Source organism: Pinus tabuliformis, chromosome 2_2 (assembly GCF_031772625.1).
Source record: "Pinus tabuliformis cultivar Carrire ecotype Pingquan chromosome 2_2, CPIR1, whole genome shotgun sequence".
NCBI classification, from domain to species: domain Eukaryota; kingdom Viridiplantae; phylum Streptophyta; class Pinopsida; order Pinales; family Pinaceae; genus Pinus; species Pinus tabuliformis.
The window spans coordinates 136,727,922-136,800,010 of NC_142300.1; positions in this window are offsets into that span (position 1 = coordinate 136,727,922).

Genomic DNA, 72,089 nt, shown 5'->3' on the forward strand with positions numbered 1-72,089 from the left:
CACGTTATTGAAGCAGCGAGCGCTCAATGCAGATAACAAGCTGCAGGTCTACCACATTTGGTCTGGACTGGGGATCTTCAACTACATTGAGTTCACATGTAGGACCATTCCTTTTCAGGATCCAAACTGATTCTAGGCCTCTAGAACTACCACAGTCAATTGACGGATGGTACTTCTATCGCTGTAAAGAACAACAGGTAATGCAGACAATTTCCATTAAAGTGAAAACCTTTTCGATCGACTTTTAAAGCAAAGAGATAACCAATCTGCCAATGGATTGAGAAGGTTCAGTAGCTGCATTTACCATTTCATTTGGTCACCATCCACGAAATACTGCAGTTATCTTATGTTTTATACGCTTCTCCATCTAACCTACAACAACAATTTAAGGGATTTGATGATTTGATGCAGATTTTGTGAAGCTACTAATTAGGAAAGATATCGATCTTGAATCTTCGACCGTGCCTTAACCTCTGCATCAATCAAATGTATGATTTCAGGGAAAACAATAATGAAGACTTAGTGGAAATGTTTATCTCTATTTCACCAATTCTGCTGCGAATCCATAAATCTTTATGGTAAAGTTTGAATCCCAAGTTTTCGCTGCACATATGGAGTTAAATATCGTCTAGATCAATCACTGGACAGTCAAGTTCCGTGCATTTTTGTGGTTGATCTATTTTTGCTAGTTTTAAGCCCTGTTGAAAATTCTATGATGCATTGTTATGGTTTACTTTGGTCGGGTTTCATGAATAGAGGCCTCCTCATCTTAATCCATTCTTTTTGGGTTTTGTCAACAATGAAATAAAATATATAATGAACTTCAAAAAAAAGTGGAAATGAATGTGAATTTGCTCCACGAGAACAAATGGAACATATTACCTAATTAGTGGAAAAAGAAAAAAAACGATTATATATATATATATATATATATATATATATATATATATATATATATCTATATCTATATCTATATCTATATCTATATCTATATATATATATATATATATATATATATATATATATCTATATCTATATCTATATCTATATCTATATCTATATCTATATATATATATATATATATATATATATATATATATATATCTTTTTTTTTGATACAAAATAAATTTTATTTTTAAATTTTAGTTTAAAAAAAAAAACAATAAAATATATATAAAAAAATCAAACAATTAAAAAATCAAAATAACTAAAATAAAAAAAATCAAAATAATTAAAAAAAACTCAAAACAATAAGAATAAAAAAAAAAGATAAAATACAAAAAAATCAAAAATAAAAAATCAAAACAATTAAAAAACATTTGGAGGATTATGCTTAGAGTTGGCATTAAAATCTATGCTTTCATTATGGTTGTATGTGTTTATGAGACATACTAATCTGCAACACATGCTCTTTGTCATGCACATTCGAGGAGACATCTGACACAAAGAGGGAGATGAGTTAATTTTCATGGTTATTACTTAAAAATGGATTGTTATCAATATTATGAATTGGACTGAAAATTATGCTTTTGATTCTCCTTAATCTGTTTCATTTGGCATTAATTTTTGCGAAGGAATCAGGAAGGGAATGGCCATTTCTTCTTGAACACACTTATGTTCTTTATGCCAAGTTTTTTTTTTGTAGATTTTGGATGATCAACTGATCATTAAGGAAACTAATTGTGCACACAATTGGTCTTCAAAAGACTAATTTCATGAGAAATTCTAAAGAACAAGTCCATGAACATAAACAAAATTTCCAGAAAATTACAGGTTCTTGCAACTTCATATAATAGCTTAATGGTTTGACATGTTGCATGACAGATTAGCAAATTCGAAGAGCTAGGGTTTGTTCCTAAATGTAAAAGGATGGTGAAATACCTATCCACACATGAATTCGATGTCTACAGGTGGTTGGTCAATGCTGGTCAAACTCAGCTATTTTAGTAGAAATTCCAGAAATAATGAGTAGATTTGTTATATTTGAGATTTTGCATGCCAAAATTCAGTTTTTCCCAGCAAGATTCGTTAACCATTTCTCACTATCCACATACACTTCATTACATTTTCATCATACCTAACCCACCAATAAAGACAATGAAGCACATTTACAAGATTTTTGTTCCACTTTGGCACAACACATTGTCAGTTTCCTTTTTCCTACACTTGCAAATAAAGCCTTGCTTCCATACACCATTGAGTCCATAGTCCTTGAGTCTAAATATTTTTCTAAAAGCACCTTGAAGCTTGCATGCCTTAAGGGTAAGCTGTCATGCTGATAAACAAAGGGAATACATCAATTTCCCTTCATAATATCTTCTAAGTATTCGACAACAACAAATTCGTTCATACTTAGAAAGATGTGTTCGGGGCATCTTGACTCTCATTGTGAGGCCCCTATACTACTAGTGATTACCCCATTACTATTGTAGTTATACCCCTTATTTATATTGTTGTGCCCCTATTAACCCCATATTGTTACTTCTGTGCCCCATAGAATCCCTCTATTGTTATTTTTGTGGCTTTATATTATTATTGTTAGGTCGGCTAGATTATATTGTGACTCCTTAGACTCCTATATATAGAAAGGAGGTTTTGTCATTTGTATCATCCAAGAATTGTTCATTTATGTAATGTAAAGGAGTTTGCCCCCTCGAAGGGGCTGAATTCTAAGGTGTTGATCTATCTTTTCTATCTTTTCTTGAGCTGGTTTCATAACATTTGGTATCAGAGCTTTGGATTCTAGGGTTTCACTGCTCCAAACAGGTCGTTGTGGCATTTTCACTAAAACTTTTTTTCTGTGATGTTTCAGAAGTCGGAAAAAAAACCCATTTGAGAAGGGATCGCGCTGAACCCTGGGTCCAAATTTCAGAGCTTTTCGCACGATATTTTCGGAGATATGATCTGAGGAAGTTGGTCTTTTTGCAGACTCCTGAATTACATTCAAAACAGGTGACCTGGGAAAAATCGTCATAACTTTCTCTCTGAGGATCGGATTGAAATTTCATAAGAAGGTACAGAAAGAGGATGGACTTTAGTTTCTTGTATGCATTGTTCAGATACATAGGTTGAAAAATTGACACGTGGCACTTCATACAAGTTCGCTCTTTTGGAAAGGTCTATAATCAGGTCATCTTTGGAGATTGTGCATAACTCTTTTTTGGGGAATCCAATTTGGATCAGACTGGTGGCATGGGAAATAGGACACAGAGGGTGACTACAGGTAGCAATTTTAGAACTTAAATATCTGCAAGTACAAAGTTACAGTCATTTCAAGTTCAAGGTCCTAAAATCAAGAAAAAGCAAGATGAGGAAGTTTGATGGCAAGGATCCAGTAAATTGGATACTTCAGATGGAGCAATATTTTGATCTACATGGTGTACCACTGTTACAAAAGGTATGTATTGCATCTTCATATTTAAAACCGGATCAATTTTTATGGTATAAAGGGCTTTGTTCTCGTAAAAAACTTGTTACGTGGTCAATTCTCACGGAGGAAATGATAGCACATTATGAGGATACAAAGAGCAACACCTTCTTTAGAGAAACACCACAACAATTGGAAAGAGTAAAAGGGCTTTGTGACATATTTGAATGTAAAATTATGGCAACAAGGAAGTCTACCCCTCACAACTATAAAGATGGACGTGTTGTTCCTCCTAGCCTTCCACAACCTACAAGGGTTACACCACAACAATTGGAAGAAAAAAGAGAAAAAGGGCTTTGTTACAATTGTGATAGCAAATGCACTAACGGTCATAAGTGTGCTGAGAAGAAATTTTTTTACATAGAGTATGAAGAGGAGGAAGAAAAGGATCAAGAAACATCAAAAGAAGAGGATATATGCCAGGACCCGACCCCAGAGAAAGAAGAAATGAATCACAACATATCTTGTAAACTATTGGAAAGAATGACCACTCCTCAAACTCTCAAGATAGAAGGAAATATCAAGAAGAAAAAAGTGCAAGAAGTGAAAGATCACATCAAGAAAGAAGAAATGAATCCAACCATATCTATAATTCATTGGTCGGAATTACCACTCCTCAAACTAGCGAGACAAAAAGACATATCAAGAAGAAAAATGTTCAAGAAGTGAAAGATCACATCGACGTTAGGAAATGAATCTGACCATATCTTGTAAAGGATTGGAAGAAATTACCACTCCTAAAAATCTAAAGATAGAAGGACATATCAAGAAGAAAAAGGTTCAAGCAGTGAAAGATCACATCGAGCATCAACAACAAGCTCTCCAACTTTTAAAGGATAGCGCCACTTCGGTGCAAAATCAAATGAAACAACAAGTAGATCAACATCACAGTGAAAATTGTTTTGATGTAAGCGATTGGGTATTTTTACTGCTACATCTAAAGCAATCTATTTATGAGAAGGAAATGTTGGCAATACTACATGCACTTAAAAAATGGCGACCTTACCGAATAGGAAGACTCTTCAAGGATGAGCATGTGGAAGCATTGTTTTGTGCTATTTCTATTATCCAACCAGATTGGATAAACGAAGCAAGGGATGAACGGAAGAAGGACAAAGAAGTATGGCCAGTTATTCAAAACTTGCAAAATATCCTAATTCAAACAATATTGCCAGATATTGAAAAGGAAGGAAAAATCATATTGGAATCTGGAGCAGTCATAGAAACAAGAACCCAACAGCTACGAAATCGATCGATTTCAGAGTATCTCATTAAGTGGAAGAACTTACCCACTGAATATTCCACATGGGAGGACAATAATTTTATACAGAAGCATCAAGAACTACTCAAGCGTTGAGGACAACGCTTTTTGAAGGAGAGGGGCATGTTAGACCCCTATACTACTAGTGATTACCCCATTACTATTGTAGTTATACCCCTTATTTATATTGTTGTGCCCCTATTAACCCCATATTATTACTTCTGTGCCCCATAGAATCCCTCTATTGTTATTTTTGTGGCTTTATATTATTATTGTTAGGTCGGCTAGATTATATTGTGACTCCTTAGACTCCTATATATAGAAAGGAGGTTTTGTCATTTGTATCATCCAAGAATTGTTCATTTATGTAATGTAAAGGAGTTTTCCCCCTCGAAGAGGCTGAATTCTAAGGCGTTGATCTATCTTTTGTATCTTTTCTTGAGTTGGTTTCATAAAAAATAAAAAATCAAAACAATTAAAAAACATTTGGAGGATTATTCTTAGAGTTGGCATTAAAATATATGCTTTCATTATGGTTGTATGTGTTTACGAGACATACTAATCTGCAACACATGCTCTTTGTCGTGCACATTCGAGGAGACATCTGACACAAAGAGGGAGGTGAGTTAATTTTCATGGTTATTACTTAAAAATGGATTGTTATCAATATTATGAATATGACTGAAAACTATGCTTTTGATTCTCCTTAATCTGTTTCATTTGGAATTAATTTTTGCGAAGGAATCAGGAAGGGAATGGCCATTTCTTCTTGAACACACTTATGTTCTTTATGCCAAGTGTTTTTCTTGTAGATTTTGGATGATCAAATGATCATTAAGGAAACTAATTGTGCACACAATTGGTCTTCAAAAGACTAATTTCATGAGAAATTCTAAAGAACAAGTCCACGAACATAAACGAAATTTCCAGAAAATTACAGGTTCTTGCAACTTCATATAATAGCTTAATGGTTTGACATGTTGCATGACAGATTAGCAAATTCGAAGAGATAGGTTTTGTTCCTAAATGTAAAAGGATGGTGAAATACCTATCCACACATGAATTCGATGTCTATAGGTGGCTGGTCAATGCTGGTCAAACTCAGCTATTTTAGTAGAAATTCCAGAAATAATGAGTAGATTTGTTATATTTGAGATTTTGCATGCTAAAATTCAGTTTTTCCCAGCAAGATTCGTTAACCATTTCTCACTATCCACATACACTTCATTACATTTTCATCATACCTAACCCACCAATAAAGACAATGAAGCACATTTACAAGCTTTTTGTTCCACTTTGGCACAACACATTGTCAGTTTCCTTTTTCCTACACTTGTAAATAAAACCTTGCTTCCATACACCATTGAGTCCATAGTCCTTGAGTCTAAATATTTTTCTAAAAGCACCTTGAAGCTTGCATGCCTTAAGGGCGAGCTATCATGTTGATAAACAAAGGGAATACATCAATTTCCCTTCATAATATCTTCTAAGTATTCGACAACAACAAATTCATTCATACTTAGAAAGATGTGTTCGGGGCATCTTGACTCTCATCCACATTAAAGATGAGAGATCTCGTGTTGACTAGTGGCATCCATCAATGGCCACTAAGTTAACAATTACTTGTTATATTCGATAACAAAAAATTTATTCACATGACAAGAATTGTGCCAAAGAGCATTGAAGACTTCAAGACCAATCATTTTGTAGTAGAGGAAGCAGAATTACATTCATTACTTTTCAATTTTTGATGTAAATGACTTGAGGACAAGTCAATAAATAAGGCTGGGGGGTAGTGTAAATTCTAAATTTTGTATACCTTCCAAGCCTTATACATTTCCAGCCACATTCAGCAGCAGATTTTGAACATTCAACAGAAGATCTAGCAGCAGATGCAACAACAATAAAAAATTATCTTTTTTGACTTCATTTACCATTTTCACAACCAAGTAAAGAAGACTATGATCAGAATTTTGCAGCCACACATGCACAACTCTCATCTATTTTTGAAAGGGCAAGTTGAGGTATGATATTTTCTAACTTTTAACCATTTAATTCCTTGAAAGCTAGAATGATAATTTTTGGAAAAAACTTCCTTTCCTCATTTCATAAAATTGCCAAAACCATCACTTTGTGGGGGGGGGGGGGGGTTCGGTACATTTACATTCATACTTTGTCACCTTCATATTTTTCCATATTCATATATCACATTCTAAAACCCACATACTTTCAAAATATATTTACTATTACATCATCACGAGCATAAAAATGGCTTTGTAAAAGGTATTTAAAATTTATTTGGGTGTAACAAAATCATGGTTGTTACACAAGAACCAACCATGATGCATTCCAACAAAAATAATTTGCAATAAAAATAAAATTATCATTATGCAAAGTTCATACATTAAAATTGAAGGCAACAAACAAAATATAGTTGAAACACAAGAACCAACCAAGTTACAATTCATCAAAGACACTTTGCAAAAGTTAAGTAAATGATATCATGCAAAGTTTAAGCCAAAGCTCGAGTATAAAAAAGTAATGTAATAGATTGCATGAGGACATGCAATACCTTCAGTTTGGGGTTATGTTGGGCTTGAGAATGATCTTTAAAATACATCCACTTTCACTCCATTCACACATTTTCTCACCTCTATTCCACCACCATGTCACCACATCAGCTTCACTTTCATAATTAAATGGGTTACCGTTGTGTTTTCCAAAACATTATTAATTCTTAGTATTTTTAAGTGAGTTTGTGGTTAAACTTTAGAAACTAATATCCATATACTTATACGTAACAATTAGAATGAGTTTGTTGACACGTGTAGGTACAAAGGAAGCTTCCAAGGCATCTTTATGTGGTACTCTATGTTCAAATTCGAATTTTAGGAGATCATGGACCTCATGGAGAAGATCATGGACCTCATGGATGAGATCATGGAGGCTAGGGTTATGTGTCACCATTGGTTGAGAAATATGTGGGTCAAAGGAGGGAATAGTGGCTTTACATTTATGGGTTTGTTATCATAGGTTTTGTATAAATATGAGTGTTGTCTCCTTCATTTGTAATCTTTGTCTTTGTAATCTTACTTTTTAGAATTTAGAAACTTAGTCCTTCATTTGTAATTTTAGATTTTAGAATCATTGTAATGTAGAGTTTAGGACCTCTTGGAATGTAGAACTTGGAGCTTGTAATTGCAATTTGCAATTGATGATAAATAAAGTGGATTGGATTTTCTTCTACATTTGACTTCTTTCTAGGTGTGTTTGTGGAGCTATGGAGGGCCCCCATTGGCTCACTTGCATGCTCGTTTTGTTTTGGTAAACTTTCATTTTATGTTTGTTTGTGAATTTAATTAGATTAAATTATTGGTTCATATGTTTGAAATATTAACGAATGACCTTTCGTAAGAAAGTATTAATGTTTCTTTCAATGAATCTAATTTGTTATTTAATGTTTGATTTCATTCGTTGAAATAGTTTTTTGATTAAGATGATTAGAAATATTAATGAACAATCTCCTATAAGGGAGCTTTAATATTTCTTACACTTGTCACAATGTATTTATATTTAAATTTGATTAAATGACTAAAGAAGTGTTGGAGATCCCAATGAAAGACCTCCTTTAAGGGAGCTTTGGCATTTCTTCACCTAGCTTAGTTTAGTTTGTCTCTAAGTCCATATATATTGGATGTTCCTCGAAGTTTACTTACTCGAATTGATAGTAAATGAAACTCTAATTTGCATCCACATTTTAGGCCAAACAAGCACCCTGTTGGGATGCCCCCAATAGCCAGGTGCGTCGCCTGCACGATTGATGCTTTCGCTCCTTATTAGGATGGGAGTGACAACCAGGAGGAGATCTCAAGGAACCTTGAGGGGTTGAATTGTGCTATCCCAGAGTATGCTCAGGTGGGAGACATTCCTCGCCAGTACCAGAGACACACGGTGGGAGTGTCAGATCAGATCCGTTGATTGCTGACTCATGTTGTATGAGCCATGTCATGCTACCACGATCACCATGATGATTAGTTCCTAGGTCCAACACTCACATTTTTTGAGGCCTGCGTGCCATGGATATACGAGGCATGTGAGTCACCAATGTTATTTTGGACACACATATTATTTTTTGGGGTTATGATGCATCAAACATTATCACCATATATATATATATATATATATATATATATATATATATATATATATATATATATATATATATATATGTTGTATTTTCTTGCTTTCTATGGTACAAATGGTTTGTTTTATATTTTCACATGTTTCGTAAATGTCTATCCAACACATAATTTGCTAATGCATCTGTCAATGTATTCATGCGCCTAGTGTTATAGACATTTCTGTGCCTTACAGCATTGAGCATGAAATGTCCATAATCTAAGGGATCCAAAGTCCCTAAACATGTTGTTCCTACCCCTAGAGGAACAAGGCTAACAACCACATCAATTCACAGAAGTTCTCCACCAGAAACTGCTAAAAAACAAGTCAATTCAGGATCATTTCAGTGGCTACACTAGCTTTTGCGCTGAATGTCAAAGCCAACACTGGCTACCTGCGTTGAATGTCAAAGGGAACACTGGCTACCTGCGCTGAACGAGAGTGGACATGTGGCAAGTTCATTTCTCAAGGTGTCAAAACCCAGGAAGCTTCCAAAATGACACTTGCCTCAGGGAATTCGACTGGTGATGAGTAAGAGGTTCCAAATCTCCAAGTGGAAGCAAGAACCTCCAAGTGGAATCAAGAACTGACAGAGGGAGAGGACACTAGTCAGATCTCAAGCTGACTCATCCTCTCTCCAAACATCTATATATGGATCTCTCCTCCATGAGATCTAGAGGCTGGAATTTTGTTATTGCAAAGAATTGTTGTTGGTTTGAGATTGGAATCATTGGGTGCTTAATGCTTTGAAGGGGGTGAAGATAGGAATTCCATTTGCTGGGAAGGAGATGCTGGATTAGAGCCCTCTGGGTTGTATCTCTTCCTGAACCTTGTTATTCATCAATAAAGCTATCTTGGTTTCTCCTATATACTGATGTATTTTTGATGTATGATTGCATTAGTATATTTAGTTTGTTTCTAATCCTGAACTAGTTATGAATATGAATCCATGTCTTGTGTAGTGTTCTCTTCTTGTGATCTTGCAGAAACCTCTTGAAGCTGGGCGAGCGAGAAGGCAAGTAGCTGGGAACTCTCCAAGAGAAGAGAAGCCGGATCGAGGGACAAACGGAAGACACCGGTTAGTCCATCCATCTCTCTCTTCATTCTTAATTCATAAAGGAAGAATACTAGAATAGTTGTCTCTGTTTGTTGCTAAGGCACTGTCACACCTTAGGTGGATAGGATCGTCCTGCATAGGCATTTTTCCCCACAACAAATTGGCGACTCCACTGGGGAGATCTGTTTAGTCATTTTATTTGTGTCTCTATCATTGTTTATTTCATAGACTTGACAGCAACAATCGAACTGCATCTGCTATTCCCGGATGCAAAGTAGACAGTTGCTGCTTTGATCCAATCACTGGACTTGTCTATGATCTGAACAATGGACTCACAAATGATTTGATGATCCTTTGTGATAGATATTAGTACCCCCTCAAAGCATCCCTTTGATTGTACCTTGCTTGTTGCTTTTATTTGGCCTGAAACAGTGAATTAAATAGCAATCTGTGACCCAGAACCCAGTGAGAAACAAGAGTTTCTCCTTCAGCGCAGACCCAGTGAAGGGATTCTGCATTTCAACGCAGGTCTCGTGAAGGCTACCTGCGCTGAATGTCAAAACCCTTGTGTTGAGGTTGTGCTGAACCAGTTTGCCCTTGTGCAGCTGGGGTTCTCTGCTCTGTTTTGCCTTGTTTTGATCTCTGATTTTTTGCAGCCTATAACTAGCATAGGTACCAGTCTGATAACTCCTTTTCTCTGCTTAGATTCCGCCTCCTTTCGTACAAAAATACTGTGAGTGTTTTTATGTGTTTGTGGCGTCATTTCCAGTTTTCCTTTGCATGAGTGAAATAGTCATCCTGTAGCCCTTGATTCAGATCTGTTGATTGTGATCTTAGGAGAGAGTTCATTGGCTGTTTGCAGTTGATTGTACATTTAATCTTGCTTATTGGTTTGAGTTTGTCTCTTTTAAGTGTCGAAACAAGTATTCATTTCGAAAATCGTTAAGTGTTGTAATCTCTTCTACCCTCTCTGATTTCGAAAAAGTAAACTTGTTTGTATTTGTCATTTAAAAGCGAATTCAAAGTTGTACAAAAAGCTTTTTTTGTAGGCATCAATACTAAGAAAGCGAAAAACAAACACCTGCATTGTGCATTTGCATCTTGATAGTTTGCATGTCTTATTTAGGAAAAGTGCATTAGAGTGTGTTGATTGCTCTTTGAGAAAAGATGGTGTCTTTCTTTTCCCTTAGTAGCTAGGATTTTCAAAGTTGAAAAGATATAAAGCTTGCTTATCATCTGTAGACTGCATTTAGGAATTGTATCATACATCTCGTGGTGAACCTTGAAAGGCAAAATTCTAAAAAGATCAACCTAAAATAAATTGAATGAAATTAACAACGCTTTGCAACATAACGCACAACATAGAGGTCTAGGCTAGAGACGTGTTCCGGCGTCGTAAAGCCTGGTGACTGTCGATCTCGTGGATGGTGGGTGATTCCTCCTGAGGGACGATAGCGCCAGTACGGATTGTGCTCCCACGTACCGTCGCATATATATTGGGAGACCCCTATAGGCATAAAACCTTTATCCTTAGGAAGCCGTGTCGGCCGCCCTACTGATCGCAATGCGCTGAACACAACATTCAGGAAGATCGACCGCCCGTACCCTAAAAAGTATTCTGCGGTTTTGTGAAAAGTTTGGCACACCCTCTGCCTAGAACTCCAGAGCAGTTCCTTTTGGCCTTTTTCAGACTCTATAACAGAAAAAGTCCATCCGAGCATTTGTCACTTCAGGCTCGTTAAAACATCGAAGGAGACTAGAGTCATCTTTAGCTTTTTCTCGACTCTTTAAAACTGAAAAAGCAAGTTGTGTCTAAGCGTCGTTAAAAATTTATTTTAAACGGAACAATCACCCCTATTCCTGCGTTGATCTTTAGGTTGAAAAAATGGAGCACGCCAACCAAGGAATCCCCCTTGGTGGAAATCCTAGTCCCTTCTCCTCTTGGGGAGATGTTGGTGTGCCCCATATGGCCACATTATCGCTTCCAGGACTGACAATTGGCCTGCCAGTTTGGCTCTTTTCAACCAATGTCGTTCAGAACACCACCATTCCTGAACAGTCGAGTCAACAGTTATACCAGACCAGAGTTGCCAACCAGCCTTCTACCTCATCTAACACTTCCTCTCCTCCTTCCTGTTCGCTTGACAGAACTGGTAAAACAAAAAACCAAGTTCCTAAGGAGAAGAAGGAAAAGAAGAAGAAAGAGAAGAAGAAGAAGGATCCAAAGGCGACTGGGGGAAAACAAGTGTCGTCTGACAAAAATCCACACACAGCACTAACCAGGCCTAAATCGCCATGTGTCATATGCAAGGGAGACCACTTCCACAGAGATTGTCCCTGCATCCCTCGGATACTAAGGGACTGGTCTCCCCGTTTGCACAATTCGGTAGCATCGACCTCTGATAGCCATGTTGATAGCTCACCATCGACTAGTGAAAGTGAAGTCCCAGGACAGAGAGGGAAAGCTAGATTTCCTTGCAAACTATGTGAAGGCGACCACGCCATCCACCGTTGTCCCTTCTTAGATGAGGCTAAAAGAGTTATGGAAGATCGCCTGATTTTACGAGCGCAACTTCCTCCTGGATATCAAAAACTCCTGCCGAGTCCTTCACTAGTTGAGAACCCGGCTGGCCCGCCCAGGTGGTCAGCCGAAGCACCTATCATTGAAGATGAACCGTCTGGATCCATGCCTAACGAAAGTTAAAAGGTTGAGATGGCAGTTGACCCGGTTTTGCCTTCAGAGGCTCTATCTTGGAATGATACCATCACAAAGGAGAGTAAAGACGACACCGTCCAAATTCTCTTCATCAACACAGACTCCGACGAACAAGGGGGAAATTTGCCCATTCCTTTATCGCAGGAAGGAACTTCATCAGAGTCATATCTGGCCGTCTATTCGGTCCCACCACCAAGCAACCTGGTTGTGTCCTTCGACTGGAACCAACTACGCAGAACCTGGTTGCCAGCTAGCATACCATTCAGAATTATCGTTCAAATATACAGAATGGTAATGGTTGGCACTATCATTGATGAGGGGGCATCTGTGAGTATCCTTTCCTCTATTGCTTGGAAAGCACTTGGTTCGCCAGCGCTTTTGCCTGAAATGAGAAATCTATCAGGCTTTGATAAAGGAACCAGTCGACCTTTAGGGATCCTCCCCAATGTGCCCATCACATTGAAAGGGAAGACCAGGGAAAACTTTAAGAACCCCCCCTAAATTTATAAATATAATAAATGGGCGAATCTCCATGGTATTTAGGAAAAATGGAAGGCGATTTTATCAATAATATAATATGTATATATAATTTTTTGGCGAATCTCTCACCAGGCATGGCGAATATTTTACTCAATTATAAAATCTTGTAAGATCTTGGCGAGTCTTTCACTACATGTTGGTTTAATTCCCCCATTTAAATAGGCTACATTCCAGGCGAATACCATGGGTCAAGACCATGTGCCATTTTGGTGAATACCATGGGTCAATACCATGTGCCATTTTGGTGAATACCATGGGTCAATACCATGCGCCATTTTTATTTTTATTAGAATATTTTACTCAATTATAAAATCGTGTAAGATCTTGTCGAGTCTTTCACTAAATAATAAAACTTTGTAAAGTCCTAGTGAATCTTAACATAGGCTACATGTTGGTTTAATTCCCCCATTTAAATAGGCTACATTCCAGGTGAATACCATGGGTCAATACCATGTGCCATTTTGGTGAATACCATGGGTCAATACCATGTGCCATTTTTATTTTTATTAATTCCAATATTAGGGTTAATAATGGTTTTTTGCATGGTATTAATAACAATCTAGTCCATGGTATTTGTCCCATAGTATTTTGGCCATAGGTTTCACCTAAATATAACCAATTTTTTGAGTGTTCGTAAATATAAGGTGACTTATGGAGTAAATATAAAAAAAATGTTTTATTTGTTTACCATAACTCTCGTTTATTTATATTTTTATTAATTTACCATACCTCTTTTACAAATATGCCATTTGGCCCATAGGATTCACTTAAATAAAACCTCTTTCTTGAGCCTTCATAAATAGAATGAGGGTTATGGACTAAATATAAAAAGAGGTTTTATTTATTTACGATACGTCTAGTTTATTTATATTTTTATTTTTTTACCATACCTTTTGAGTAAGTGTAAAAAGACGTTTTATTTATTTACCATACCTCCACTTTACTTATATTTTTATTTGTTTACACCCTTACATGTATATAAGGTGACTTATGGAGTAAATATAAAAAATGTTTTATTTATTTACCATACCTCTCATTTATTTATATTTTTATTAATTTACCATACCTCTTTTATAAATATGGTATTTGACCCATAGGATTCACTTAAATAAAACCTATTCTTGAAAATGGGCGAATGGATTCACTTAAATAAAACCTATTCTTGAAAATGGGCGAATGGAAGGTTGTAAGTCCTAATTTCAAGGGCTAAATTTACCTTTTTTACCCTCTCCCTTAAAATAAGGTGGGCTATTTGAGGTGATTTGTAAAAATGCAATATGATACAAAATATTCGCCCACTAAAAATTTAAAACCCCCTAATTTCGCCAAAGGGCGAACATTCGCCCCTAAAATTATCCTTGGGGAAGACCGTTCAAATGAACGTGATGGTCGTTCAAGGACCCTTGGATTATAACCTACTCCTTGGATGAGACTATATATATTGCATGGGAGCCATCGTCTCCTCACTCTTTAGAGTAATGTGTTTTCCACATGAAGGAAGAATGGTCAAGCTCGTGGACCAACTTTCTTTTCCCGGATCACGCATCGCAAATAGTCACATACCATCCCTAAATGGTCTATTCACGCAAGAAGTGTCTCAACCCACGGTCCGTCCTCCTGATGAGCACGAGTAATCCAGGAGGATATGACTGGAACCCAGGGGGCATGCATCCTGGTCTGCTTCGGCATAAAAACTTTGGGTATAGGGTAGGTTTCCGCGAGAGAATATGACTAGTCTGTACCCCGCCCATGCTAGAAGAGGGTTATTCTAGAATAAGATTCTTTTGTCAAAGTTATGTGAGTTGGCAGGCATCGTCACTCACCTTTGTCTATTTCGGTAGACATTGCTGAGGAAGTGTTTTTTTTGAAAGATTAACGAAACAATCTTTGGGTAACTTGAAAGAGGTAAGCCTCTCTCTTTAAAACAATTGTTTTGAAGGAAAAGTAGTAGAGGTAACCTTGAAATCGTACTTTATACCTGGGGGCATGCAAACCTTTTGGAGTGCAAGCAAGGGGCGGCTATTTATTTTTTAAATTTTTAGGACCTCTAACCCTTTAAACTCGTAGGATTAGTCGTTTCCAAACTTGCATAAAGAAAGGATGCGGGGCAAAGCTTTGTGAGATGAAGCTCCATAAAAAATAGAATCTCAATGAGACACTCTTATCATATGATTGGTATAATCGAGCAGTTTTAGTACAAAGTTCATGCTCGTTAAAAAATAAACGCAAGATCCGAGCAGTTTTAGCACATAGTTCATGCTCGTTAAAAAATAAACATAAGATCGAGCAAATGTTTCCACCCGCATTTAAGCTCGTTAAAAAATGAACTATCTCGGTAAATAACCACTATGAATGTAATATTATCAGCCATTAAAGCCTTGGTCGTGTTTGCACCGTCACCTCCACTTTTCATTTGGCCGATCGTTCACCTCCATATGATTGTTTACCCATTTTGAGGAACAACTACGAAGAGTGATTTCACCTAGCCATCCTTGTGACACTGCCGTGATTGGAAAATTCCAACCTATACCTGGAATCAGCTGCTAACCCTGTTTATCACTCGTTCCTCAAAAGACGAGTCTTCTTTAAGCTCTTTTCATCTGACTCGTAAAATATGAAAAGATTGCCGAGTCCTTGGCCTTCCAGCTCGTTAAAGGGACAGGAAGTGCTATCCCTCCTCTAGATTTTAATCTTTTTGGACCTGAGGGATTATTGCACAAAACGATCAAGCGCTTGTTTTATTCGGCTCGTTAAAACTATCGAAAACTCATCCCTTCTGTATTGTTTTATACTTTTTCGGACTTAAGGGATTAGATGACGAAAAAGGACTTTTGGAGTTAACTTTATGTACCTTTTCAGACTCTCTAAAAATGAAAAGGACCGAGTTATCCTTGTCATTAGACTCGTTAAAATCATTAAATAGCGACAAACTTGTCTTTAGACGAGAACGAGTTTCACTATCGCTAGGCTCGTTAAAAAATAGCGATGGGCTTGCCCGAAGGGTAGGTTATAGAACAAGCATATGTTATCCTCCTCAAGCTTGACAAAAATAAAGAGGTACTGGTCAGCAATGACTGGGGAAAAATTGGGAGAAACTAAAGAAAACTTTGATGGTAGCAAGTCGCTCTTGAACATGACACTTTTCCTCCGTACCACAATCGGGTTGGGTTGTTTCATTCATCGGTCACATCCATGGTCTCGCCATACCATCCATATTTGGGGTAATGCTACCAATCCATCGCATCAGTGTCGCCATATGTTCAAGAGAAGTCGTTCAGAAAAGTCAACCGTGTCCCATCCACTGCCATACATTATCCTTCATCCTTTCATGACTGCCACCCTAAATCATATGTCACAGATCGTTTTCACCTCCATTAAAATCATTAGCTCTGTTCCGTGTCATTGATGTGGGATTCATTAAGGCCCTCCTTTGACAGATCGCTTCTTGTCGACATCAGCTCATTATCCGAGAAGTTGATCTAGGAACAACCCCTTCAGTACTTTGAAGCTTGCATGCCTCAATGGCAAGTTTCTCACTTCCGGCGACAGGTATACATCAATGGCCTTCGATCGAAAGATTTTGCGTGGTGTTCGACGCCAAGTCCTTTATTCACACCACGTGAATTGTACTGCAGTACCTTGAGGGTCATTATAATTATCGGTGATTCCTCTCGCGCTTGTTAACGGTTTACATCATTGACCGGTAATCAAGCGATGTCTTTCCATGTTCGACTTCAGAACATTTCTCACATGGATCGACTTGTACTTAGAGTGAAGATCGAACGAGTTTGAAGACCCCGGATCTAGTTTCATCCATCCGGGCTGTGATATATATTCAGGAAAGATAAAGACATTGACATGTACATCATTGCAGCAGATAATCATCCTACTCAAAGGATGATAATTTCATCAAAATTATCAGTCTACCATCAGACGATTGTCTCTTCTATGTACAGAAAAATGAATTTATAAAGCTGAGCATGGGAATGCCCGCCTCAGCTAGATCATGAAAGCAATATGAAAAATAATGTATTGTATTGTATCTTATTACAGGTCTCCTCCCAGCATTGGATGAACTTCAGATCCCCCTGATAAAGCATTTCACCGATAAACGGCCTCATACTTTAGGGGGCAACTGTTATAGACATTTTTGTGCCTTACAGCATTGAGCATGAAATGTCCATAATCTAAGGGATCCAAAGTCCCTAAACATGTTGTTCCTACCCCTAGAGGAACAAGGCTAACAAACCACAGCAATTCACATAAGTTCTCCACCAGAAACTACTCAAAAACAAGTCAATTCAGGATAATTTCAGTGGCTACACTAGCTGTTTGCGCTGAATGTCAAAGCCAACACTGGCTATGTGCGTTGAATGTCAAAGGGAACACTGGCTACCTGCGCTGAACAAGAGTGGACATGTGGCAAGTTCATTTCTCAAGGTGTCAAAACCCAGGAAGCTTCCAAAATGACACTTGCCTCAGGGAATTCAACTGGTGATGAGTAAGAGGTTCCAAATCTCCAAGTGGAAGCAAGAACCTCCAAGTGGAATCAAGAACTGACAGAGGGAGAGGACACTAGTCAGATCTCAAGCTGACTCATCCTCTCTCCAAACATCTATATATGGATCTCTCCTCCATGAGATCTAGAGGCTGGAATTTTGTTATTGCAAAGAATTGCTGTTGGTTTGAGATTGGAATCATTGGGTGCTTAATGCTTTGAAGGGGGTGAAGATATGAATTCCATTTGCTGGGAAGGAGATGCTGGATTGGAGCCCTCTGGGTTGTATCTCTTCCCGAACCTTGTTATTCATCAATAAAGCTATCTTGGTTTCTCCTATATACTGATGTATTTTTGATGTATGATTGCATTAGTATATTTAGTTTGCTTCTAATCCTGAACTAGTTATGAATATGAATCCATGTCTTGTGTAGTGTTCTCTTCTTGTGATCTTGCAGAAACCTCTTGAAGTTGGGCGAGCGAGAAGGCAAGTAGCTGGGAACTCTCCAAGAGAAGAGAAGCCAGATCGAGGGACAAACGGAAGACACCGGTTAGTCCATCCATCTCTCTCTTCATTCTTAATTCATAAAGGAAGAATACTAGAATAGCTGTCTCTGTTTGTTGCTAAGGCACTGTCACACCTTAGGTGGATAGGATCGTCCTGCATAGGCATTTTTCCCCACAACACCTAGGAATATGATGATATGTAATGTAATAAAAATGTATTTCCAGTAGACGAATACAGAGATATATTCCCAATATTCAAGGGTTTCTAATGGAATATTGCCCATTGAGTTGATAGACGACAAGCTGCGAATCCAGGTTGACAACCAACTCTCAAATGTCAAGAGCAATGGATTTTGACAACAGTTCGATGATCGCACTGTATTCAACAATGTTGTTAGTTTTACGACCTAAACAGATACCTTGAAGGTCAATCAACTCACCGTTAGGGTCATAAATAGCCTATGCCACGATTATAGGTTTTGGGTACTATGGCAAGCACCATCAGCGAAGTCACAAACATCTGAAAAGTAAGAAAAGCATAGTAAACAGGAAAGTTGTTTGAAAACCAACACAACAAATCACACTGCACAAAAATGAATGACACACTAATGTACATAAGTAACCATGCAAGATGACCTAAGCATATTACTTATTGAGTTAAATCTCGTTTTGGGGCTTATCCAGAGGATTTATTCATAATCAATAAGCTCATAGGCCCCTTCCAGCAAAACGCATTTCACAATGTAGGACCCATGCCACATGGGTTCGAACTTTCTTACCCCTATCTTGTCATTAGCTTGGTCATATAGTAAGACAAAATCACCCTTAGAGAACGCGGGAGGGGAGACCGACTGGTCGAAATGGGACTTGACCCATTTCTTTTGTGCTTCGATAACCAACGCGGCGAGACGACGAGTCTCATCCAATCATTCTAAATATAAGAGGCGTTCCTCCTGAGGTGATGTTTCGGGGAGAATTTCAACAACTAACTTGAGTGAAGGAATCTCTCATTCGACCGACAATGTTGCTTCCAGACCATAACATAGCTGGAATGGTGTGAAACCAGTTGCATCTTTAGTCAAGGTTCGGTAAGCTCGCAGAACCTAAAAGAGCATGAGATGCCAATTGACTTGTACATCCCAATAGTACACTGAAGCATTATAACCAAAACCTTGCTCACGACTTCAACTTGGCCATTGGCCTAAGGGTAATATGGGGTCGAGCCATCGTGGCACAACCACAGTGCGGATGTTAGCTCACCCATCATGTAATCTCTGAAATGGGAGCCATGGTCTGTGACAATGGCTTGAGGTACACTGAACCTGGAAATAACATGGTTGAAAAGAAATTGAGCCACCGTCTTACCGTTTGTAGAGTATGTAGGCATCGCTTCAGCCCATTTAGTGAAATAATCCACAAGGACGATAATATAGCCATGCCCCTCAGCTGAACGAGGGTTACAGGTCATATAATTGATGCCCCATTTGGAAAAAGGACCAACAGTAATGACGGGGTGAAGGTGAGCAGGTGGGGCACGCATATTGCGTTGGTAAATTTGGCGTTCATGGCACTTGTGAACAACAAGGATGCAGTCCTAAAAAATAGACGGTTAGAAATAACTAGCGCGAAGGATTTTTTGAGCGGTAGGGTAGCCAGACATATGACCACCACATGCCCTGGAGTGGCAGTCATTGAGAACTCTTTTAGCTTCCTCGATCATAAGGCATCAACGAACAACTGAATTGACAGCGACATGGTGTAAAGTATCGCCAATAATACGGTAGGGTTGGGAGTGATGCCGAATCCTTCGGCAATCATCCTTAGTCAATGCGGACTAGAATGTGGACGTATGGAGATACACGATGATATCGTTGTACCGTGGATAAAGGGTGCTAATCAGGAGAGAGTCTCATTCGGAAGCTATTCATCTACACCACTAGGGAGAGACTTAGAAGGAAGGGAACAAATCAATTCAGCGAAAATGAGTGACTTCTTAGATTTGGTAGTAGTAAATACCAAATCAAATTCTTGCAGGATCATGATCCATTTAGAATATTTCCCCCTAGAAAATGACAATTTAGAATGTAGGTCATGGGGTTGCATTCAGAAATCACCGTAGTCCTACACAAGAGGATGTAGTGCCGAAAGCATTGAACAACCTAGATGACAGCTAAAGCCAACTTCTCGACATGGGCATAATGTGTTTTAGTGTTGAGGAGATTACGACTAAGGTAGTAGATAACATGTTTGTTGCCTTCATTGTCATCTTGGACCAAGACCATAACAATGGTGCTAGGGGCCACAGTTAGGTAAAGGAAGTAATCTCGATAATAATCTGGGGGATGCAACATAGGAGCATTTATGAGGACGACATTGAGATCATTAATATATTTTTGGGCCACTTCATCCAATACAAAGGTGTTCCTTGTTTTAGCAACCGGGTAACTCCTGTAGCTAGCCCAACATAATTGGGTATAAAATGACAGAGAAAATTTTCCTTTCCTTACAGGCTCTAGAGTTGGTGCAATGAAGATGGAGGGAGTAAATTTACAATAGCCTCGACTTTAAGCGAATCAAGGAAAATACTATCCTTGGAAATGATAAAGCCAAGCAGTTGTCCATATTCTATGTAGAAAACATATTTATGTGGGTTTAATCGAAAGTTATAGTGTCTACAATGCAGAAAAATCTGCCGAAGATGGTCTGGGTGATCTTGGTGCTTACGAGAATGAGCGGTAAGGTCATCCAAGTAGGGTTGGACAATGTTGCGAATATCATGAAACACATAGGACATTGCCCACTGAAACGTAGCTCCAACATTTTTGAGGCCAAAAGGGAGATTTTTGTACGCGAACATACCCCATGGACAGATAAAAGCTATCTTTTCTTGATCGACCAGTGCAATGTTGATCTATTTGTAACCATAAAAGCCGTCCATAAAGGAAATGATCACTCTCCTGGCACATTCATAAATGACTTGATCAATGAAGGGAGTAGGATAGTTATCTTTAGGACAAGCACAATTTAGATGTCGATAATCAATGCAAACGTGGATCGTGCCTTGTTTTTTTGTCACCGAGACAATATTGGACACCCAAACTGTGAGAGGGATGGGATAGATGAACCCATCTTTGAGAAGTTTTTAAACTTCACCTTTGATAGTGGTAGCCTTCCTAGGGTGCATTGGGTGAAGTCGTTGTCGAATGGGCTTCGCGTGAGGATAAGTTGGTATTTTGTGCACTACAATGCTAGGATCAATGCTAGGCATTTCTTCGTAGGACCACACAAACACATCATGAAATTCTTGAAACAGATGAGTATAACACTTGATCTCATCCGGAGCACAAGATACCCTGGTATGGACATGTTCAACGATACCAGGATTGATAGAAATATCAATCGGCAGCGTTTGGGTAATATTACCCAAATATCCTTCCGACCATACTTAATGAGTCATGATTAGTGGCGGAAGCGGGAGGGAAGGAAATGGAGAAGAGGACTCTTCAAAAGTGGTAGATGTGACCGCTAGACAAGGTAGGAACGAGAAGTGATAATGAGTATCGGTCCAAGGTGGTTCCTCGAGAGACATGAATTCCATGATACCTTCATCAGCAAGGAAGGTCTCGACTTAGGGATCAAATGATTCCAAAGTGCCAAGCCATAGGGATTGAGAGTACGTATCGAGAGATGTCTTCGTAACAAAAGGATCAGAGGATGTAGAATTCGAAGTCGAAACAATTTCCACGTAATTGATTTTGACAAGACTAAAAGGCATAACCCCACCCCAGGTATCAATAAGATATATTGAAGGTATGACCCAAGGATCAAATTTGACCGAGACCATGTTGACATAGGCAACATGAGGAGGTGGGAGTTGAAAAATTCCCATTAAGGCAGAATCTTTGAAAATACCTACCCCCACACTCTCGTAGGGAGCACCAGTGTGCTTGACATATGGAACATTGACATCCAAAGAGGAAGAGGCAAAGAAAGCCAGCTGGTCAACAGTGACAATCTTACCTTGATGGGGAAAACGAATCACGCAAAATAGGGAGGAGGCTACAACATGCATAGCATGGGTCAAACTCCGGCTGAGTATATGATTGTAATTGAGATTGGTGTCAACGATATCTACCTCGACTTGCACTGTCTTGCCTTCTAGGGTAATGGCAAGGTTAGGTAAGACACCGAAGGGTCATGAGTCATGCCCATCGAAAGCTTCCAAAGTATTCGAAGATTGGTTCAAAGTAGGGGAACCAATAGCCTTCTAGCATGCAATTGACATGATGCAGGTGGAAGCACCTTCATCGATGACAGTCCCATAGATGGTCTTCCCATTGATGATTACCTGAATGAGAAAGGAAATCTGATGAGGGAGGCACATAACATGGTTCTCTAGATCAAAACATATCAAATTTGAATCGGTGGGATTGATACCCTTGATATTTGACAACAAAGATTTCCGTTGTGATGGGTAGCTTTGGAGCACCTCGAGATCCGACATAGCTGACAATGCTTGAGCCAAATCCTCAACAATATTATAGTGTTGAGCAGCTTGGGCATTAGGACTGTACGAGGATTTCTGTAACACACCTCGAGAGGGTGGTTGTATAACGGAATTAGGGTTAGGGCGCTTGATATGAAGAGGGCCAGAACTTTTGGCAGAAGAAGAAGGGGTGTCTTCATTCTCTTTCCTAGCGGTCAGAGTAAGAGTTTGGTAATCTTTTGATCTAGTATCCATATTAATAGGCGTACTCATTATGAATACTTGAGACCTTGAGGAAGCAGATGATTGAGGTTGGTCTACCATTTGGGTTTGCTGAGATGGAAATGGCTCTTTGAGGATAGCGTGGATCCCTTTGAGCAAATGACTAAATTTGGATCATCGGGGACAATCCTTAGTGTAGTGATCCTCCTCGCAGATGAGGCAGGTATACTTAGGTTTCCGTTGTGAAGATTCACTAGCAGATGATTTGGAAGGACCTTGTTTTGGGGCATCAGCTTTACGCTTGGCTTTTCCTTTCTTCTTACCTTTCTAGGATTTTTTCGCTATGGTAGATCAGATAGCATGGACCTCTGAGGTTTTACTAGGGCCAGGTGGATTCTAGGAAGAAATATTGGGAACAACATTTGAGACAGACTTCTGTTTGGAAGAATATTTAGCAGGGGTTTGGGATACTGAACCAATAACTCCAACGACAGGAGGTACATCTTGGGACTTTGATGCCGTGGGATCAGATGATGGTCGTGGAGCATTCGGTAATAACTCATACAAAGTGCCAGACTGAGAGTAAACTAGATTTAAGTACTGGGCACGAGAAATGGCTTTCTCTTTAGTAACACATCCACCCATAGTTATATCGCAAGCAATTGAGGCCACAAATGATTTAGTGAGCCATTCAGTGAGAAACTGATAATAAATTTCAAATTTTATCAGGTGGCATCTATGTCTCCATTCATGGATGTGATTAGAGATGTGTGTTGCAGTATCTTTTTTAAGCAATGTGAGAAAATAGGTTCTAGTTTCGTAGTGAACCGACAACTAAAAATGCGTGAGGAAAACCATGGCTAAAGAGTTAATTTCATGGTAAGTACTTCGAGGAAGCTTGATGTACCACTTGACTGCAGCGCCTGTGAGGGTTCATTGGAAAAGATGGAGATGAATGGAATCTCATTAACATAAGCATTTGAAGAGCATCAGAGGTGATATGTCATCACGTGGGCTTGAGGATCTTCTTTTTCTTTCACATCAAATTTTGGACAGTTGCTTGGTATCTTGGATGGCATCGAAGGCTAGTATGGTGAATGAAGGAGTGGATCATTCATAAGGTGAGACAAATCTGGCAACTCGAGTGGGGACAAGAATGAAAATTGAGTATTAAAAGGCATAGGAGTTCGGTAAGTGGGTCCGAGCAAAGGAGGCCATCCCTGCTGGTAAGGACTTTGGCCCCACAGTGGGGTATTGGGGCCATACGACATTTGATCCTACCCCCATTGCAGGTTACCTTAACCATAGGGAGGATTTTGACCTTGAATACCTTGGAATTGTCTAGCCATAGGTTGCTGGTAAGAAACGTATGAGTTAAAAGCCTGTTGAGCCTGTTGACCTTGAACATATGGATATTGGACCTGTTGTCCTTGAACATACAGGTGGTGAACCTGTTGTCCCTGAAAAATATGATTTTGGACCTGGTGTCCTTGGGCATAAGGTTGATACACTTATTTCCCTTAGACATAGGGATTCTGTACCTGCTACCCATGACCAAAAGGATTTTGAACTTGTTGGCCTAGGGAATTAGGTTTTTACACCTGCTGCCCTTGGCTAGAAGCATTCTAAACCTGTTAACCTAGGACATTAGGATTTTGGGCCTGCTGCTGTAGGGCTTGACCCAGGCCTTGCCCTTTGAAGGGTTGACCCTGTTGATATGTATACAAGGTTTGCTACTACTCGGCTTGGTTTTGTTGTTGCAAGGGTTGACCTTGTGGCTCTAAAATTTTTCCCTAGGGCTATAGAGGTTGGCCTTGTGAGGGCATGGGCTGGGAGGTTTGCAAAGCATATTGTATCTACTGTTGCACAGTCTGCTGCAACTGTTGCAAGGGTTGGCTTTGAAGTTGTTACAATTGACTTTGCTGCAGGATCATTTTACCTTGCTATTGTGCAGATAGCCCTTCCTGTAGCAAAGGTTTCCATTGCGGTAGCAAAGATTGTCCTTGTTGTTGTATAGGTTGTCCTTACTATTGCAAGGGTACTTAAACAATGGTTGGAAAATTTCTGAACTGAATCTGGCCATAGCTGTTATAGAGATTTTTGGGCACTGCAACCCCAATCATAAATGTCCATAAACCAAGGGCTCCTAAGTCCCTAAAGGTGTTGTTACAACCCCTAAAAGAATAAGGTCAACTGATTACAGCATCTCCTAGAAGTTCTCCATGAAAAACTACTCAGAACTGGTCAAAACTGGACCATTTCAACTACTCCATGGTCAAAGTGCGTTGCATCCCACCTACCTACACACAGTAGGTGCGATGCATGTTGAAAAGCCTTTCTATTGGATGTGATGGGTGAGAGTGGACAAATGGCAGGGTCAATCTGCAAGGTGGAGGATCATGGAATCTTCCAGAAACTTCTCCTGTGACACTTGCCTCTCTGCATTCGCCCAGGGATGAGTAAGAGATCATCAATATCCAAGTGGAATCAAGAACTATCAGAGAGAGGACACTAATCAAATCCCAAAAGCTGACTCACCCCCCTTGCAAACATCTATATATGGATCCCCCATCCCAGAAGGATCATCCTCCTTCTTCACCTCATGAAAATCTTAGATCACCCAACACTATGATATTGCACCAAGAAACCAACAACACTTCCTTACAAGATACAAAATTCTAGCCTCTGGATCTCTGGGACGAGGGATCCATATATAGATGTTTGCAAGGGGGGTGAGTCAGCTTTTGATATTTGATTAGTGTCCTCTCTCTGATAGTTCTTGATTCCACTTGGAGATTGATGATCTCTTACTCATCCCTGGGCGAATGCAGAGAGGCAAGTGTCACAAGAGAAGTTTTTGGAAGATTCCATGATCCTCCACCTTATGGATTGACCCTGCCATTTGTCCACTTTCGCCCATCGCAGCCCATAGAAGGGATTTTCAACATGCATCACACCCACTGTGTGTAGACAGGTGGGATGCAATGCACTTTGACCATGCGGCAGTTGAAATGGTCAAGTTTTGACCAGTTCTGAGTAGTTTTTCATGGAGAACTTCTGGGAGATGTTGTAATCAGTTGACCTTGTTCTTTTAGGGGTTGGAACAACACCTTTAGGGAATTAGGAGCCTTTTGGTTTATGGACATTTATGATTGGGGTTGCAGTGCCCAAAAATGTCTATAACAGTTGCCCCCTAAAGCAAGAGGTCGTTAATCTTTTGATGTCGGGTGAAATGCTTTATCATGAGGATCCAAAGTTTTTTCGAGCTGGAAGGCGAGTAATAAGATACAATACAATACATTATCTTCATAATATTTTCATGATCTAGCTGAGGCGGGCATTCCCATGATCAACTTTATAAATTCATTTTCATGTACATGAGACAGACAATCGTCTGAGTGTAGACTGACAATTCTGGTAGAGCCATCATCCCTTAGATTGGATGATTATCTGTGTAGCAATGATGTACATTTGATGTATTTATTTTCCTGAATATATATCGCAGCCTGGATGGATGAAACTAGATCCGGGGTCTTCAATCTCATTCGATCTTCACTCAAAGTACAAGTTGATCCATGGGAGAGATGTTTTGGAGTCGAACATGGAAAGAAATCGCCTGATTACCAGCCAGTGATGTAAGCTATTAACAGGCGCGAGAAGAATCATCGATAATGATGATGACCCTCAAGGTACTACAGTACAATTCACGTGGTGTGAATAAGCGACTTGGCGTTGAACACCACGCAAAATATTTCGGTCAAAGGCTATTGATGTAAACCTATCGCCGGAAGTGAGAAACTTTCCATTGAGGCATGCAAGCTTCAAAGTACTGAAAGGGTTATTCCTAGATCGACTTCTTGGATAATGAGCTGATGTCGACAAGAAGCGATCTGTCATAGGAGGGCCTTAGTGAATCCCACATCAATGACATGGAATCGAGCAAATGATTTTAATGGAGGTGAAAACGATCTGGTGATATAAGGTTCAGGGTGGCCGTCATGAGAGAATGGAGCGTAAATGTATTGCAGTGGGTGAGACACAGGTGAATTCTCTGAGCGACTTCTCTTGAACATATCGGTGACACTGACATGATGGATCGATAGCATTAACCCCAAATATGGATAGTGTGACAGAACCATGGTGATGTGACCAGTGAATGGAATAACCCAACCCGACTCAGATGTGGAGTGAAAGTGTCATGTTCAAGAGAAACTTGCTACCAATAAAGTTTTCTTCCCAATTTTCCCCAGTCATTGCTGACCAGTACCTCTTTATTTTTGTCAAGCTTGAGGAGGATAACATATGCTTGTTCTATAATTTACCCTTCGGGCAAACCCATCGCTATGTTTTAACGAGCCTAGCGATAGTGAAACTCGTTCTTGTTTGTTATGGACAAGTTTGTCGCTATTTGGTTTTAATGAGTTTAACGACAAAGGTAACTCGGTCCTTTTCAATTTTAGAGAGTCTGAAAAGGGACGTAACGAAAACTCCAAAAATCCTTTTTCGTCACATGATCCCTTGAGTCCGAAAAAGTATAAAACGATACAAAAGGGATGAATTTTCGGTACTTTTAACGAGCCGAACAAAAGAAGTGCTCGATATTTTTGTGTAATAATCCCTCAAGTCCAAAAAAGATTAAAATCTAAAGGAGGGATAGCACTTCCAGTCACTTTAACGAGCTGGAGAGGCCAATGGCTCGGTAATATTTTCATATTTTACGAGTCAGTTGAAAAGAGCTTAAAGGAGACTCATTTTTTTAGGAACGAGTGATAGATTCGGGTAGCAGCTGATTCCAGGTAAGGTTTGGAATTTTCCAATCACGACAGTGTCACAAGGATGTCTAACAGGATCACTCTTCGCAGTTGTTCCTCAAAAAGGGTAAACAATCAAATGGGGGTGAATGATCAGCCAATATAGAGTGGAGGTGATGATGAAAACATAACCAAGGTTTCAAAGGCTGATGGAAAAACATTCACAATGGTTATTTACTGGAAATTGGTTCATTTTTTAATGAGCTTAAACTCTGGAGGAACATTTGCCCATTGCTTATGTTTATTTTTTAACGAGCTTGAATTCCACGTTAAAACTGCTCGATATAGTGGTCATTGATTTTTCTTGATTTTACCATTAATAACTTTGTTCCTTCAAAGGTTGTACTGCCTGCTCAATTGCTTCATCAAACTAGTTAGAAATGAACAATATATTTTTGAAAAATGAGTCAAAATACTAATATTTTACTTGAATTACGTGAAAAGTAATTTAAAAGTGGTTTTTTACCTCTCATTTTACCATTTCATTTGAACTTTGGTTTGTTCGAGCTTTGGAGGTGCTTTCCCCCTTTCTTTTCACTAGCTGATTCTGGGAGATTCTATGGACGATTCTTGGTGCCGTCTGGACCAGGTAGGATCTAAACCTAAGCTCTTCAATTTCATTCTTTCCTTTCTGAATTCTGAGCATGTTTTCTGGTTTTTTTGAGCCTCTGGGGTTTGAAAAACTCGCCCTGGCTCCATCGCACCCTTTCTATATCGAAAGGTGCGTTGCCTGTTGGCCTGACCATTGGTCAGTTAGCATGAAACACACCCAAAACACTGCTGGGGGTGCGATGGGCGCAACGAGGGAAATTTGTGCACAGTTTTCCATGGAAATTTTTTCCTGTTTTTCACCAAATAAGGATCTTACTCTTATCTTGTTTGTTTTCAGAGATTCATCGGATCAAAATGCATGTTACATGGTGAGAATGTGAGCATGAAGAAGAGGACATGCTTGCTTTACATGATCCGGTTACAGTAAATGCACTGCGGAATTGTGGCCTGTTCATGTTTTTCCGCATCTCTAGCATGAGGCAACAAATCAACTTGATGCAATATTTGCTCGATGCCTAGGATCCTACCAGCCAAGTGTTCCAGAGTAGGGGCAAATATATCCCCTTGACTGTCGTGGACATCTATTTTTTGACCGGCTTATCGAGGCGGGGTGCCCCTATCTCATTATCAGGTTCGGCCCGTGTTTGTGAATCTGTGAGAGATTACATTCACAGGTATTGCAGAGAGGGATCTCAGCCGAGTAACGACAACATCATCAATATACAAGATGTCACTGATAGGCCCTTGAGGACCATTCTGTTCACCTTTGCTAGAATGGCTGGTAGTGCGGCTCTTCATGTGGCCAACCAGTCTTACATACAGTATGCCTTAGAATGCCTTGAGCCAAAGGTGTTCAACTGGTGTGATGCAATACTCTTTGTGATGAAAGAAAAATTGACCAAGGTGAAAAACAGAAGATTGAAGAACTTTGGATATGGTTCTATTTTGACCGCTTTTGCCTTGGAAAAGATCACATTGATGCAGCCGCAGTATATTTCACTTGGTTTACCTCCACCGACTGAGCCACGGATGCAGAGATGGGTCGACCATATGTCCAGACATGCTCATCAGTCTCAGGTTTCCTTTTCTGATACCTTCTTTGGGTGATTCGATCGTCAGGATATGGTTTTTTTCGAGTATCCATATGCTGGTATGGATTTCCAGGGTGACCCGGAGTTGGTACTGCCAGCTGGTGAGAAGTGGGGCATCATTGGTAAATTTTTGACAATATTTTTGTTTATTGTTTCTCTTTATAATGTCCTTGTGCTTTCTTCTATCAGGACTAATCAAAACTCATGTGCTCATGCAGATGTTGGACCAGTTCGACCAGTAGTACGCCTGAGAGTGCCAGCTGCCGCTCCAACAGGAGAGGCTGTGGGAAGGGGTATCCTTCGCGACCTCGATGTGACCGAGACTCTTTCAGTATTATAGGATCAAGGTCAAGGGCCTCACTCTTGGTATTTTAGATGTGAGGACTGACGAGCTGCCTTTGAGGTTGCAACGGCATACTACTGTTGTGCCGAGTCGATGGACTAGGCTCCTATGCATGATTGCACAGGCGGTGACTTGTTATCACCAGCATCATTAGACTAGGATGCCCCCTAGAATTTTGAGTTTTGGGTCATTTGACCAATTTTGTCTTGGTTACTGAACATTATGTGTAAACCATAAATAGTTACATATATATTTTTGATTTTCAGAGTTTTATTTTGGTTAAGTAACATGATCCTGATGCAAATGTTGATGAAACGCTTCTTTTTATAAATGTTGCAAATGTCTATCTAACACATAATTTTCCAATGAGTCTGTTAATGTGTTTAAGTTTCTGGAAATATGCTGATATTGAATAAAATAAAATTTCCTTTCCAAAATCTTGACCCTTAGGAACATGCGATAGATAGCTGGATTTCGGACGGAGTAGATACCATTGAGTTGTAGTATGATGAGCTGTGAGTCTAGCCTGACGACAAGTCGGCGTATGCCATGGGTGATGGCATCAGAGAGAAGTTCTATCAACGTGCTATATTCAGCGATGTTATTTGTTTACCGACCAATACATACCGCTTGAAACTTACTAACTCGCCGCTTGGATAAAAAATGGCCCCGGTCGCAGAAGATAGGTTCCGCGAACTACGACTCGCTCCGTCGGCATATCCAACAAAATATTCCAATAGGTTTGACATGTACAACAAATGTAAAAAGTGGATTACTTGACCAAAATGATTACCCTTAGTGAAAACAAAAATGTAACAAAAGCATATGGGTTACTACACTGCATCATGCATAGTAACGCTTAAGGTACAACCCGTTACGAGGTTGCGCCAGTGGAATCCTGTCACAATCCATTAACTCGTAGGCTCCTTTTGCTAATACACGTTTAACAATATAGGGGCCCATCCATAAAGACTTGAATTTACCTGCTCCTAGTTTATCAGATTCTTGGTCGTAAAGTAAGACCAAGTCACCTTCTGAGAAAACACGGGGTTTGACATTCTTGTCGAACTGTGCCTTGACTCATTTCTTATGGGTTTTGTTAGCCAAAGTAGCATCACGACGGGTTTCATCCAATTATATTAGTTCCAAGAAACGAGCATCCTCTTCTGAAGTTCCAGGGAGAAGGTCGACTGCGAGTTTGAGGGACGAGATTTCACATTGAACTGGTAAGATTACTTCTAGGCCATACACCAGATGGAAGGGTGTAAACCCGTTTGCATTCCTTATCGATATTCAGTATGCCCACAAGGCCGAGTACAGGATCAGGTGCCAACTCCTTTTGTGGACTCCAATCATCCTTTGCAGCATCCGCTTCAGGACCTTGTTGATTGCTTCAACTTGTCTGTTGGCCTGCGGGTAATATGGAGTAGAGCTGTCGTGGGACAACCCTAATTTGGCAGCCAATTCAACCATCATGTGATTGCGAAAATGTGATCCATGATTCTTGACTATAGCCTGTGGAACGCCAAATCTGGCGACTACATGATTGAAAATGAAAAGGGCAGCTGTTTCACTAGTGTTATATAATGTAGGCATCGCCTCGGCCCATTTGGTAAAATAGTCTACTGCGACTATGATATACCCATGCCCCCCAGTCGAGGTGGGGTTACATGTCATGAAATCAATGCACCATTTGGCGAATGGCCCAACAACAACTATTGGCTGCAGAGGTGCGGGTGGTCTTCTGGTTTTGCTATCGAAAATTTGGCATGCATGGCAACTTTTGACTGCAGTTATGCAATCTTTGAACATTGTTGGCCAGAAGTGTCCTGCTCGTAAAATTTTTTGCACCGTAGCGTAACCAGATTGATGCCCCCCACACGCGCATGAATGGAAATTGTTCAAGACTTTTTCGGCCTCCTTAGAACTATATCGACACCACGACGGTAAAGCGTATCACCGACGATCATGTAGTCTTTTGATTGGTATCGAATATGTTTTTGTTCTGAGCGGGAGGTATTAGGCCTATATTTTTGGGTTTGGAGATAGATGATTATATCTCCATACCATGGATTGCTTGAAGATATCAGAAATAAAGATTCATCCACGATTGTTTCTTCTGATGTTTCATTGTTGGACAACGATGGGAGATCGCATAGTAATTTTGCGAAAACTAGGGATTTCTTTGACTTGGATTTTACAAATTCCAGATCAAACTCTTGAAGAATTGCTATCCATTTTGAATATTTTCCCCCCAGCAACTGTCGCAACAATATATAAGTCATGGGGTTGCAATCAGATAGAACGATAGTTTTTCGAAAGAGGATATAGTGTCGAAATCTCTGTATCGCTTGAACAACTTCGAGTGCTATCTTTTCAACATAGGAATACTTGCTTTCTGTATCATTTAAGTTCCTACTTAAATAATATATAGGATGTTCAATTTCGTTGTCTTCTTGAACTAAAACCATTGCGATGGTTGTATCCGCTGCAGCCAGATACAGGTTGAAGTCTTTTTGATAATCAGGAGCATACATTAATGATGCTTTCATTAGGGATTCTTTTAAAGCATCAAAGGAAGCTTGCACAACCTGATCCCAGACGAAGGGTACTTCCTTTTTCAATAGACGCATATAACCTTTAGCAAGTTCGGCGTAATTTGGAATGAACCTCCTCAAAAAGTTTGCTTTCCCTTGGAGTTTATGAATCTGAAGAAAATTTGAAGGTGGAGGCAAATTTATGATTGCCTAAACCTTACATGGGTCGAGACGAATCCCGTCCTTCGAGACTACAAAGCCAAGTAAATGACTAGAACTGACACAGAACACACATTTGTGTGGATTGAGTCGTATCTTGTAGTGTCAGAAACATGGAAATATTGCTCTCAAATGTTGTGGATGATCGGTCCGCTTTCGCGAATGAGCCGGAAGGTCGTCGAGATATGGTTGAACGATGTTTTTGATGTCATGGAAGGCATAATTCATTGCCCTCTGAAACGTTGCCCCTGCATTCTTTAAACCATAGGGTAATTTGAGATAAGAAAATGTGCCCAACGGACAAATAAATGCAGTCTTTGACTGGTCCTGTGGGTGGATATTTATTTGATTATACCCGGAGAATCCATCCATAAATGAAAAGATTTCACATCTGGCGCATTCATCAATTATGTTGTCAATAAAGGGTGTAGGGTAGTTGTCTTTTGGACAAGCTTGATTTACATCCCTATAATCGATGCACACTCTAATCTTTCCTTGTTTTTTCATCACAGGAACAATGTTCGATACCCAATCGGTTAGAGGAACCAGGTAAATGAAACCAACATGGAGAAGCTTTTCAACTTCTGCCTTGATGGCAGCGGATTTCTTGGGGTGCACCTACTGTAGCCGTTGTCGTATTGGTTTGACATCTGGATACATCTTGATTTTGTGTTCAACTATACTCGAGTCAATGCCTGGCATTTCATCATATGACCAAGCAAAGACATCTCTGAATTCGCGAAAAAGAGCGTTATATATTTCCAGTTCTGATGGAGAACAACATTTGCCAACATAAATATTCTCTACAACATCCGTTTTGGTCGAGATATTTATGGTGATAGTCTCTTCAATATTGGACAAGTTTCACTCGGAATCCATCGTGTTTACAGTATTTGATAGGAAATAAAAAACTAAAGGATGGTGAAGGTCATCAGGAGTATCTTCTTGACAATCCGGAAGATGGGAACGATGGTGGTAATCTTCCCATGGTGCCCCTTCAATTACCATTGACTGAACAATTCCTTCATCGGTGTAATGCACTTGCGACCAAGGATCTGAAGGGGTGCCATATTCTTTAGACCTATCTATCCAAACGCCTGATGAGCATTGATTTGGGTCTGCCTCCCATGCCAAAAACATTGATTGCTACAATATTTCTATTGGGCTTGGAGGCAATACCTACGGATGATCCATTTTAATATCATTTTCTGAGATCTTTTGAATCGAAGATATCATATTGCAGGTTCCTACCGTCACCACTTCCGCCAGATTGATTGGAGGCGGGAGGGAAAACGTCCCCATTAATATAGGGTCTTTTAGTAGGCCTGCTCCAATATTTTGAAGCATATGGGGGCTTCCATGGATCATCAGAATGCTTCCCGTAACTTGGGAACTATTGGGGAGAAATGTTTGTTGGTCGAAGATTGTAATTCCTCCTTGAAAAGGAAATGCAATCTTCCTAAAGTAGGTCGACACAACTGCAGCCATAGCATATATCCATGGTCTTCCTAGTAGGATGTTATAATCGAGGTTTCCGTCGATTACTTTGACATCTATCTCTACTGTTTTCCCCCCTAGTTCAACTTGCAAGTTATTTAGAATACCATATGGGGTATACGTGTGTCCGTCAAATGCTTTTAATGTTGTCGAAGATCGTGACAAGGTTGGAGATCCTAAAGTTTTCCAGCAACTCATCGACATAATACATGTAGATGCCCCCTCATCAATAATTGTTCAATAAACAGTTTTGTTGAGGGCTTTTACTTGAATGAGGAAAGCTAGTTGAGCTAGTAACTGAGGATCATATCTTTTGTGATTAAAGGACACAAGATTAGAATCCTTTGGGTCTATCCCACCTATAGCTGATAATAAAGCCTACTTTTGGGATGGGCAATTTTGCAGTACCTCAAGTGTCGACATAGCGGATGGCGATTGGGCCAGATCTTCCATTATGTTATAATGCTGTGCTACTCTGGCACGAGGATTAAATGTCAACTTGTGTACTACTTCCTTTGGTGGTTTTATTGTTAGCTCTGGAATGATGGGCGGCGCAACTTCTGTCGAAGTTGTTGTCGAACTACTAGGTTGATCTTTATCCTTGTTGTTCGACAGCTGTGGATTCCCGTAATATTTATTCCTTGTCGATATCAAAGCATCATTTTGTTGTTTCGAAACCAACAACATCAGTACTTGAGATAGGGAAGCATTTTCACTAGCAACCATATTTGTTCCTGGATTTGGAAATAGATCAATCAATACCGCTGAGGTTTTTGAATTCTTGAAGAATCTTTTAAGCTTAGCTTTATGTAGACAATCTCTTTTCCAATGATCCTCATCACATATTAAGCATGGATTTTTTGGTTTCCTATCTCCAGGAGGATTTGCAGAAGAATTTTCAAGTGATGATTCCTCCTGTTTCTTCTTCTTCCCTTTGTTTTTCTTCTTGCCTCCTGGTTGCTTGGTTTCTTTGCCTTTATCAGTCGAGATGACATTTACTTCCGAGGCGAGAAGTTCTTCTTTTGCATTTTGACTGGAAATATTACAAGCCTTTTTAGATGTAGCCTTTGTCGATTTTGTGTCTGTCGTACCAATCACGCCATCGCCAACGTGAGATTCATTGTTTGATTTAGGAGGAGGAGGGACGAAAAATTCCGGTCTGGGAGCGTCAGGGATTTTATCGTAGAGCGTGCCAGACTGGGTATAAATCAAGTCTAAATATTGCGCACGAGCAATAACTTGCTCTTCAGTGACGACTCCTCCTTTTTCCACATCTTCTGTAATGGAAGGTAATAATGACTTAATAAACCATTCAGCTAAAAGCTGATCAGGAACATACATTTTTACCATTCTACGACGACGTCGCCACTCATGAATATGATCAGATATGTGAGTGGCCATTGTTTGTTTGAAATTGGTAAGAAGTTCTGTCCCCATTTTGTACTTTATTGGTAACTGAAAATGGGTTAAAACGGTTGTGGCCAGGGTACTGAAGTTTTCAAACGAAGCTCTGGGTAATTCGATATACCATTTTGCTACCAGACCAGTTAACGTCCTTTGAAAAAGGTAAAGCCTAATCGAATCATCGTTTAGGGTGTTTGATGAACACCATAGATGAAATGTCATCACATGATTCGATGGGTCTTCACCCGGATTTGCATTAAATTTAGGAATATCTGACGGAAGTTTATGCGGAATCGCTGGCCACCAAGGGGCATAAGCAATTGGATCGTTCGTTAACCTATTTAGATCTGGTAACTCCAAAGTTGCCACGAAGGGTAGCTATTGATTCAGGTTTGGCAAAGCATACCCAGGATAAGATGGGATTGCCTGAGCAGTTGGTCTTTGCATACCAACATAATTCATTTGATGCTGGTAACTTTGGTAAGGTTGATGGGCATAACCATTATAGAATGGTTGATTTTGACCGTTTTGAATATATGGCTGCCCACTATTTGCAAAGATTTGTTGCTCAGATCCTTGGTATACTTGCTGGAATTGTGGTTGTTGGTATTGCACCAGCCATGGTTGCAAAGCCATGTGCTATTGTCCAATACTGACTGTTTGACCAACACGAGGGTTAATTGTACCCGTTTGGGCCTGTGTCATTCCACTAGTTGGCGATTGTGGTTGAGTCACAGGGACAAGAGGCTGTTGCATTACAACCTGAGAAACCTAAGGTTGGCATACAATAGGCAACGCTTGTACTTGCGACACCGTCACAATATCCAGTGTAGTTGGTATATTTGACATAGGTAAACATTGTTGCATCGAATATACAACTCTTGGTTGTTGAGGCAGTATTGGCACCCAACCGCTAGATGTAATTTTAGCATAACCTGAATTTTGTTGTGAACTCACGTATGGTTGTCCTCCCAGAGGTGACAATGAAAGGGTATACTGCCCCCCATATGGCGGTAATCTGGTACTCAAAGGAATTGTTTGTCCTTGAGAACCGAACTGCCCAAATTGACACCCTCGAGGATAAATTTGCTGAGACTCAACATAAGAGTTCCCGGATACTATTCGGATGAACAAACAGGAACAGACCATACTGTCGAAATGGCCCCTAAGTGGGCCCCTTCTAGCGATTTAGAGCTAGTTGGGATAGATGGTATGCCAACGAACATTGTTGGAGTGACAGCAGGAAGTTCTGTCGTTGCTGTGTCGGATGACATAGTCCTAGATGTCGACGGTTGTTCAGACATTTCTAGTCTATCCAAAATATTGCCTAGCGATTGTACAGGAGCTTCCGATAAAGGTAGACTAATTTCTGATGAAGAAGGATATAGGGTGATCTCGACTCCAAATTGCGATGGAGTACTAGATGGAGGATCCTCCACAATCTCTTCTATAACAATCAGACCAGGTGGAAGAGGTAGATCGTTAGGTCCGTAGAATATTTCTGGTGCCGAAGAAGGTGTAGAATCTGTAGCGACAGATGTTTGGGGATTAACACCTTCTGAGCCAGCTGTAGATGGAGTTGGTTCAGTAATACAAGTGTTTACCTTCACACTAGGATCAGTTCTACTGTCCTTTGGTGGCTGCTAAACTTCTTCTATAAAGGCAGGGATACTAGAAATGTTTGGAGTAACCGAAGTCTCTGATGGTGTTGGAACACTTGTTCTAACTTTACCAAGGGATTTGGAACCTGTTAAATGAGTTCGCTTTGTCTGTAATAGTTTCGATTCTAGGGACAAAGACAATTGACTCGTAAGCCTCCGCAAACCATGGGGTTTCAATTGACTTTCTTCCACGATTGCGGATTACTCGATCAACTAAAAATCAAGGGGAAGTTTGTTTCCAAATTAGATGAATTTTAGACGCTTTGACACAACTTGTTTTTTCAAAAACAAAAGATGACTCTAGTCGCCTTCGATTTTTAATGAGCCTGAAGTGACAAGTGCTCAGATGGACCTTTTCCTTTAAGGATTCTGAAAAGGAATGAAAGAGACTGCTTTGGAAATCTAGACAGAGGGATTACCAAAGCAATTGCAAAACTGCAGAATAATTTTACAGTACGGCAATCAATCCTCCCAAATTTTGTGTTCAGTGAATTGCGATCGATAGGGTGACATACACGACTTCCTATGGATAAAGGATATAGCCTATTGTGGTCTCCCAAAATATACTCGATGGTACGTGGGAGCACAAGTCCGTACTAGCACTTGTCATCTCAAAGCGGAGGAATCACCCAACCAATAGTGAAAACAACAGTTACCAGGCTTTACGACGCCGGAATACGTCTCTAGCCTAGAATTCTAGATGTTGTGTGTTAGCTTCCGAAGCATTTTTAGATTCATTAAATTTATTTTATAGTTGATCTTGCTTAAGAAATTTTCCTTTCAGGTTCACCACGTGATGTAGATGTACAATTCCTAAAATGCAATCTAAGATGATAAACAGTCGTTTAATCTTCTTTTTGCAATGAAAATCCTAGCTACTAAGGAAAGAGATACAACATACAATAGATTTGTTGTAATTTCATCTTCGCTCTCACACAGTCTCCTCTCTCTCTCTCTCGCTCAGAATAATAATACAAAGTCACAATACAATTCCCTCATATAAACCAAATGTTTCCTTCTGGGGGAAAACCCTAACTTAACATAGTTTCTATCATCAGATCATCTGCCTAATGAATGACCCATATTGACTATGAAATTACAATATTTTACAAGGAAAGTTTTCATCTAGTTTTAGCTTTGGGAGCATTGCTCCCCTGAAGATGATTAAATGGGTGGTGTTGTCACCCTGTTGGGAAAAAGGATCCAACACAGCTGAAAAAAAAAAAACCTCTTAATAATCAGGAAGATAATTAGGTTCCACACCCAACAATCTCCCACTTGGAGACTGATTATATAAAATCCATCGTTGCTTCACTTATTGTACAATGAATCCACTTGAACCTATTTGTTTCTCATCTTCACCATCATACTTGAAGGCCAATTGAAATTGAGCAGAATCTCAGTTTCTCCTTGGTTACAACTTTTGTTAACATATCTGCAGGATTCTGGCTAGTGTGTATCTTTTCCAGCTTCAACTTTCCATCTTCCAACACTGACCATATGAAATGGTACTTGATTTGTATATGTTTAGTCTTGGAATGAAATGTTGAGTTTTTTGCAAAATGAATGACACTCTGGTTGTCACTGTATAATCTGCCCATCTCTCGCGTCTAGACCAATTCATCCATAAATTTTTGTAACCAAATCATTTATTTACTAGCCTTTGTAGCAACAACATAATATGATTTTATCATTGAAAGTGCAACAATGTTTTTCAATTTTGAAATCCAACTGGAAGTTTTTCCAGCTACAGTAAACACATACTATGTGGTGTTCCTCCTGTTATCTCTATCATTTGCCATATCTGCACCAACATATCCCTATAGAGAAATGTTTGAACAACCAAAGAATAATGCTTGATTTATGGTACCTCTCAAATACTCAAGAATCCACTTCACTGCCATCCAATTCTCTTTTCCTGGATTATTCATATACTTCCTTACAACTCCCACTGCATGTGAAATATTAGGCCTTGTTTAGACCATTGCATACATTAATCTTCCCAATGCTGATGCATATGGAACTTTACACATATAATACATATCGTCCTAAGTCTTGGGACACATATCCTTATTTATTTTGAAATGACTAGCCAAAAGTGTACTAACTAGTTTTGCATTCTGCATATTAAATATTTTCAACACCTTTTCTATGTACTCACTCTGAAACAATGTTAATTTGTGTTTTTTCTTGTCTCTAGTTATTCTAATACCAGGGATTTATTTTGCAGCTCCCAAATCCTTCATTGCAAATGAATTTGCCAATGTTTCTTTGAGCACATTTATTTCCTGCATGTTAGACCCTGCAACAAGCATGCCATCTAAATAAAATAACAATATAATATAGCTACCATCATTTTTCTTTTAAAGATAAACGCAGTGATCAAAATGGCATCTAGTATAACCTTGTTCAAACATAATCCTGTCAAATTTTAGATACCATTTCCTTGGAGCCTGTTTTAAGCCATAACATTTCTTCTTCAATTTGCACACTAATTTATCCTGCCCTTTGATCTCATACCCTTGTGGTTGCTGCATACATATTTTTTCCTCCAAATATCCATGGAGAAAGGTTGTCTTTACATCTAAATTCTCAAGATGAAAATCTTCTGATGCCACTAGACTTAAAATAGTTTTTTATTGAATTCATTTTAACAACAAGATAAAAAAGTTTCATCGAAGTATACACCGTTCTTTTATGCAAACCCCTTTATAACAAGTCTAGTCTTATACCTTCGTTTACCTCCATCGTCTTCTTTCAACCTATAAACCCATTTATTTTGCAATGCTGTTTTTCCTGCAGGCAACTTGACTAAGTCCCATGTATGAATATACATCAAGGAGTCCATCTCTTTTTCCATCGCTCGCTCCCACTTCTTCTTGGTTTCTACTTGCATTACTTCTTCATATATTTCAGATTCACCAGAATCAGTGAACAATACATAATATAATGAAGGAGAGTATGGTTCAGGGGGTCTACTTATCATTATAGGTATTCTAACACCACTTTCAGGTGTTTGAGGTGCTTATTGTTGTTGTGGTTATGGCTGCTGATCATTATAATTTTCAGGCACCTTTAATTTTTCTGTGATCTCATCAAGCATTGTGTACTCTTTGTTTTCCTTTTCCTGTTTCTTTTCTTGCATATGATTCTTATACAAGACCTTTTCATTGAATATGACATCTCTGCTCATAATGATTTTCTGATTTTTATAATCATATAAGTGATAACCAAAATCATTAACACCATATCCAATAAAAGTTACATTTCTTTTATTTTTCCTCAAGATTTGTTCTATTTTCTTTATTAATGTGGACAAAGGCTTCACAACCAAAAGTCTTTAAAAATGATTAGTTTACCTTTTTACCTGTCCATGCCTCCTCTAGAATACCACCATCCAAGGAACTTGAAGGCCCTCTATTTATTATATAGACAACAATATCTACAACATCTACGCAAAATTGTAAGGGCAATCTTGCATGCAATCTCATGCACCTTGCACGCTCCATGATTTTCCTATTCATCCATTCTAACACACCATTTTCCTATGGTGTCCCTGGAACTGTCTTCTCTCTATGAATTCCATGTTTTGAACAATAGTTATCAAACTCTTTGTTGTAGTATTCACCTCCATTATCTGATTTGAGATACTTCAACTTCTTTCCCATCTTATTCTCAACTAAAGCTTTCCCTTTAAAGTATCAAATACATCATATTTATTTTGAATACAATAAATCCAAGTTTTCCTAGTTGCATCATCAATAAAAGTAACATAATAGTGAGAGCCACTGAGATATGATAACTGAGCAGGTCTCGATACATTTGTATGCACAAGATCTAATTTGTTGTTCTTATTTTCCTTCCCAACACTGATAAATCTGGTTCTCTTATATTTTCCATAAACACAATTTCATAGAAATCCAAATCAACATGCTTTAAACCTAGAAATAAATTTCTTGAGTGAAGAATTTGCATCCCTTTCTCACTCATGTGTCTAATCCTATGATGCCACAATGTCGTATATGATCATATGGAGGTTAAAGCATTTACAAAATTAGAAATACCATTGCATAAATACAACGTACCAACCTTTTCTCCATTTTCTATTACTAGGGCTCCTTTAGTGAACTTCCAAGTCTTGTCTGTGAATTTAGTTACACAACCTTCACCACCTAATTGCCCTGTTGAAATTAAATTTTTCTTCATATTTGGAACATGCCTAACCTTTTCCAATAGCCATTTGTTTCCATTTTGTTTCTTTATAAAAAACTTACCCATTCCAAAGATTTTACAAGGTTTATCATCACCCAAACAAACATATCCAAAATCTCCTTGAAAATAGTCATGAAAATATTTCCTATCAGGTGTAGCATGGAATCAAGCCCATGAATCTATCACCCAGGAATCAATAATATTATCTAATGAAAGAATCAAATCATATTGTAACATATCACCTTTCACATTCGCTTCATGACTGGTCTCTTGTTGTCCATCTTATTATTTTCCCTTTCGAGATTTGCAGTCTTTCTTTAGATGTCCTTTCTTCCCACATTTCCAACAGACTATCCTTGATCTGGATTTGGATCTGCCTTTTTTTGACTTACTACAATTTCATGGGCTCCTTCTGCTTCCCATTTTTCTTTCCCTAGTATCTACAATGTTAACGGTGTTGGACCTGCCAACATTAAGGGGATCACCCTGGTATGAAGTCCCAACTATACCTCACACCGTTTGGTGTGGGAGTCCCATTCGGTATGATGGCCCAGTTGCCTTTATCTTAAGGATTTGCCTCAACTCTTTCTTGTCAGCATATGAGAGCGGTCTACTTTTTCTTCGAGAAGTGAGGTTCACATGCTTGGTGAGTGTAAGTGTTACTTGTGTCAATGGTTCTTTCATTATAGAGGGATAGAGGGTGAGAGTGAGCCCCAAGTTAGTTGGGAGAAGTCCTAACTCTACTAGAAACACACAACACAGTAGGACGTGCATAGCTTCTGGCAGAACATTCCACACAGATGCAGCAACCGCAACACACAAGGGAAGATAACATGTATAACACTCAACGGATTAGTCTGCATGAGTGCAAAGGTTGTTATGGCAATTTTTATGTGAAAGGTCTGTTTGATGTCTGGGAGAGTAGTCTACACGGGCGAGACAGTGTTAACAACATATACAACACATTTTCATTAACATATGTGTATTCAACAAGTGAATTAGTTCAAGCGTTAAACATAGGTTCAATAAACATGCATTACAACATATATAATACATGTGTGAAAACGTGCTGGCCTATTAGCAGGCTTCTAAATTAAGCGAAAGTTCCAAGACACATTGTTACACCATACATCACTAACCCTGTGTGAGGGACATTGGAGCCACTGGTTACTGCTCAAAGAAAAGATAACATACTCTCTTGGTTATGTGGGAGGAGCTAAGGTGAAAAGTACTTTGCATGTACAAATGAGGGGGTATTTATAGCCAAGGGTGGAACTGACCGTTGTGGCTGTTTGACTACCCTAATGACTATTTGACTTCCATGACTTCCCGACTTTACATGACTCTTTGTATAATAAGTGGGTCTCTTGGACTTCCACATTACATTACATTGATTTGACAACATGGCCCACAGTGGAGATGTGGACAACATGACTCATGACATGACTCGACATGACAGTGCTGGTACATTCGTGTTGCTACTACAGTGCATGTCGAGCTGCAGTGTTGCTAGGTGATGGATGTCTTCATGGTCTGTCACAGCTTCACATTTGCATGGAAAAGTGTGTGGAGTATTCGATGGTCATTGGTTCACTTGACGTTGCTTTGGCACGTTTCTCCTTGCTTGAATTTTGGAAGGCTTGACAGGCTCATCTATTTGTGAAAGGTACAATTTCGTCTATCCGTTCGTCCGTGAGCACATCTGGCATGTTTGCTTGTTCATGAGCACATCTCTTTGTATGCATCGTTTGTTCAGCTGTTGGTGAACCTGTCCTTCTGCATGTGCTAACTTCGTTCATCCCATTCATCATCACGCTATGTTTGTTGGTGTACCTGTACCTATAGTCACTCATGACGAGACGACATCAAATTGAAAAACCTCCTAGTCTACCATGACATATGATCATTTCTTATGCAGGTGGCCAGGAGAGGCCTAAAGGTTGGGAGGCAGGATGATGGCTCTAGGCACTTCTGATGAAAACTACGCAAGAGTCACTAGGTGATGAATATGGACAATCTAAGTCGACACTGACTATCCACGAGGTTTGGCTTGGTTGGAAGGTAAAACTGCACAAATTTTGGGAGGGACAGTCTGGGCTATAGGAAGGCAAGGAAGACAGTATTTGTGCATTTTCCAGAATGAGTTAGCAGTAAGGGATTGATAACAAAATTTACACAATTTTCTGGAGGAACATGTTGGGATGCATGGAGGATCAGCAGGTAGAAATTGCATAGTTTTTGGAGGAACTGGGCGGGAGCTTGGCATCCAAAATTACACAATTCCTGGAGGGAACCAACAGCTGGCTGTTGGGTCACTAGTAGAAGAAACTGTACAGTTCCCAAGGGGAATAGGTAGTCAACTGTTGGGATCTTGGCAGCAGAAACTGCACAATTCTTGGAGGGAAATGGAAGTATGTTGCTAGGAGATGCTAGAGAGAGAAACTTCACTAAGGCTCAAAGATTAGCTTGCTGATCATCTCTGCACAATTTCTAAGCTGAGCAAACTATTGGGAAATAGAGGGTTTGCTCATGAAAAATGTGTAATTTTCTGGATGAGCAGTCGGTCGACTATCAGGAGGAATGGCTAGAAAAAATGCATAATTTCCTTAGGGAGACGGGGACGAGCACTCGGTGTCATTCAAGCATGTTTGCACAATTTATTGAGTCAGCAGAGAGGACAAGGTCAGTAGCCTCTGTGCAATTTTTGAGGGTAGTCAGTCCTAGGGTGGCTTCTCAGTCCAACTCTCCAAGTGGCCAGCATGAAGGTTGATTGAATCGCTTGCGGGCAGTGTAGCTTGAAATGACTTGCTTGGTGCTTCTGCACTGTTTTGGGTGACAGTAGATCGAGTCGATGGTAGGGTGATGGTCCAACTATTAGAGGGGAGTCTGGTTGTCGAAACTTCAACAAAATGACTAAGTGTGTGAATGAGTGAAAGATGAACATGTGATCTTGCAAACACACACCAACATGACTTGACTATGAGACGACCCAAACCATCCAGACACACATGCTTGACATGACTAATCGACGGCGTGAGTGACAAGCATGACACTTGTGATGGATCGTTGATCGATCGTGATGATGCTTGTGCAACGGTAAGTGTGACTCCATGTGCGAGTGCAACAAATAATTTCATAGCGAACACAACGTGTACACACAAAGCGAAGACCTTGAGCATGACCAGAACATCATCGCAAGCATGACATTGACATAAACATGTAAAAGCTTGGGTGGAATGAACAACAAAGGTGGGTGTGAAGGCTCACACGATCTCACATAGTGAACCGAGTGTATGCAACCATCAAGCGAAACTCTCAAGGGAGGCTCCTAATTTGGGTGTAGGCCAAAATTTTTGAGGGTGGTTGTAGCCGCTACAACACTTGGCGACACACTGGTAGAACTCCAGTTTCTTTGTTTTTGTTCATTGATAGCACAAGGCCTTGGTCTTTTGGGGAGTATTTAATCAATGTGCAGGTTACTTGGGCTTCCCCACTTATGCCATGGACATACATGGTTCACCTTTAGCCAACTCAGTCAAACACAAACAAAAGTTCATCTTGATCGTAGTGTTTCCAATCCGGGAAGGGTAGTTTAGCTTGTGAGTTGAAAATCTTCAGAGTATAAGTTTTCATCTTTGGTGTTGCTCCGATACTAGCAGGCCTAGACGATACCCCGATGGTGTCACGCAAGAACACACACCTTGCTCCATTACCAGCGAGCCTGGTCAGTACCCCGGTGGAGTTTCATGCTTCACCTCTCGGTGTAGGAAGCCTTTCTCTTCTTTAACCTTTTTATTTTTCAAGAGGACTATGCATATGCACTTATTTATTTTTGGGGTGGAAGAGGGATCCTGACTTAATTAGAGAAGAGGAGGTTGTCCCTTCAGAGAAGCATGTAAGACCTCCGACATAGGTTTTCTCATTTAGATTTTCCCCTTCTCCATTTCTACTAGTTGGATGAGCTTGAACACACAGAGCAGAAGGCTAAGTACAGGCATGGGGCTTCCCAGTGTGGTCACAGGTTCATGGGTGGACCAAAAATTCCCTTGCAGATGGTTCATATTTTCTGTCAAGAATTCATTGGCCACAAGTTATAACCAAGCATAGAGAAGACAGACACAATACTATCCAAATGCCGCAGTGTCAAGTCTCTTCAAAATTCAGCCACATACTCTATTCAGAAGCCAAAATGTAGTAGTTGGCAACACTTATTTCGGAAACAAAAGTAGTAATATACCAAGCAAAAAAAACAAACGTAAACAAAAATAGTAAGCAAATCCAACAAAGTGAAACAAAAATAATAAGCAAAGCAAACAAGGAAGAAACAATAAGCAGCAAGTAGACTATGTACAAGGCACGGGTGCGGCCCAACCTACTGAAAGTAATGCTTCAGATCTTGGCCATTGATAGGAAGGTTGTCAACCGTCCCGTCAAGTGATTGTAGATGGCATGTGTGTGAGCCAAGTTTCTCATGGACTAGTGTAAGTCCACCGGGCTTTGCTACCAGAACTTGGTGGTATTCCAAAAAACCTTTAAGTGAAGATGACACCACTGCTTTAGATACTGTGTGCAACATAGGCTCAAATGATGGCACGAGGTAGTGGTTTTTTTTCGGGAGTAGTTCAAGTTCCTGAAATAAATGCATAATCATATTTCCACAGATTTCTTACGTGTGGGATTTAAACTAGAAACCCAAGTATGATGACAAACTTTGCAAGTAACCCAATCATCCAAAATCTTAGCCAATTTTTTATGTATAAGGAGTTTAAACGATATATGTGTTTTACCTAGCCTTTGCTATAATGACTTGGATACTCCTTTACCTGGAATCCTATGTTGGATTGCTTGCGTATAGTGTGTACTCAGGTCATCATCTGTTCATGTAGGCACATCTCGTTATTGTTTGATCAAGTGGTCAAGGACTTGCCACTGTTGCGGTGTGTCATTTGTACCGAGACTCACTATCTTTGGATCATGATTGGTTCCTAGGTTGCTCTATTCGTTCATAGTGGTGGACCTGTGGGTTTTGTTGTTTCTTGGCCATTGACAGAAGTTCTACAAATCATTGAGCTCATTGAGGGAAATCACACCTTTGGGGGTGGGGTTGCCTTTCTTTCCCTCGATTGTAGTTTTCAGGGGCTGCTTATGCTTACCTTCATCAATTATTATGTCCTTGAAAGCATCAAAACTGTTCGCGGGGTGTAGTATCACTTTAGGTGTGACCGCATTGAGGCTGATAGTCCTTTGTAAGCTCAACACAAGTGCTTCATAGTCAACAACGTTGTTTGTGCACTCGAACTTCAAGCAGCTTGAAATCATGCATTTTCTATTATTTTGGGTGACTGAGATACACCTGGTCCTTGAGCCATCATGTGTCTTTGATTCATCAAAATCCATGGCCCACGACTTGTCTATACACTAACCGTTTGGCATGCTAGTACTGCTGTTGCTATTGTTGCTACTCCTACTGCTACTATTGGTACAACGCACTGTACATGTTTCATTACCATCAGTTGGGCAAGGAAGGAGTCTCAATTAAGTGTCAAGTGGGGTTGGATCTAGCCATGCAGGATAACACCCCAACATTGTTTCTAGGAGGCAATTGTTAAACATGATTTTTGCAAAGGCCAACAATTCATTCACGCCATTAAGGGGAGTGAAATTGTGCTCCATATACCTCTCGAACACTACCTAGATTTGTTTGCATTTTCCCTTCTATAGAAGCCACGTGTGTGACTAGTCTGTAGCAAAATATCCGTCCAACTTGTGGGATTAGTCTCTGCTGAGTAGTAGACTGTATGCTTCTGGGATGTCCACAACAACTATGTTGATGCATTGGTGGACTCGACCGTCATGAGATAGTCATATGATCACGTCTCGCAGTTCACCAATGGCTGGTACCGATGTTCGATCAAGTTGGATGATCCGCGCAGATGTCTTGATCCATTGTGCATTGATCCTTTTCGCAATGGATATCAGCATGACGTTGGTTTCCGTGCCAGAACCAACCAAGCAGTTGTGAACAATGCAGTTAAAAATTTCAAACGATAGCAAGAATGGAGGGCAACCTGAGTTCTCTTTTTCCATCCATAGTGTGTTGAGAATGGTGGAAAGTGATCCAGGAGGTGTGCTTTGTCCCTTGTTGGTAGAGGTTGCGCTGTCCATTGTTGTTTGTCACAATGTGCGCAGCAGGATGTCTCACTGACTCTGGATCTTAGCTAACTCGAACAAATTGATGTTCACCTGAGTTTTCTTCATGTCATCTACAATGTTGTATTCCAGACGTGGTAGACTCACCAAGGTGTCTGGGGTAGAACAGATGTTTGTGTTGTCTGACAGAGTGTTTTGCAACTTGCTGCTCATGGATGTACTGCTATCTACTGCTGTCTTCCAGGACTTGTTTTGTGTTTTTTTCTTTGGGTTGGTCAGTGGGTCAGCCTTCCTCATTAGCAGTCTAATCTTTTCTTGCATTTCCCCAAGTGTAGGGGGAGCCCATTTACTCATAAGATTGTAACGGTCATTTTTCATTTGGGGATGATTCTCGGTGTTTGTCTTCGACATCACTTGTGAGCACTGATATGTGTTCACCACATTCCCAAAACTTGAGGCTTAATCAGGTGCAATACCTTCATCATTATCTCTTTCATCTGGCTGCTCTTGCACATTTTTTTGAGCGAACCAGTTGCTTCTTGATGAGCTACTTCCCTGTCTTTGTATGGGTGGATGGCTGCTTGCAAATGTGTCCATTTTCTATTGTTTAAGCTCAGACACTTCTTTCTTCAAGTTCTTGATGAGGCGAGTGAGGGTTTTAATATCATTTGCTTTCTTGTCTATACCCCTGCTCTCCATGGCTTGGGACTTCTTGCTTGCATATTTGGAGTCTTTTTCTAGTTCATCATCCTTGATAAACTCCAATCTCACACAGGTCTTTCTCTACAACAATAGCCTCTTCACATTTTTCCAAAAATGTTGGTTTTGCAACTCGATTGACGAACTACATGATGATGGTCAACAATGCAGATGTGTAGTAATCAACAGTGATGGAGTCATGAGGTTTGGTGTCTGCTATAAATTTGTTCAATATGCATGTAAACCTCTGGTTGAAGTCTTTTAACTTTTCTTTCCCCTCCATCTTCAGGATTCCCAATTCTTTCAGTAACATAGATGGGGTATTTTCATCAACAAAACTTTCAAGGAAAATGTGTTTGAATGCACCCCAATTCTGTATGGAGTTTGGTGGAAGGTTGTGATACCATGCAGCTGTGCGACCATCCAAGGTACATGGGAACAATCTACAAGCTATGTCATCATGACGTACCTCAAGGGTCTGCAACTACAGGTAGAAGTTATCCAAATGGTCTTCTGCCTCCACCATGTTGTCAGGGTCAAACTTGATGTTCCTTCTCTTCGCCCGCGTTGTCATCTTGTGTAAAACAACTGGGAGAACCAATGGTCCCTGAAACATCCATTCTAGATTTGGGTCAACCATCTCTTCTTCTTCATCATCCTCCTCATCTCTTTCAAAATCAGATGGTTTCTGCTCTGAGTCCGTTGGTTCGTCTTCACCTCTGCCTCCTTTGCTGCCTTCCCCTCCGTATGTTATACCGGAGTATGATCTCAAGATAAAAAGAGTGCCTTGTTTGCCTTGTTGGAAGATTGGAGGTTCCTCTCCGTCTTCAATAGCTTCTGTCAGACCTTCAAGTGTGGCAAGGGCTGCTTCTTCCACTAATCATACAATAACTCCTATAGGAGTGGCTTTTGGAGTTCTTGATGCGTATGGAAAATGTTGTATATCTAGGATCAGTCCAACTACTTTCGCGAACTGGTGAGTGATGGAACAGACATAGCAAGGTTGATGATACAAAATCTCGTGTTCAATCCTCAGAGGTGAGGAGTAACCAACTGTAGAGTTGCGTGTAGGTGAGAGAGAGTGTGAGTTACTGCCTTGACTAGATGTTTGATGAATGAGTGTGAGATGATGTTCAACCATATACAGATGGCTGCCCTCCTTCTAGCGTCAGAAATGTCGACGGTGCTGGACCCACCAACATTCAAGGGATCACCCCGGTATGAAGTCCCAACTAGACCTCACACCGTTTGGTGCGGGAGCCCCATCCGGTACGATGGCCTAGTTGCCATTATCCTAAGGATTTTAATAACATAACTTTGAAATGGGAACTGATACAGTTACTCGTTTTGTAAAGGGGCAATGTAGAACACACATATTTGTTTTAGAGCATAGTTTTTGGCACTTTAAATAACCGATACGATTACCTGTTTCGTAGGGGTAGTAAAAACGTGACCCGATTTTGAAAAGGGGCAATGCAGAACATACATAATTGTTTTAGAGCATAGTTTTTGACACTTTAAATAACCGATACGATTACCTGTTTCATAGGGGTAGTAAAAACGTGACCCGATTTTGAAAAGTGGTGATGCAGAATACACTTCTTTTTTTTCGGAGCATATTTTTGACACTTCAAATTTTCTTATGTATCAAATATAAATATTTGTTTTTAAATGTTAGTGATTTTCATGCTGATTTTGAAAGTGTTGATGCAACATACCTTTTTTTTAGAAGGCTTATTTTTCACACCTTAAAATTTATTATGTCTAATTTTTTTTGAAATTATGATTACTTAACGAATTTTCAAGTTTTTTTATTTTTCTCTTTTTTAAATATTGATTATTTAAAAAAACAAATATAAAAATAAATATTTAAAAAAGACAAAAAAAAAATTTATCTCATAAACCATAAAAGAATTTGAAAAAAAATTAAAATTTAAAAAATATATATAAAATTAAGTAAGTAGAAATAGAAAAATAAAAAAAAAAACATTAACAAAAACTAAAAAAAAAATAAAAAATAAAAAACAAACTAGATTAAGAAAATAGAAAATTGACAAAAAAAAATTAAAAAACTAGTAAAATTAATATTAAAAACATTTAAAAAAAAAACTAAAAAAAAAAATAAACGCAAATTAAAAAAAAAAATTATGAAAATTTTAAAAATATATATATTTTTCAAATAAAAAAAAATTAAAGTTTAAAAAAATATGTATTTTTGATTAAAAAAAAATTATTAAGCGTTAGCTCTTTTATAAAATGATTAACAATTAAAAAATTCAATTTTTTTTTTTTTTGAAAAATGTAACTTTTTTTTTTGAACAATTTTTTATTCAAAAAAAATATTATTTTACCCCCCTGGCCGCCTGTGGTTCCGCGACCCTGGGCAGAGGGGTCTGCATGTAGACCCTCCGCTTAGGGCCTCACCACCACGAGCGGCTAGGCGACGCGAGGGTAATTTATTATTATTATTATTATTATTTTAAATAAAAAAAAATTGTTTTAAAAAACAAGTTGATTTTTTATTTTTAAATAAAAAAAATTGTTTAAAAACAATTATTAATTTTTTTAAAATAAAAAAAAAAAAAAAAAAAATTTTAAAAAGTTTAAAATTTTAAATTTTTTTTTTTTAAATAAAAGAGCAAAGGCTTAATAATTGAAAAAGAAAAAAACTAAAAATACATATTTTTTTAAACTTTAATTTTTATTTTTTATTTATTTAAATTTCAAAAGGTATATATATTTTTAAAATTTTCATATATCTATATATAGCTATAGTCTAACTAGCGGGAGGAATTGCCCATAAAGTTATGGAAATTCCGGGCATATTTACAGAAAATCCGGCAACGATTTTTGTAAATCCAAGCTATAGTTGTTAAACTTCAAAATTTTAGGTGTCCTAGATGTTTTTGGTGGTGCTAAATCTATTTCCACCATCACTGTTTCTACAAGATTTTTGAAATTTTTTTGCCCACCAAGATTTTTGAAATTTTTTTGCCCACCACTTTTGACCGTCTGGGCAATTCCTCCGCCTGGTTAAACAACTTATATATATATATATATATATATATATATAATTTGAGTTTATTTTTAATTTTTCAGTTTATTTTTTAAATGCTTTTATTATTAATTTTACTAGTTTTTTAATTTTATTTTTGTTAGTTTTCTACTTTTTTTAATCGAGTTTGTTTTGTTTTTTGTTTTGTTTTGTTTTGTTTTTTTCTAGTTTTTGTTAATGTTTTTAAAATTTTTTCTCTTGTTGAATTTAGGCTTCTGTGATCCATATCAAGTATTATGAGACAAGTATTTTGGCGTAAATCACATGATAGAGCATTTGTTGATGCGTTTCGAACCAACCAGTGTGGTTTATCGTCAAGACAAGTTGAAGAAATAGATCTAGCTTGTATATTAAATAGTCAGAGTAGAACATCCAACAGCTATATTTCTTGACCAAGTAATGGCTATATTGACCAACGGCTAACTTTGACTGGGAAACAGTTAGCTGGACTGGATTAGGGGCATGACCTTTATTTAATTAAGTAAATTCAATTGATTATTAAACTGATAGTTAGTTATACTCTTATTAAAATAAAAGTTAAAGGGACTATTTTATAAACTTATAATTAGAAATATATAATAAATTATAAAATAAATTAATTTAAATTAACAATTAGTTAAAAAGGTTATAAATATTAGAGTAATAAATGGTTAGTCTTATCATAATAATATTTAATTAATTTTATTAATAAATTCATGTATTTATCCTATTAAATATCTTATAATAACACTTAAGAGGGTCAAAGAGGTTAGAGGATATCAAGGGGGAAATAAAGAACAAGCTAACTAACCATTTATTACTCTAATATTTATAACCTTTTTAACTAACTATTAATTTAAATTAATTTATTTTATAATTTATTATATATTTCTAATTATAAGTTTACAAAATAGTCCCTTTAACTTTTGTTTTAAGAAGAGTATAACTAACTATTAGTTTAATAATCAATTGAATTTACTTAATTAAATAAAGGTCATGCCCCTAACCCAGTCCAACGAACTGTTTCTCGGTTAAAGTTAGCCATTGGTCAATATAGCCATTACCTGGTCAAGAAATATAGCAGTTGTATGTTTTGCTTTGACTATTTAATATGCAAGCTAGATTTGTTTCTTCAACTTGTCCTGACGATGAATCACACTGGTTGGTTCGAAACGCGTTGAAAAATGCTCTATCATGTGATTTACATTTGTTTTTTTAAGTAATCAACATTAAAAAAAAACAACTTGACTTCTTTTTTTAAAATGGTTTACAAGATAATTTTTTATTTATTTTATTTTCCATTTTTTTTAAAATATGTTTTTCTTACTATTTATTTGTTTATAATTTTTAAGTTTTTTTTTAGTTTTTTAATTCTTATTTTTATAGATTATTTTTTTTTTTAACATTTTTATGAGTGATTTTTTTTTTTTATGTTTGATTTTTTTTTTTTAATAAGTATATATTTTAATTTATGTTTTGTTATTTTTTTTAATTTTTTTTTTTGTTTTGTGCTTTTCATTGTTTTAATTTTTAATTTTATTTTATGTTTTCGTTATTCTTTTGAAATTTTAATGTTTTTCAAGGTCATGATAAAATCTTTTATGCCACTATTTTGAAATGTTGAGATTTTACCCTTCAAAAAAAGTGTTATCTCAGCATCAACACTTTTCATTTTGAGGGTGTTTTTTGCACAAAATTTACCATTGAAAAAAAAGTGTTATTCGAATATCAACACATTTCATTTTGAGGGTGTTTTTTGAACAATTTTTGCACAAAAAATTGGTTTTCACCGCCATTTTTAAAACATGTTGAAAATTTACCCTAGAAAAAAAGGTGTTATTCCAGCATCAACACTTTTTGTTTTTAGCACTGTTCTTGATGTTTTTACGGGGTTTTTTGGCCAGAGTTCCCGTATTGAGTTTATAGTTCCTGTTTCAAAGTTTACATTGTTTTTTCCTCAACTATTGCTTGTTAGCACAGGAGAGCGGCCTGCTTTGTCTTCGAGAAGTGAGGTTCGCATGTCTGGTGAGTGTAAGTGTTACTTGTGACAATGGTTCTTTCACTGTAAAGGGAGAGAGGGTGAGAGTGAGCCCCAAATCAGTTGGGAGAAGTCCCAAATCTGTTAGGAACACATAACACAATAGGACGTGCACAGCTTTCGGTGGAACAATCCACACAAATGCAGTAGTCACAACACACAAGGGAAGACAACACATATAACACTCAATGGATTAGTCCGCACGAGTGCAATGATTGTTATGGCAAGTTTTATGTGAAAGGTCTATCTGATGTTCGTGAGAGTAGTCGACACGGGTGAGACATTGTTAACAACATATACAACACATTTTCATTAACATATGTGTATTACAACAAGTGAATTAGTTCAAGTGTTAAACAAAGGTTCAAGCAACATGCATTACAAGTGTTAAAGATTAGTCTTACAACAGATACAATACATGTGAAAACGTGTTGGCATGTTAGCAGGCTTCTGAATTAAGTGAAAGTTCCAAGACACATTGTTATGCCATACATCACTAACCCTATGTGAGGGGCGTTGGAGCCACTACTTACTCCCCAAAGAAAAGATAATAGACTCTCTTGGCTATGTGGGAGGAGATGAGGTGAAAAGTCCTTTGCATGTACAAATGAGGGGATATTTATAGCCAAGGGTGGAATTGACCCTTGTGGCTATTCGACTACCCTCATGATTGTTTGACTTCCATGACTTCTTGACTTTACATGACTCTTTGTACAATAAGTAGGCCTCCTGGACTTCCATGTTACATTACATTGATTTGACAACATGGCCCACAGTGGAGATGTGGACAACATGACTCATGACATGAATCGACATGACAATGCTGGTACATTCGTGTTGCTGCTAGAGTGCATGTTGAGCTGTAGTGCTGCTGGGTGGTGGATGTCTTCATGGTGTGTCACAACTTCACCTCTACATGGAAAAGTGTGCAAAGTCTTCGATGGTTATTGGTTTGCTTGATGTTGCTTTGGCATGTTGCTCCTTTCTTGTATGTTGGAAGGCTTGATAGGCTCATCTATTCGTGAAAGGTGCAAGTTCATCCATTCGTCCGTCTGTGAGCACATCTTGAATGTTTACTCATTCAAGAGAACATCTCTTCGCATGCATCGTTTGTTTGTCCATTGGTGAACTTGTCCTTTTACATGTGCTCCCTTTGTTCATCCCATTCGTCATCATGCCATGTTTGTTGGTGTACTTGTACCTACAGTCACTCAAGACGAGACGACATCAAATCCATAAACCTCCCAGTCTACCATGACACATGATCATTTCGAATGCAGGTGACCGAGAGAGGAAGCAAGATTGCGAGGCAGGATGATGGATCCGAGCACTGCTAATGAAAACTGCGCAAGAGTCACTTGATGATGAATATGGGCAATCCAAGTCAACAATGACTGTCCACGAGGTTTGGCTTGGTTGGAAGGCAAAACTGCGCAAATTTGGGAGGGACAGTCCGGGCTACACGAAGGCAAGGTAGACAAGATCTGTGCATTTCCTGGAATGAGCGGGTAGCAAGGGCTTGATAGCAAAAATTTGCACAAGTTTGTGGAGGAACAAGTCAGGTTGCATGGAGGATCAATAGGCATAAATTGCGTAGTTTTTTGGAGGAACTAGCTGGGAGCTTGGCTAAAAAAAAATTTAATTCTTGGAGGGAACTAGCAACTGGCTATTGGGTCACTGGCAGCAGAAATTGCGTAATTCCGAAGGGGAACAGGTAGTCAGCTGTTGGGATCTTGGCAACAAAAACTGCACAATTCCTCGAGGGAATTGGCAGTCTGTGGCTAGGAGATGCTGGCAAGAGAAACTGTACCGAGGTTGGGAGGCCGACCTGCTGATCTTCTCTATGCAATTTCTAAGCTAAGCAGACTGCTGGGTAGCAGAGGGCTTGCTCATGAAAACTGCACAATTTTCTGGATGAGTAGCTAGTTGACTGTCGGGAGGACTGGCTGGAAAAACTAAGCAATTTCCTGAGGGGGACAGGGATGGGCAATGGGTGTTTATTCGACCCGTCTACACAATTTATTTAGTCAGCAAAGTGGGAAAGGTCAGCAGCCTCTACGCAATTTTTGAAGGGAGTTAGTCTCAGGGTGGCTACTGGGTCCAACTCTCTGGGTGGCTAGCATGAAGGTTGATTGGATCGCATGCGGGCAATGAAACTTGAAATGACTTACTTGGTGCTTTTGCAATGTTTTGGGTGACAGTCAATTGAGTCAATGGTAGGATGATGGTACGACTATTAGAGGGGAGTCTAGTTGTCGAAAATTCAGCAAAATGACTAAGTGTGTGAAGGACTGAAAGATGCACATGTGATCTTGCAAACACACACCAACATGAATTGAAAACGAGATGACCCAAACCATCCAGACACACATGCTCGACATGACTGACCGACGGTGTGAGTGATAACTGCAACACTTGTGATTAATCATTGATCGATCGCGATGACGCTTGTGCGACAGTGAGTGTGACTCTATGTGTGAGTACGACAGATGCTTTCATAGTGAACACAACATGTACACATGAAGCGAAGACCTTGAGCATGACCAAAACATGGTCACAACCATGAAATTGACATCAACATGCAAAATCTTGGGTGGAATGAACAAGAAAGGTGGGTGCGAAGGCTCACACGAGCTCATGGAGTGAAACTAAGTGTAAGTAACCATCAAGTGAAAATCTCAAGGGAGGCTCCGAATTTGGGTGCCGGCCAAAATTTTGGAGGGTGGTTATAGTTGCTTCAACATACAATCAACACATTACCTGATGTCTCATGGAGCTTTTCCATCACATTTCCTCACTAAGGATGGGACCAACAACATCATAAAACTTTAAAGTACTAGACCCAGAGACAAAGTTACGAATATCCATAACTAATCCATTCCAACTTTCTAGCAATGAGAACAGAAACAACGGAGCCCTATCTTCGTCATCAAAATTTACCCCTACAGAACTTAACTGAATAGTAACCGTGTTAAATTCATTTAAATTATCAACAACATATGCACCTTCTGGCATCTTCATATGAAATAGACGCTTCATAAGAAATACCTTATTTTAGCCCAAAGGCTTTTCTAGTTTGGCCAATGTTGTCATTAAACTTTTTGTTGTTGTTTCCTTTGAAATGTTGAAAGCCATTGATGTTTCCAAACACAGTCATATTGTTCCTAGTTCCTTTCTATCGAGAATATCCCATTCTTCGTCTATCATACTCGTCGGCTTCTTTGATTTTCATGGTAGGTACAAATATTTCTGATACATATAATATTTTATTTGCATCTTCTACAACTGGTATTTTTTCCATTAAATTTCTCGACCCTAAACCTAACATCTTTCGCCATTGCTCCCACTCGAACTAGGAACCCTTATCTCTTGTGAGTTTATCATCTAAATAGACCTTCAACTCTGATACCAATTATTATAAATTAATTAACAGAACAATGAAACATATACAATATTGTGGAAATATTAATATAGAAACACATAAAACAAAAGAAACACAAGTATACGTGGTTCACCCAATTTGGGCTATGTCCATGGAGAAACAACCAGATGTTCCTTTTATATTATCCAGTAAAATGAAGAGATACAACTTACAACAAATTCATTGCAATTTCCTTTTTTCTCTCACAAAATCTCCTCTCCTTCTCTCACTTAGAATAATAATACACAATCACAACAAAATTCCCTCCTATAAACTGAGGGTTACCTTATAGGGAAAAAAAACCTAAATTAACATAGTTTCTGGTGAGCTCCAGTATTGCAGCAATAATGCTGCAACTCATGGGGATTCCTTCTTTAATTTTATCAATCCGGTAGTTCGTAACAAACTTGGAAGCAATGGTGCTATATGCACAAGTACTAGCTCTTACTGCAGGCTATCACTTGATCAGCTGGCGCAAGTTCACTAGGAGCTTAAGCCAACTTCTATGAGTTCTCAGAAGAAGCTTTGACTGTGATGAAAGTGAACTAACTCTATAGGGGCTATTCTACTTGCAGAAAGAGAAGGAAAACGAAAAGGAAATGCAAACCCTAGCAAACCCTAATTTACCCACTAAATCTACTTTTGCAAAAAATAGATGGAAACTACTGAAATGGGTGCCATGGACTACTGAAAAGGTAAATTTCATTTATTCAAGCTACTTCTGAAGAGAAATGAGAAGAAATCATCTTTTTGTATTTTTGAGTATTTTTATGTGAAATTATTATGCTTGTGATTCGACTGGTTGTGACTGTGTATAGGTTTGGTGGCAAAGGAAGATGGAGTTGGCTTTTGCAAAAGGTGAGGAAGGTGTGGAGAGGTCCTAAGAAGCCCCTAGTACCCTTCTTAAGACTTCCATTGCGATCAGACTTGGAAAAATCACTCACAGGAAATTCTACAGGAGACTGCAGGGGATCTACAGGAGGAGGTTGAAAGTGGTTTTTTGGAGGTTTGAACATGGAAAAATGGTTGGAAAATGGAAATGAAGGTTGGATGAAGGTGTTGATAGGTCTATAACTTTGTCAAGGAAGATCAGGAATGAAGGAGATGGTTGGATTTATTCAAAGGGAAAGAAGGCAACTTTGTGAAAAAATGCAGAAATTAGGGCAGATTGGTGAAATGCGGTGAATGAGTGGGGAAATCTTGGAGAAATGAGTTAATGTTGGTTGTTTGATGGGGGGATGGTGAGCTGAGATGTCTTTCAAGAGGTCTACACATTCACGTAGTAAAACTGACCAAAGAAAGAACCGAAAAACAAAGTTTTGTCTATTTTAACCTAAATTATGACCTAAAACCAGAAAAATGCTAAAAAGTATCTTATGAGAAGAGAAGCATGCAAGAAAACCATTGTAAATGATCTAATCATGTGAATCCAAACTAAATCAACTTCTACAACTCGAATTATCACACTAGCAGTTGCATTGGAAAAGCAAAAACTATGTTTTTGGTGGCAGCAGTAGTGCCTTGACCTCAAATCATGGTCCCAAGGAGGAAGAAAGGAGATCAAGACCTACTGTTGACCTTTTTGGACCTTATTCTGTCACTGCAGTAAACTACTTAAGCGACTTGAAGCAAAAACAACTATTCTAACCATCAAAATCAACCTAATTTAACAAAGCAAGATCAACCTAAACAACAGAAATTATCTCATGAATGCAAGCAAAAGCATATAAATACACAAAGGAGGTGTTGGTCTACTTGAGTTGGGCCCCAATCCAAGAGCTTCAACCCTCTATAAAAGATCAATGTTGGTTCAAAACTTGGTTCATCTTCATTTATCAAAAAAATAGCAGTTACATCACAAAACTGTCTTCAAAAAGAGCTCGAAAATGAGTTGAGCACAAAGCTGCACAAAAGTGCGAAAATATACTATGAAATGGCTAACCTACTGAGGCTTGAAGCCTTCTTATTTATACAAGTGGGAACTCCCAACAATCCTCCTAAACTTAAGGAACTCGGTTGTCTAGAACTGAAGATAATAGCAGCCCTATTTGAATTGCTCAGTTGCCCCTTGGAATCATCAATGTGGGTCTTGTACTCCGAGTTGTTGATGAAGAATTCGAAGAAGGGATCATTAATGAAGGAGAAACCCTTCGTACAAGTCCTCATCCATGTTTCCTTGAGTTTGGCTGCCATTTTTCTCATAAATTCCTGGTCCTTGTCCAAAATTGTCCAAAAAATTTGCAATAAACACTCATTAGACCACATGGCAAAGTGACTATCCCCATTCACTCTATTGACATAAATATATTCAAAAACATACACAAAACTATTGAGAATGGTGGATTAAATGAGAATAATAGGTAGGATGAGCCCATATAGTTACCCATTTCTGGGGCTCATCATCACCCCCCTATTGAATGGGTTGCTCATCCTCTGAGCAACTAATCTAGTTCTTCATCTTTAATAGCTCTAACATATTCCCTGACATCCCAAGCCTCTGATGTGATGTTTTTGGGTGGATGAATCGTTCTTGCGGACAAGACCGATCTCCCTAGTATCTAATGATATCTAGCGACAAGCAAACTAAACAAATTCTATCTTTCTCTAAATATGGAATTTATAAATAAAGGCCAACAGGTGTTTTAGGCCTACCTCAGGTCTAGTGCTAGTTTGTGGAAGCCACACTCTATTGATCCAAATGAGCTCCCTTTTAAAGAATCTGCAAACACAAACAAGCACACATTTTAAATAGCACCTGCATAGCCAATATAATAAACCATACTTATCATGATGATCAAGGAATTCATGAAATAAACCATAGAAGACAATTTATTGAGAAAAATGAATCTGATTGTATTAACTTTAATCAAAGAAGAACTTTACAACCTTGGTGCCTTGATGCTGTACAAGCTCCTCCCAAGGTCCAACAAGAATCTCCTCTACTTTGACAAGTTTCACTCTCTTCCCAAAGAAGCCAAAAGGTATGTAATCTCTCCTCTCAAGCTTAACTAGGAAGTCTCAATTCCAACAGCATTTACCCTAAAAAAATGTTCAGCTTTCCACCTCCCTAGCAACCAGCCCAATGCCTTAATTTATATTGCAGAGGAGGGAAGTTACTAGGTCCATATTCAAAGGGATAGAGCCCTCCTTCAAAGGGATAAGCTACTCTCATCAAGGGGTTAGCTCCTTTAGTTATGGGATGCATGAACCACCTAGGAGCAAACCAACCACGTAAAGATTCCTTCTAGAAGCATCCAGAATTAACCGAAAATGAGTTTTTAAGAATAAACTTGTGCCTTTTTTACTTTCACAGGGGTCCGCACCCACTCCTTTAGAGATAGAGCGAGCAGGTCCGCAGGTAACATGACCAAGGGGTGTGGGACCACAGGTAATGATAAGAGAAAGTGCGGAACCAGAGTTTTATAGATTTTTCAAAGAATTCCTCTCATTTGCAAAGCTTGACATGAAGAGCTGAGGTTTGAGACTTGCAAAGGAGGACAGTATGAGTGGTGATAGACTCACACTGGCTGCAGAAAATCATGGTGACAATATTTTGTGTAACAGATTGCCCCCTAAAGTGTGAAGTCTGTAGTAGATGAGGATTTCATTTATCATCTAGGAAGAGTGAAGTACTTTATCATTTTGAGGATCATCTTTTGGAGAGCCTGGTTGGAACCTGTAAAAACATTCAATGCAAAATATATATATGAGATCATATCATCGCTAAGGTAGGCATTCCATACTCAGATCAAAACTGACTAGAAAACTAACTAAACTGCTCTGATATAGGAATGATCTTGTAATACATCACAAGTAGACACAGTATGGGCACAACCATCTGTTTTATAAATAGTCTACTGTATAATGAATATAAAATTCCTCGCAGCCTGGATGGTGGAAACTAGATCCAGGGTCTTGATTTCTACTTCTCGAAATAGTATGATTCTATCCATGTGAATGAATGTGTCGAAGTCGAACATGGTAGAAACCAATTGATTACTAGTCAATGATGTAAACTGTTAACAAGTGTGAGAGAAACCACCATTAATGTCAATGGCTCTCAAAGTACTCAGTACAATCCATGAAATGTGAATAGATGTGTTGATGTCGAAGATATCAAGGACCTTTGATCGAAGGTCAATGATGCAACCTATCGTCGAAGGTGAGAAACCTACCATTGAGGCATGCAGATCCCAAGGTACTGACGGTTTCTAGATCATCTTTCTAGATAATGAGCTGAAGTCGATAGAAAGTGATCCGTCATAGGGAAGCCCACAACACGAAATCATAGATCAAGTTTGAAGAAATGTAGTTGCAACGACTGACTCAGGGATGGTCAAGATGGATGACAGATATTTTGCAGATGAATGGTTTATTTGCACTAACCTCTTGAACACATAACGACACTGCAGATGGTTTGATGACAATTGACCCAAAGCTAATACCCAGAAACCGGCTGAAGACTTTCAATATGGTTTGATTAACTGTTAGGCAAAGGATTTCCCAACCCAGGTGAACAAAAAGTGTCATGTTCAAGTGTGGTTAAATGTTTTTCTGAGACACAAAGTATGAAAAGCAGGTTCATTTTTATCTTTTTTCCCCCACCATTTCTGGCAAGTACCTCTTTATTTTTGACAAGCTTGAGGAGGATAACATTTGCTTGATTATAAGCTCATCCTTTGGATGAGTCCAACATAGTTTAAATTCGAACCCTAAGAAGGAGTGGTCCGTTCCTGTTTGTAATTGAACAGGTCCTTTACTATTAAATTTTAACGAGTCCAGTATAGGAGAAACTCGGTGTTTTTCAATTTTAGGGAGTCTGAAAAAAACTTAAGAAAACTCCATGGTTGTCCTTTTTCGTAAATTTGTGTCTCCCAAGCCTGAAAAAAGTATAAAATAATACTTGAGAGGACCGCTTGACCATTACGATCAAGGAGTACTTTTCATAATTAGTGTCTCTGATCCAAAAAAGTAAAAAAGTAATCAATGACACATCGTTTTATGACCAATATCGAATTTGAAACAACAAAAGTCCGACAATCTTTTCATGTTTTTACAGTCAGAAAAGAGCTATAAGTGGACCATCCTTTTAATTCCATTTTAACGAGCTTAGAAAGAAAAACTTGGCAATCTTTTCATATTTTAGGAGTTAGAAAAGAGCTTAAAGGTGGCTCTAATGTTTTTTGTCGAAAATGATCAATTTTGCCTAAAAAATCCGTTATCCTACACAAAAGCTCAAACATTACTCATATCTGTTTAAAATAAATAAAGATGCTTCAAAAGTTACCTCTTTAAAGTGAAAAATAAACAAATTAAAAATTCATTTATTCAAAAAAGCTTATGAAAAGGGCTTTTGTAAATTCATTTTTACCTTTTGACTTCAGAGTGAGAAAGCTAGCTTTTGGGTAAGAAACTTCCCGTGAAGATTGTGGAAAATCCGTCCGTTGGAATCGAACACCGTCACCTCCAGGTAATCCACATCACCTTACTCTTACATTTCAACCATTTGAAATTTTGTTTTTAGGTTTATATTTTGAGTTTTTGGAAAAAAAATGGTTTAAACGCCCGCGTGCAGGGGTCCGCGAGCGCAGCACGTGAAACCTGCGGACCCTGACGTTTCCGCATGCAGAAAAAAGTCAGGGGGCCCGCACCTATTGTATAGCCAGAGTGCGTACCTATGCACTGTTTCTAACATAGAGGGTATGGTCCCCGCGGCATATGTTCTAACATTCCAAATTTTCAAATATTTGCCTAAAAACTTTGATTTAAGATGTTCTAATCCGCTTCTTCTTTGAATGTAGGGTATACATTATGCTTAGCTGGTAGGAACGGGAGCACGAGGATGTGGATGTTGCCGCACTAAATCATCAACCCTCAATAGATGCATTGAGGGCATGTGGGCTATATAATTTCTAGGCCATACCTGGCATGAGGGCCCAAGTAGACTTTTTGTAGTGGCTGGTAGACAGGTGGAATGTGCAGGACCAGTGTTTCATTATGGGTGGCCACCAGCTTGAAATGGAGCCGGAAGACATTTACTTTTTGACTGGTTTTCCTAAGAGAGGTGAAAAATTGACTCTATTCGGGACTAGGCTAGGTGGCCAGTCTGTCGATAGCCTCCGACTAGAGTTTTGTAACGGCCAAACCAAGGACAAAGGGATTGATATCAAAACCATTTCCCATCCTGAACTCAAAGTGATTGCATTTACTGTCACCAGGCTCTGTGGAAGTGCAACACTACATATGGCCACTGGATCCCAAATGCGGATGGCAGTAGACTGCTTTCGAGGCACCGTCTTCAACTGGTGCGACACTGTGTTGGCTAATGTAAAAGGCCAACTGACTAGAGCAAAGAATGGACAACTGAAAAACTTTGGATATGGTTTGTTAGTTAGCTTTGGTCTAGAGAGGGTCCCAATGTTGGTCCCACAACATCTTTCTGTTGAAGCCGGACTTCCTCGAGAGCCCAAACTGATGCGTTGGGTTGCTGTTATGGCCCGTCATCCCGAGGAGGGAACAGAGGTTGTTCGATTTCCTCCTAAGTATTTTCATTGGTTGGAGAACCAAGTTTTTGCTATTCAAGATTTTCGTTATGCTGGGATGGATTATCGTGGTGACCCAGACATGGCTCTTCCACCAGGAGACCAATGGGATGACTCAAGTAAAGTCATTTTTAAATTATCCCAAAATTGATAGTGAAAAATTTCAAATGCAGATGTAGGTCCACGGCGACTAGCCACTCTCCGGCCCTAAGAGAGGAAACAACCAGCTGCAGCAACACCAGCCCCACGAGACGAATCTACAGAGACCCTGGCCGAATTGGAAAACCATATAGAGCGTTTGAAAGCAGACATTCCAGAGACTAGCATAGATGACATTCCTCTTAGGCTACAACGCTATGTGATTGGGGTCCCATGACCTTTCAGGAGGTTCCTGTGTAGGGTGGCCCGTACAGTGGTTTCTTATTGTGATCATCACTAGTGATAGGATGATTGCCTGCTGTAGACTCATATGACATTTTCACTTTTTTTACTATCATTTTTGCCGATCATAAGGTGTTTTTCAACCTATGATCGAAGACGATTTATATTTGACACACTTCTATGTTATGCTATATCACTATTACCGGCTATCTTGTAAAACATGTTATGGAATGTTTTTAAATTTACTTGTTTGATTATTGCAAATGTCTACTTAACATTCGGAAGAATGCATCTGCTAATGTATTTAAATATCTTGGAATATGTTGATATTCAATATAGTCAAATTCACATTCCAAGAGACGAACTCTAAAAAATAATCTTAATAACACTGGATTTCTAATGGCATACACTCTATCAAGCTGTAACATAATGAGTTCAGAATCTAACCTCACAATCAAACTCCGAATCCCAAATGAGATGGATTCAGATAATAACTCAATCACTGCACTATACTCTGCAATGTTGTTTGTTGTTTGACCGAGGCTTACCCCATGCATAGATACCAACTCATCAGAGGGTGAATAGATAACCCAAGCTGCGGAAGAAATGTTCTGTGTATTACGACAAGCACCATCAGCAAAACCAATGCATGTTCGGAGAGACGTCGACATCTGCAATATCAAGAGTAAAATCAAGATAAGCAGGAATAATGACAAAAACACTCTCTAAACTAAGCACACTTTTCTAATCTAAAACACACCAGTTAGAAAGAAAACTAACCGAACTAAAAATCTCCACACCCAGATTTAAGCATAATATCTTTTCAGGTAAAGACCATTTCTGGGTTTACCTAAAGAGACTCCATCAAAGTCTACCAATTCATAGGCCCCTTTTGCCAGCTTTCACTTAACAACATAAGGACCATGCCACATGAGTACGAATTTTCCAGTGCCTAATTTATCATTTGCTTGATCGTACAATAAGACTAGGTCTCCTTCCGAAAAATTACGAGGTGTAACATTTCGATCATACTGAGCTTTAATACGTTTGGCATGAGCTTCGATTGCTAGTGCAGCATCACGTCGATTCTCATCTAGCTGAGCCGAGTACAACAAACGTTTCTCCTCTTCAGAAGTGGCTGGAAGTAATTCTATGGCCATTTGCAATGATGGGATTTCGCATTCAATGGGTAACATAGCTTCCAAACCGTAAACTAGTTGGAAAGGAGTGAAACCAGTTGATGTTTTTACTGAGGTTCGATACGCCCACAGCGCTGAAAATAAAATGTTATGCCAATTCGACCTATGAATCCCAATGATTCGTCGAATCATAATGACTACAACTTTGTTGATGGCTTCAACCAGACCATTAGCCTATGGATAATATGGAGTTGAACTATCGTGACGCAGGCCAAGTTGATCTGTTAGTTTAGTCATCATAATATTTCGAAAATGACTCCCATGATCAGTGATAATCGCTTGTGGAACACCGAACCTAGCAATTATATGATTGAAAATGAAAATCACAGCAGTTTTTCCGTCTGCCAAAAATGTAGGCATTGCCTCGGCCCACTTGGTAATATAATCTACCACAAGGATTATATAAGCATGCCCCCCGGTCGAGTGAGGGTTACATGTAATAAAATCGATACCCCATTTCGCGAAAGGATCGATGGAAATTATAGGGTGCAGAGGAGCAGGTGGAGTGTGCATGTTTCGATCAAAAATTTGGTAGCTGTGGCATTTTCAGACCGAGTTAATACCGTCTTTAAACACAGATGGCCAGAAATAGCCAGTGCGCAATATCTTTTGGGCTGTGGCAAACCCAGACATATGACCGCCACACGCTCCAGAGTGACAGTCATTTAGAACCCTTTCAGCTTCCTCATGAGTTAAAAAACGTCGGAAAACAGAGTCCGCCCCATGACGATAAAGTGTATCTCCAATAATTTTGAATTGTTGGGATTGGAATCATATTTTCTGACGCTGAGATCTTGAAATTTCAGGTCGAAAGGATTGGGTTTGGAGATAAACTATGATATCTACATACCATGGATCAAGAGTGCTGATTAGAAACAAGGATTCATCCGCAATGGGCTCTTCCGCCACAGTTTCAGTATCAGCACGCGGGAAGTCACACATCAACTCCGCAAAAACTAAATATTTCTTTGACTTAGATTTTTCAAACTCCAAGTCAAATTCCCGCAGGATAACAATCCATTTGGAATACTTGCCCCCTAGCAATTGTTTGGTCAAAATATAGATCATAGGGTCGCAATCGAAAATTACAATAGTTTTGCGTAGTAAAATGTAATGAAAAAATCGTTGGACAACTTGAACAGCTGCCAATGCCAATTTCTCCACATGTGAATATTTTAGCTTAGTTGGATTCAAAGTGCGACTAAGGTAATAAATCACATGTTCACTACCGAATTCATCTTCCTTAACTAACACCATTCCGATGGTGGAATGAGAGGCGGCGAGATATAAGAAGTAGTCCTAGTTGTAGTTGGGAGGATGCAATAATGGTGCATGGGTCAATGCGTGTTTTAGTGCATCAAAAGATTTTTCAGCTGTCTCATCCCAAAAGAATGGAGTATTATGTTTCAACAACTGGGTAAAACCCTTTGTTATCTCGCCGTAGTTAGGGATGAATCGACGTAAAAAGTTTGCTTTCCCTTGCAAACTTTGGAGTTGGCGCAGAGTCGAAGGAGGAGGCAATTTGACAATAGCTTCAACCTTCAAGGGATCGATGTGAATTCCAGCTTTCAAAACAACAAATCCCAGTAACCAACCCGTTTCTATACAGAAAACACACTTTTGTGGATTCAACCTAATTCGATAATGCCTACACCTCATAAATATTGCTCGTAAATGGATGAGATGATCGGCTCGATGTAATGAATGAGTAGGTAAATCATCGAGATAGGGTTGCACAATGTGCTTGATGTCATGAAATGCGTAAGACATGGCTCTTTGAAAAGTTTCACCAATGTTCTTAAGCCCAAAAGGTAATTTGCAATAAGCAAATGTTCCCCATGGACAAATGAAAGTCATTTTTGGTTGATCAGCAGGTAGAATGTTGATTTGATTATAACCTGAAAAACCATCCATAAAGGAGAATATTTCACTGCCGGCACAATCATCAATGATTTGATCGATATAGGGAGTCGGATAATTGTCTTTTGGACAGGATCAATTAATATCCCTATAATCGATACATATTCTTATTATTCCTTTTTTTGTTAATAGGAACGATATTCGATACCCAATCTGTTAAGGGAATTGGATAAATGAAACCTGCTTTAAGTAATTTTTCAACTTCTGCTTTAATAGCAGCAGCTTTTCGCGGGTGGATCTGACGCAAACGTTTCCGGACGGGTTTAGCATCTGAGTAAGTTTTGATTTCATGAACAACAATTGCTGGGCCAATTCCTGGCATTTCCTCATATGACCAGGCAAACACGTTGCAGAATTCTTGAAATAGGGCCTTATATGTTTGAATTTCATCTTCCGTACAAGAGGCACCTATATGAATATTTTCAACAATTCTAGGCTTAACCGAAATGTCAATAGGAATAGTTCGAGAAATATTTCCCAAATTTAACTTAGAATCAGGATTTTTCAATGGATTCTGAGGTTCCTTGACATAATCAGTTGTAAAAATAGATGAAAAATCATTTTCAAAGCGATCAATCTCAGGTAAAAATGAAGATCTATGATGAAGATCTTCCCATGGTAAATCATCAACAGACAAGATTTCAAGAATTTGCTCATCAGTGTGAACAAGTTCGGAAAAATTTGTTGAATTTGAGTTTGATGTTGAAAGTGATTCTTCATGGACCACATTCATTAAGTCAATTTCGATCGAAGAAGGGTTGGAAAACGACTGTATGGCCTGATATGCAATTTCATATGGACTCAAAGGCATAACATCACCAAATGAATCTATCTCAGATTCGGAAGGTGCGATCCAAGGATCATCATAAACAATAGTGTCTGATGGAATCATATGAATGGTTGCAGGAGAAGGCAATACGTTAGGAGGAGGAAAGGAAAAAGTTCCTAGTAAACTAGAATCTTTAGCTAGTCCTACTCCAACATCCTTATAAGGGATAGTTGTTTTACCGACATGCTGGATACTTTCAGAAGAGGCTGGGTTGGATGAAAAGTAAGTTAGCTGGTCTATAGTTACGATATTTCCATTATGAGGAAATTTTATAAGCTGAAAGAGCGATGAAACAACAACTGTCATAGCGTAAGACCAACTACGAACTAAGAGAAAGTTGTAATCTAGAGGGGCATCAACCACTTCCACATATAGATTAACAGTTTTGCCTTCAACCCCTATAGGTAAATCCTGTAGAATGCCAAAAGGATGGAACCCATGGCCGTCAAAAGCCTTTAGAATCGTCGGGGATTGGTTAAGTGTAGGAGAACCAAGCGATCTCTAACACTGGATCGACATAATACACGTTGAAGCTCCCTCATCAATTACAGTCCTATAGCAAGGTCTATTTTTGACTAACACTGGAATCTGGAAAGCCATTTGATGAGGTAAGCGAGGTGTACTATTTTCTAAATCGAAGATTATAAGGTTCGAGTCCTGAATATCAACAGCTCCTATAGCCGACAATAGCAATTTACGTTGTGCTAGACATGATTGCAACACCTCCAAAGCCGACATTGCTGAAGGTGAAATAGCCAAATATTCAACAATGTTATAGTTCTGAGCAGCTCTCGCATGTGGATTGAAAGCTGACTTTTGAAGTATACCCTTGGCGGGCGGTTTGATTACTAAGTCTGGGTTAGGTTTCTCGATCTATAGTTGATCGGAACCGGGAGTTGAAGTTGATGGATCCGAATTAGAAGATTCTGCTTCCTTACCACCAATAGGACTTTTACTTCCATAATCTTGTGATCGTGTCGCAATCCTAACATGGGACATCATCATTATGGGTTCTTCTGAGGCATTTGAGGAAGAACCTATCATCTTACTGTCTTGGCTAGGAAAAGGATCCTTCAAAACAATAGGCGTTTGAGAACCTTTGATGATTTTCGTAACCTCAGTGCGATGAGGGCAGTCTCTTGTAAAATGATCTTCATCACAAATGAGACAAGGATAACAAGGTTTGCGTTTCTCATCAGTAGATTTTGTTTTTTCTGGTTTCTCTTTCGAAATTTTATCTGTTTTATTTTTCTTCTTCCCTTTCTTTTTATCGCCAGATTTTGATTTGGCCGTAGATGACTGTACAACATGAATATCGGCAGAAATTTCCATGGAAGAATCTCCTGTCGGGGAATTTGGTAAAGTTATGATAGGAGAAGAATTCTTGGAATATTTCTTCTTACTTTTGGTATTAACAGTACCAATCATACCATCAGTGACATGAGACCCTGAAGGAGCTGCAGTTATTTGATTTTTTTTAGGAAGATCAGGTATTTTCTCATTAATGTACCTGACTACGTATAAACGAGGTCAAGGTACTGAGCTTGAGCAATTACTTGCTCTTCATTAACGACTCCTGCCTTAGCTACATCCTCAGTGATTTTTGGTAATAAAGATTTAACAAACCATTATGCTAAGATCTGATCCAGAACAAAAACTTTCACTAAACACTGTCGACGTGTCCATTCATGAATGTGATCTGAAATGTAAGTAGACATTGACTATTTTAATGACGTTAATAATTCCGTGCCATTGTCATATCTGACTGGAAACTGAAAATGAGTTAAAAACGAAGTAGCTAGCTGACTAAAATTATAAAAAGAGGCTTGCAGTAACTCAATGTACCACTTGGCCGCAAGACCAATTAGAGTGCACTGAAAAAGCCGTAAACGAATTGAATCATCTGAAATGGAGTTAGATGCACACCAGAGGTGATAAGTCATCACATGGTTCGATGGATCCTCTCCTGATTTACCTTCAAACTTAGGGATGTCACTGGGCAACTTATTCGGCATTGGCGGCCAAAACAAAAGATAATTTATCAGATCATTCATAAGGCATGACAAATCAGGCAAATCCAAAGTTGCAATGAAAGGTAACTGACGATTAGGGTCTAAAAAACCCTAGGTCATGAGACCAGCCCCAGGAGGAGGATATCCAGGATAACTAGGAATTGGAATTGCATTTGGGATATTATATCCTCACGGAAAACCAGGATTAACCGAACCGTACTAAGGTCGTTGAGGTTGCTGATAAGTATATCTAGGGTACGATTGATACTGATAGACTAGGTTCTGCACAGTAGGACCGAATTGGTACTATCCCTGGTACGGTTGATAAGTAAATTGAGGTTGACTTGTGACAACCGTACTTGGACCAGGTTTTCCTACAGGCATTTGAACCGAAGTCTGAATGGTGGGTCCAGACTGAGGTAAAGATGCTTGAGAAATTGATGCGGGAATAGTAGAAACCGAAGTTGTCGATACTCCAGAAGTAGGTGGGGTAGATGAAATAGATGTTGCAGCAGTCGTTTGAGGCAGAGTTCAAGGCGAACTAGGCCCAGGCTGAGAAACTACAGAAGGTGCAGAAGTTTGAATAATAGGCTTGACAGGTTGATGGGTTGAACCAGAAACCAAGGGTTGTCTAGATTGAGATGACAACTGCACATTCGATTGCAAGATCTGTTGAGATTGAGATGGATCCCACACTAAGTTCATTCCGGGGTATGGACACATAGAAGGTTGAGCATATTGAGGACCATAACCGGGTTGAGGGTAGGGTTGATAATTCAAAGGTACATTTCCAACTCCTTGGACAAATGATTGACCTGAAGGTGGTTGGAAACCTTGGGTTGGGTACTGACCTTGAGGTTGATAACCTCGAGGCACGTACTGATACTGGGGTTGACCTTGAGGTACATATTGATACTGGGTTGACCTTGAGGTACATACTGAGTCTGGAGTTGACCTTGAGGAATGTACTATCCCGAAGGTATGTACTATCCTTGAGGTTGCCCCCCAGGTGGTAATTGGGTACCTTGAGGTTGCCCCACAGGGGATAATTGAGGACCTTAAGGCTGCCCCCCAGGCAGTAACTAGACACCTTGAGGTTGCAGATTTGGAATGGTACCTGACATCATAAGAATATCTTCTACACTCAATGGCTTAGTTCTGTTATTACCAGTTAATAACCCTTGTTCAACAGGTTGAGGAGATGCTCCCGAAAAAGTACCAGTAAGTGATTGATACCCAGAGGGAACAGAAGGAACGCCATATAAAAATGTTTATGGAGATTGAGAAAACATGGATGACTGTCTCGACATATTCAAAGGAGGATAATAACCCCTAGGTGTTGGATGAAAAGGAATGTGAGGTGGTGAAAAACTTAGTCCCGGGTTTTACAAAAATTTGTCAATGAAAGATACCAAGCGTCCCTCCTAGGTGGACTATAAAAGATCGATTCACGCTCCCTAAGTTTTATAGCTGGTTGAATTTCAGGGATAAGTATACCTTCTTGTGGAGTAACAAGTTCTTCAATAGCAATAAGTCCAGAAGGAAGATTTTGGGTAATGACTCTTTCTACCCTGGGTGAACCAGGACCACTGGAAGTTGGAGAGGCAAATCCTGATGATGGAGTAGCAGCAGGTTCAGTTTCAGGTTCAGAAATTTCAGGTTCCTCGGCTAATTCACTAGTAGAAGAAAAACTACCAGTAACTTCAGAAAATGAAACAGGTTCAATAATATACTCTGGTGCTTGAACTTGATAATCAGGATGTACAACTAAAGAAGACTCTCCTTCTTCAGGTGACCCAACTCTACTGTCACTAGGAGTTACAAGGGCTTGTAGCCCTTCAAGCTGGCTTGGTGAAAACTCAGGAGGTTGGACCCAAAGTCTACGGGACTTCCTTGGTAATTCAGCCACGATTAAATATTTTAATTACTTCACACACAAACAAATAAAAATCTCAATGAAAGCCACCTAAAGTCTCTAAAGAACCAAACAATTTTGAATCACATGCCTAAAGAATCTAGAAGGTCAAACCACACACAAACAGTAACTTTCCGTACCGAAAACACTAGTTGGTGATGAAATCCAACGTCGCAGAATTCAATACAGAAATGGCAGTTGGAACAGTTACCCTGGAAACCTGCTTAATGAATAGATTGGCACAAGTTTCTCCACTAAACCATCTCGAGTGAAGAGAACCCCCCAGAAAATCCAAGTGAGTCTAGCCAACATCTGCTCCAGGTACAGTGGGATCTTCCCTCCACCATCACCTTAGGAAAGAATCCTATAGATTATGGTCACTATGGTTACCAACGGAAACAAATATATTTGGGGGAACAGTTTGTGATCCGATACACATGCAAGGGCAGAGTAGCAAGCTCAATCCCCTTGAAGGCTCCTTGACATAATCCAAGGTTTACCAACAAGTGACCCCAGGCTCCTCGACAATGGTTAATCCGAGGTTTACCATTTTTAATTCGTGTATATCTGCTATCATTCCCAATGAGGAAGTATTGATTACCCCACTGGTTCGGATATGACCTCGTGCTTGACTCCTTTAAGAGGATCTTCCCAGAGCATAGATGTAACAATTTTAATTTATCTCCTACCGCAAGATACAACTACTTGTTTGTTTTACTATCTTGGAGA